General features: G+C 32.9%; 4 protein-coding genes and 1 long non-coding RNA gene across 6 annotated transcripts in view; 2 read left to right on the plus strand and 3 right to left on the minus strand.

Annotated features, from left to right (window-relative positions):
- Nucleotides 1-7070: 7070 nt before the first annotated feature.
- On the minus strand, nucleotides 7071-16107 carry LOC104898064 (uncharacterized). The gene is given in 17 exon segments (XM_057395866.1): nucleotides 7071-7310; nucleotides 7413-7539; nucleotides 7789-7905; nucleotides 7990-8146; nucleotides 8328-8469; nucleotides 8595-8679; nucleotides 9001-9107; nucleotides 9528-9677; nucleotides 9777-9947; nucleotides 11413-11548; nucleotides 11909-12028; nucleotides 12357-12461; nucleotides 12580-12639; nucleotides 12865-12904; nucleotides 12907-12985; nucleotides 13097-13169; nucleotides 16016-16107. Coding segments are annotated over 17 exon segments (2001 nt in total).
- Nucleotides 16108-26014: 9907 nt separating this feature from the next.
- Nucleotides 26015-26975, plus strand: LOC104906377 (uncharacterized). The gene is made up of 2 exons (XM_010695118.3): nucleotides 26015-26304; nucleotides 26399-26975. Exons 1-2 carry the CDS (start codon nucleotides 26015-26017, stop codon nucleotides 26973-26975), a joined length of 867 nt encoding a protein of 288 aa, XP_010693420.2.
- A 1482-nt stretch (nucleotides 26976-28457) lies between these two features.
- Nucleotides 28458-38000, minus strand: LOC109135383 (uncharacterized). Its single transcript, XM_057395867.1, has 16 exons — nucleotides 37909-38000; nucleotides 34752-34848; nucleotides 34519-34640; nucleotides 34234-34293; nucleotides 34011-34115; nucleotides 33568-33687; nucleotides 33073-33208; nucleotides 32688-32858; nucleotides 32439-32588; nucleotides 30511-30591; nucleotides 30084-30194; nucleotides 29817-29958; nucleotides 29479-29635; nucleotides 29279-29395; nucleotides 28902-29028; nucleotides 28458-28800 (listed from the first exon to the last, which is right to left on the minus strand). The coding sequence occupies exons 1-16, from the start codon at nucleotides 37998-38000 to the stop codon at nucleotides 28561-28563; spliced, it is 2028 nt and encodes a 675-aa protein (XP_057251850.1). The 3' UTR covers nucleotides 28458-28560.
- Nucleotides 38001-41680: 3680 nt separating this feature from the next.
- On the minus strand, nucleotides 41681-57320 carry LOC104898066 (probable rhamnogalacturonate lyase B). The gene is made up of 17 exons (XM_019250505.3): nucleotides 57012-57320; nucleotides 56764-56897; nucleotides 48000-48066; nucleotides 46918-47039; nucleotides 46768-46815; nucleotides 46551-46685; nucleotides 46319-46438; nucleotides 46066-46201; nucleotides 45546-45716; nucleotides 45310-45465; nucleotides 44851-44957; nucleotides 44650-44740; nucleotides 44322-44463; nucleotides 44053-44212; nucleotides 43755-43871; nucleotides 43538-43664; nucleotides 41681-42291 (listed from the first exon to the last, which is right to left on the minus strand). Exons 2-17 carry the CDS (start codon nucleotides 56868-56870, stop codon nucleotides 42049-42051), a joined length of 2049 nt encoding a protein of 682 aa, XP_019106050.2. The 5' UTR covers nucleotides 56871-56897; nucleotides 57012-57320; the 3' UTR covers nucleotides 41681-42048.
- Nucleotides 57321-67259: 9939 nt separating this feature from the next.
- Nucleotides 67260-72089, plus strand: part of LOC104888339 (uncharacterized) — a 7516-nt gene continuing 2686 nt past the window's right edge. The window contains exons 1-4 of one of the 2 annotated variants that reach the window (XR_008969774.1): nucleotides 67260-67575; nucleotides 67824-69333; nucleotides 69966-70785; nucleotides 70890-72088. This is a non-coding gene — a long non-coding RNA (uncharacterized LOC104888339). Of the gene's footprint in view, nucleotides 69334-69965; nucleotides 70786-70889; nucleotide 72089 lie in introns of both variants that reach the window. The other variant, XR_008969773.1, reaches the window with a different exon arrangement.

Below are 72089 nucleotides of genomic sequence, written 5' to 3' on the forward strand. Positions count from 1 at the left end.
AGATTGTTCTTCAATACAATTCTAAGAATTGAAAAGAATATGATAAGGAATAGGTCATATTAAGATATAGAAAGCAAATCAAGACACAATATGATGTCATATTTAATTATATGATTTTCTTAGTGATTGTCTAACTAAATTAATTTTTTTTACTTAGAGATTCAAAGATACACCTCATTCACGGTTGTGATGAAATCATTCTATTTAAACTTTCGTATTAATACAATTCGGCTAATCATATAAAAAATAAAAATATGTAATAAGATAGTTTAATAAGTAGAAGGGATTGAGGGGGGCTGCAAAACGGGGGAGCTGAAGTGGTAGCATGATTGAGTACAAGTAGTTGTGTGAATTGTGACTATATATATGAGCATGTGAATGAAGCAATGGGTAGGGTGAAAGCTCCTAGAACCATTTCACAAAGTTTGTGTCCGGATAACCCAAAGTGTTGATAGTTAGCTCTCAGTCTTCCCTATTTTTAACAATAGGGCCTGGAGACTTTTTGGTTCATCTAAAAAAAAGTTGCGGGTCACATGTTCCATCATGACATTAGCTACATGAGTCACTGAACGCACGAGTCATAAGTCAATTTTGAAATATTTTCTTAATACACGACGATATGATTATATAAACTTTAAATCACGAGCTAATGTTCAAATCATGATTTTAGGATAAACATCCTAAAATTTTAAATTTATAAAACAAAAAACTCCTATGCATTTTGATGTGTTATTTGTTTCATCATATTCATAAATTTAAATATCACAATCTTAAGATTTTTAAACTTTGAAATATTGTAACAAAGGATTTTTATATATCATGTATTATAATTATACATTTTATATATAGTCGAATTGCATGAATTATAATAGTTATATTCAATAAATTTGGAATAAAACAACTGCTTAATGAACAAAATATTTTCCGTGCATTATGTACGGGTACAAATCATATCCACATAAAACCTCCCGTGCATTTTATGCACGAGTTAAAAACTAGTTGAAGATATAAAAGGTCAAAGTTACGTCTTGGAGATGGTGTAAAAAAGAAACAAGCACTATATTATGGGACGGAGGGAGTAAAAAACTATATAAAATTTATCAATTCTATAAATTCAAGAGAACTTCTACATGTAAAATGCTCCAATAAATCACTCTATATTTAAAATGCTTTCATGCCATCCTATAAGCAACTAGTTTATTGGATGTGGCTTTCCATTTCTTCATTTATGACCACCTGTAAATTCAAACGTTTTTGATCAAATTAGTGAAAATCCAACGTTGTAATTAAGTTACTTTAAACATAATTGTCCTATCATAGAATCAGAATCAAATTTTCAAGCAACAATAAAATATAAGCATCACGATCAACGTAAAAAGAACATATTGCATTCATTCCAAGTAAGCAAGGGACTGGTTTCCATCGACCCAATATGAGGTTTTAATCAGGGAGAAAGTCCTAAAGGAAATCTACCACTAGTAGAAGAAACATCCCCATTTTTATTTGATATGTAGTCCCTCCACTCCAAAGTGAGTGTCTTTTAGGTTCTAGTACAAAGATTGAGGAGTCGTTAGTTATTCTAAGAACTCACAACACCTCAACCACATTAGCCATATTAGAGATAATATGGTCATAAGAACCCATAATATAGTGAGACATACAAAGCTCCAAAATGCACTATGTTAAAATTGAATATTTGTGCCTTGAATTACTTTAGATGCTTCTAGCAAATTTAATAGAAAATCCGCTAATTTAAGCCATCAGGCTAGGTACAATCAGTTGAATCTATTCAATAAATTAACCATTATTTCTTCGTTAAAAAGGTTCATAGTGCAGAGTATATAAGTTGCCATACATCACAAGTAACGATCCACATTGCAGGACTTCTTCAACCATATAACTTACATTAAGCTAAACAGAACATTAAGACATACAACAAACATCAAAACATTGTGTAAATGCATGTTTTTGAAGAAGGTTACCTCGTCTTCAGAAGAATTTGATGAAACGAGTGGAATGAGTATCAAGAAAAAAGATTAAGGAAAAGCAAAATGAGATAGCGAGAAACAAATGGAGCAGTGTCAACTTGATTAAGATCAAAGTTAAGATCTATATTAGATGTAGAAAAACAATAATATATGCTACAAGTATTAAGCAATTATCTGTAAAATTTGCATGACATACAAACATACTTCACTAGCCATTCTGGCACATGCTATTGGTAGATTAGCAGCAATGGCACATCGGCTAGCTCCCTCCCTCACTTAGTTTGCCAAAAGTTATCACCTTAAGAACATGTCTCAACAATGCAACAAAGGCAAGAATTTGACTTGTCATAATTTATACTCATAAAACATTAGCCAACACCTCTTTATACTAGCTGATGAAAGGCACATTCTTTTTACTATTATGGAAGGCCTTCTTCTTGTTTACAATTTTCAAGAATCATGGCTTCAATTTAAACACATGAAATATACCTAGAAAATTTCGAACACTAAGCAGAGAAAAAATGTGAAAAAATTGGTCTCAGAACACTTGCAACTTGCAAGAAGGTGTTGATTATTATTTTAGTGTTCCTTTGAAAAAGTTCGAAGTAGAAATGAAAAGATCTGATTTTTTTTAAGGTAGTTAGTTTTCGGAAATTTCTACAATGAGCAGATTCATTTCCTCACAATTCATACAATTAAGAAAAAAAAGAAGGGGGTAAGTGTGGCACGTCACCTTGCTCGAGACGAACTCAAGCCGTACCACCGCGGAGCGTGTAAGAATAGTGACTTGAATGGTGCCTTGAAGGTGTTTGGTATAATGCGTGAAGAAGGAATGACATAAGGCTGGCTTTGAATGCACATATCTCTCAATCTATAAATGGTTTTTATGTGATTCAAATTGGAGGTGATAGCTTGTTCCAAGAGCTTTCCAACGATAGGTCATATGCCCAATTCCGTGAGAAACGAGAAAGTTATGACCGTTTTACGAAGAGCTGACGAGAGCTGACCGCAACTCGCGGCCAATTCCGCGACTCGCGGTTTTGTGGATAGATTGCGACTCGTGTTTTCATTAATTGTTATTAGACGGGTTAAATTTCCTATTTACCCTTAGGTCGTTTATGCGACTAAGATAGTCTATATATAACATCTGTAACTCTGTATTCCTTAGGTCATCATCATCATTAATAAAATATTCTCTCTCTCTGCCGTGGACGTAGCCAAATTGGTGAACCACGTAATTCTGGTGTCTGTTTTTATTGCTTTTGAATTCGTTATTTGTTTCTCTCTCACATCCGTTATAAAAAATTGGTATCAAGAGCTTTGGTGTTCGATCTGTGGGAGAAAGATGTCTGAGATGAATGTCAAAATTGATAAATTTACTGGGAGGAACAGTTTTAGTCTGTGGGAAATCAAGATGCAGGCTTTACTGAAGCAACAGGGGTTGTGGGCACCGTTGGCAAAGAAGGCATCAACGGATTCAGCCACCGCTGAGATGGAAATTCGGAAGGAAAAGGCGCATTCAATAATTATGTTGTGTCTGTCTGACGACATAATTACTGAAGTTGCGGAGCAAGAAACTGCTGCTGGTTTGTGGTTGAAGTTAGAGAGTTTATACATGACGAAATCTCTAACCAACAAGTTGATGATGAAACAACGTCTGTTCAGTCTGCGTATGCAGGAAGGTACGTCTCTAAGGGATCACTTAGATAAATTGAATACTATCTAACTAGATCTTCGTAATATTGATGTTAAAGTAGATGATGAGGATGCTGCTTTAATTCTGTTAGTATCTTTGCCTTCGTCGTATGAGAACTTTGTGGATTCATTTATTGTTGGGAAAGATAGTCTGTCATTAGAAGAAGTAAGATCTTCACTTTACACTAGAGAGATTCGTGATAAGGCGTCTGGTACAGGTACAGTCGATCAGGCTGCTGGATTAGTAGCCAGTAGTAATGGACAAGAGAATTCGGGGAAAAAATCCAGGAAACCGTCTTCTAGAGGTCCTAAATCTAGCGATGTCTGTAATTACTATAAGGAAACGGGGCATTGGAAAAGGGAGTGTCCTAAGAAAAAGAAGCAGCAGGACAAGAATGAAGGTTCTGCTGCTCTGGCAGAAACTAGATGTGATTCTGAGGAAGGTCTGGCCCTAGTAGCTAATAGCCAGTCACATTGTAGGGATGTGTGGGTTCTTGATTCTGGGGAGTCTTGTCATATGTGTTCGCACATGGAGTGGTTTATGAACTATAAACAGGTTGATGGAAATGTTACTATGGCCAATAGTGAGGTCTGTAAGACAGTTGGTATAGGATCCATCAGAATTAGGACATGTGATGGCAAAGTCTGTACTTTGAATGATGTTAGGCATGTTCCACAGGTCACAAAGAATCTGATTTCACTTAGTCTGTTAGACAAGAAAGGGTTCAGTTTGAAAGGTGAGGGTGGAGGGTTGTATGTCTACAGGGGTTTGAAGATGATTCTGAAAGGGGTTAAACGGGAGACATTGTATGTGTTGCAAGGATCTACGTTATCTGAGTCTGGGTTGCTACATTGGTTGTTTGTGATAGTGTTGAGAAACAGGTGGAGCATAGATGCACTCTAGGTTGGAGTGGTGGTTCACGTCAGGGAGAAATCTCTCAACACTCACAATTTGAATCTGAAATTCCGTGTTCTTCGCCATCAAAATTAGGTCAGTTAAACTTGGCTCTCGGTCAGCATGAAATCTTTGGGGACTCTCCCCAAAGGGATGGTTGTGAAGACATGGTGGGTTTTGCACTGTATGTCGGAGAGGTGAATATTTTTGGGACGTCTAAAGAAGGTGTTACTTGTGATAGGAAAGAGTATAAGGAACACATCTGTTCGAATCTGATTCCACAGGTTAAGTTCCAAGGTTGCTTGGACTTACAAGCTGATCGTGATTATTAGTGTCCCTTAGGGGGCTAATCTGGTCTGGGGTCCTTAGGGACTAATATGTTCTGGTTGTCTTTTGGGACAAATCTAGTTGAAGGGAGATTCTAGGCATTGTGATCAATGCATCTGTTTTCGGGGTTTATAGTGAGAGGATTCAAGTCAAGGTGGAGATTTGTAAGAATAGTGACTTGAATGGTGCCTTGAAGGTGTTTGGTATAATGCATGAAGAAGGAATGACATAAGGCTGACTTGACTTGAATGGTGCCTTGAAGGTGTTTAGTATAATGCATGAAGAAGGAATGACATAAGGCTGACTTTGAATGCACATATCTCTCAATATATAAATGGTTTTTATGTGATTCAAATTGGAGGTGATATATAGTTTGTTCCAAGAGCTTTCCAACGATAGGTCATATGCCCAATTCCGCTGAGAAAAGAGAAAGTTATGATTTACGAAGAGCTGACGAGAGCTGACCACGACTCGCGGCCAATTCCGCGACTCGCGGTTTTGTGGATAGATTGCGACTCGTGTTTTCATTAATTGTTATTAGAAGGGTTAAATTTCCGATTTACCCTTAGGTCGTTTATGCGACTAAGATAGTCTATATATAACATCTGTAACTCTGTACTCCTTACGTCATCATCATCATCAATAAAATATTCTCTCTCTCTGCCGTGGACGTTGCCAAATTGGTGAGCCACGTAATTCTGGTGTCTGTTTTTATTGCTTTTGAATTCGTTATTTGTTTCTCTCTCACATCCGTTATAATAGAGCGGTAGCTGCAGCAACGAGGGGGTGCAGCAGTAGTTATGGTGGTGACACGCCGAGATGCACCAGTGCTGAACAGCAACCAAAACCGCACGACACAACACGAACTGAACAACATCCAAATAGGGAGGGAACTGGAACACCAAGATGGCTCTGTCAAGGGGTAGCGCAGGAGAGAGAATCACATGAAGGGGGAGGGCGAAAGGCACCGGGAAAGAGAGAGGGATGAAACAAGGTTTAGGCCTTAGGGTATACTCTTCGGTTTCATCTTAATTTACTCACTTTACTTTGGGGAGAACCAAAGAGGAAGTACTAAAATATGAGAGAGAAACTGAAAAGTAAGAAAGATAAAATAAAAAGTGGGTTAAAAATATCAAAAAGTGGAAGACATGGGTGAAAAAAGATGAGAAAGTAGACGTAACAAGTTAGCAAAAATGGAAAAAAAAAAAACAACAGTGTGTGTAAATTAAAAAGAAACAAACAAAAAAGAAAAGTGTGGAGATTCAAAAGAAATAGAGGGAGTACATTATACTAATCCCATGGGAAGGAAATTATCAAATTATACAAATAGGCCATTTTATTTCATACACTTATGCAATGCCATAGAGTATCCTATTGCAACGGTAATTTAGAAATCGTTCAAGTAGATTTAAAGACCGTTGCACTTGACAATCTAATTCAACAATTTAGTATAACCGTTGCAATAAACTGTTGCATTATGGTCAAGTGTTGCATTAGGCGTAGCATTATGGTTAACCGTTGCATTAGACCGTTGCAATTGCTTCAAGAAGTAGTACTGAGGCCGTGATTACTTCGATAATTTGTTAGCAGTTAGAATCATCATTCAAAGTACTTTGTATAGTAGTAAGTTTTTGTATACTCCCTCCGTTTTCTTTTAGATGTTACACTTTCTATTTTAGGAAGTTTTAAATTAGATGTTACACTTTATTTTGGGTAATATTTTCTCTTTATCTTTCTCCTATCACATGTTCATATGGACCCTTTTGTTTTTCATTCTCTCTATCTCTCTTCTCTCCAAAAATTACCTAGGAGTCCGTGATTTGAAAAGTGTAACATCTAAAAAAACGGAGGAAGTATAAATATTGTTGAAACTGTGTACATTTTTGCAAATTTGCAGTAGAATTTAGTTATAGAGGCACAAAATTTGGAGAGCAGAATAAATAGCATATACAAGTGCAACTACAGAGATGTCTTATTCCTATGACAACACCAAAAGGGTTGCTGCATTCCTTCATATATACTGGGAAAATTCTTATAGTGATTCCTTAGTACATGGAGGTCCTAGAATTTTTTTTTTTGCTATATACCTAGATTGCCTAAGAAAGATATTGTTTTGTCCACTCTTAAGCAATATACCCATTATACTTTGAAGTTTTTTACAACAATTACTTAGGAGATGCAGGTCCTTCTAAACGTACATAATCATACATAAATCCGCAGAACTTTCCATTATTCCTAGGTTGCCTGAGAAAGATAGTGTTTTGTCCACTCTTAAGCAAATTGCCCGGTATACCTACGCTGTATAGTTGATACAATCCGTGAATCCCATGTCTTGCGATTGCATTGTCCTTTCCTACTAATGATGTTGAGAAAACGGCAATTGAGTCAGGGTTGTTGACCCTAACCTGAAAATTATAGTGTAAAGGTCAAAATATTGCAACGAAATAGAAAACATTAGAAATATCAAGTGATTGATTGCACGAAAGGAATGTGAACGATTTGTCTACCTGTAGTGCAGCAAAATTTGCAGCTGCTAGCGCGATCTGTAATGTATAGTTACCATTGGGCACAACATCCTTTAAGGGGAATACAACCTGCCATACGGTTGGTTGATATATCTCTGGTCCTGTCTTCCTACAACCAGAGAATTAAGCTTACTAAATAAGAAAAATTCACAAGAAGTGTTCCACTTAGAACCAGATTTTTCATAAGAATCTCAACTAGTCTACAATAATCTCGACAAGGCATCCTCCATAATTGAGATTGTCCGACTTTCCAGGAATAGTCGTAGTTGAAATTATTATGGTAATTCTGATAAAACAATGTCCATAATTCAAAATCTGTAGATGTTCAGTCAGCTGGTATGAACTACGAAGTACGTACCTTAACACATGAGCGTAAAACCAATCCTTGGTATGATTACTAACACCAATAGTGTAAGTAAGATCTTGCTTAGGGTAAATCTCTGAGTAACGATCCCATAGACCATATTGTCTGTACCTATTGGTTAAAAAAAAAGGCTTCAATATAATGAATCCTAAAGTTAAGATAAGAAATGAAGAAAAGAAGTGTGTAAAAACTAACTTGTTTTCCTGATCATTTAATATTGGGTTGGCAAAGTTCGGACTTGGGTCTGGCACAAAGAACTCAGCTGCACTACGGTCCGGGAAACCGATTTCCCATAGTGTCTCTCCACTTCGTGGGGGCGTGTAGACTTGATCACCCAAGTTGATTTGCTTCCCTGCATTTGAAGGAAACTAAATGTAATGTAGGCATGTTTGTAATAGTAAAAAAAACAAGGGCCATGATATGGCAATTTTAATACATAAATAGTGTCAAAATCAAGGTGTTACGTGCGAGAGAGAAAGAGAGAGGAATATAGCACAATATCATGAAAAATAAGCATATTTGATTGTCAATACCTGGTGCAATGTCAATTACGGATGCAGATTTGTAATCTCCTATGAATCCTGGAGCCCATGCATAAAGGTTGTACTTGCCAACATGAACATTTGGTATCGTAAACTTTCCTTCACGATCAGTCTGAGCCCAAAATTGATAACCCTGTTGCACTTAAAGATAATTAGTTCTCTATTTCACAATATCATGAACTCTTTAATCCTCATAGAAAAAAAGGTCAATATTCTAAATTTCACGATAGTAAACTTTTGATGTCATTTCTTTCTTACTTTCATTTCACTTTGCCATGAGCCCACTTCTCCAGGTTGTGCCAAACCAACCCATCCTAAATTCGCTGGTACTGGTGGTTTAGATCTATCATTCATAAAAAAAATTAACTCCTTAACTGCACATTAATTAAGTTGCATATAAACTCTGATAGCTCGATGAATAGATAGAATGTAAAAAACCAATGTATTTTTAATGAGTTTGTGTAAAATTATATTGGAATTGATGCTATTTTTTATGAACTACCAAATAAATCATGTAAGAAATCAGAATGCATGATTCAAGGATAGAATGTAGCAAACCACTGTATTTTTAATGAATTTGTGTAAAATTATATTGGAATTGATGCTATTTGTCATGAACTACCAATTAAATCATGTAAGAAATCAGAATGATTCAAGGAAATACCCATCTTTGACGAGCAATTTACCCACAACCGATCCACGTTGATTTGCCTTTGGAAAATCTTCGGATACTGGGAATTCGTAAGGCCAACTCTTAAGTTCCTCTTGCAGCTGAAATGACGAAACTTAATTTAAGGGGACACGCATATCTAATCAAAGTGATATACGTCTAGATCTCATAAGATTAATCTCAAGTTCTCAACCATGAATAATATTTGAATAATTCTGACTATGAAAAAATGCCTTGATACCAAATGAGTGATAACTTGTTAAATTGGTTATTTTGTTTCATTTGTTTATCTATTTATCTTGCCCTCTATACCTAGCGAATCAGAGTTGTTGAATTATTTTGAGACCACATCCCCATTATGATATAAAAGTACATAATTTGGATATTTTTATTGATGGTGACTACAATTTGTATAGTTATAAGAAGACTGACCATATATATATATAATTATGTATCTAACTTTTTTTCTTTTATAATATGGTTTCAAAGCAATTGAACACTATATGGTCATATTTATATACCTGATTCTTTGCTTCTTGCCATAGTGCACGAGGATCTCCTTTCCCAGAATTCAAATGCACAAAATATGGTCCATATACCTTTTTCCATGGCTCACCATTTGTGAACTTCATTATCAAGTCGGGTCCAGCGTAATGAATACTATGAAACACCTGTCGAAAATGGTAGAATGGATCATAAAAGTTGCACAAAAAGCTTTTGATGATAGAATTAAGGAATTAATGGTTGAAGTTCATAGCTTGAGTACATACAGAAAGCATATTTGGACCAACATGAGATGTAAGATCTTGTTTATGAGGACCTCTCGTTCGGAATTCATCACTTGGTGTTATGAGCCAAATTCCAACTGAAGGATCGGTGCAAACCCACCCATGTAACTTGTTATCTTTGTGATCAAATGCATACTGATACTTGTCATCAACCTAAATTAAACCATATGCATGTTACTATGTTAGGGTTTAAAATGTTATAAATTTAACCACGTTGTTGTGCATGTAATATGTTATGTTTTGATGATGAAAATTAATATAATATGTTATAGTATGAAAGTATGTAACAGTTGAAACAGATGCATGAAGAAAGGAATTAATAAATGAAGACTTTGAAGAAAAGAAGAATCAAGATTGAAGTCAAGTTTATATGTTCCTTTAGAATAGTTACTTTGTGTAAAAATGTAATAGGCTTGAATTAGGTGATATACTATGTGCTAAATATAGAAATATAAAATTAGTATAATTATTATTTTCTTAGAGTTAAGAAAATAAATAATTGTATTAATATTATATGTCTATATAAAAAAAATTAGTTTATAAAATAAGATAAAAGTTTTCATAAAAAATGTTTTAGAAAAAGAATTTTATAAAAAACGTGGTTTTAGAAAAATATTTTTAAAACGTGTTTTATGAAAATAATTTATGAAAGAGTTTTAGAAAAGAATTTTAGTAAACAACGTAATTTGGTTTTCAAAAAGGATTTGGAAAATATTTTTTGATAAAAACAGAATTTTAGTTGAAAAGAAAATCTAATAAGAAAAAACTTATCTTTTTGAGATTAAAGATAAAGATAGAAAAAGATAAAGTTTGTTTTTCTAAAAAGAGAGTTTTATCCCTTAAATTAAGGATTAAAAGATAAAGATATTTTTGAAGGATTTTCGTCCAAACCAAGTCTTATAAAAGGGATTTATAATTCACTTTTAGATCTCATTTTCAGAGAGAAAAATCGGAGATATTAAGAGCTGAAAACTATTTCCTTCGCACAGAGTATAGCACTGTTTGAGTCAGATTCAAGTAACGAATATACGAGTGTAATTGTCCTCTAAATTGCTTGACTAAGAAGCACACAATTGAGGGTCGTTTTCTTTCTGTAATTTCACCATTATAGAGAAGTGTCAACACTTAGAGTTAAGTGTTGGGGGTCGCTACTAGAGTTAGTAGTGAGGGAAATCTTATTGTATCAAGAGGTTGATATTTTAGGATTTAAAGAAATAAAAGAGTTTTTGTTTCTTGTGGACGTAGATCTCAGAGGTGAGATTGAACCACGTTATATCTTGAGTTTGAGTATTGATTAATATAGTTTTAGTTTTAATTTTCGAAAAAACTCAAAACATAAATTTTCGAGTGTTTCACACAGTGTCTGGCACTGTGCGATAACAAAAGTTTTGCGAAAATCGATCAAATTTCGTCACTCAATTCAACCCCCCCTTCTTGAGTGTCACCTTGGGTTCCAACACACGTGCATACTGGTACTTGTCTAAAATTTTTAATTTGAATTGAATTTGACTCTATTACTTGAAGTGAAATAATGAACATAAAACAAATAATTAAGGTAATTAAAACATTGATTATTTATTGAAAGCACAAAGTCCAAAAAGTTACAATATGAAAATACCTCTCCTTTTATTTTTGGATTGGTTGGATTTGTCAAATGAACAGCTTCTTTGTAGGCCAAAGGCTTACCAGTCTCACGGTCTCGATTCATTGGCATGACTCTTTGTAACTTATCCGAAACTGCCATATATAGAAACCTGAAAAAACAATTATCTTCTAGTCTAAGAAACTTAATTATATTTAAAAAGCTGAATGAGAAAGAGGTTGGTTAGTAAACAAAGAGAAAAACCGAGGCAAAACCCAAATTAATATATAGCGACATGTGCTTGGTGCTCCATTTAATTTACTCATATTTACACAAACCACGTCAATGAAGTGGCAAAATCTTAAATAAAGTGCACTTGAAATAATATATTATGAGAATGAAGTGACCATATTATATTTGCATTAAGAGAGTCCGTACTAATTTTAAGGATAGTTTTTAATATCTAAAAATAAGTTATTATAAGTTCGCAATCAAATACTTGTGGTAAATACATAACCTAAAATGGCCTTACTTCTGAGTGTCAAGCTTATGAACCGTCCTTATATATTGCACATCCGTAGCAGGCGTTCCTTTATCGCGCATGAATATAGCATAAGAGTAGAATCCAGAGCGACCACGAAGTAATATATACCTACATAATCATATAATAACAAAAATTATAACCTTAGATTTAAGTTTCACTTACTTCCTCCGTTTTTTTAGACTTTCTATTTTAGGAAATTTCAAATTAGATGTTACACTTTTATTTAGGATAATAATTTCTCTCTATCTCTCTCCTATCACTTCACATGGGACCCTTTTGTTTTCTTTCTTTCTATCTCTCTCCTTTCAAAAATTACCTAGAGATACGTGATCTAAAAAGTGTAACATGTAAAAAAACGGAGGAAGTATATATATATGTCTCCTATATATACCCTTGTTATGATAAGGTGTTTGCATGGATATATATATATATATACCTATAATCTACTTGTAGTGGAACCTTTGACGTCTTCGGACAAAGAAATGAAATCTCTGCCTGATCCTCAGTTTGTTTTATAATTTTAAAACTTGCTCCTACAAGCCTGTAAAGTAACATATATTATATTACATCCTTTCGGAATTAATTGTCACATTAAGATATGTAATTTTAATTAAACTAGTGGCAATATGATAATTAGATCCAAAAAGTAGTAGTAATACCGTATTTGATCATCTGTTCTATCGTTGTCGTCAGAATTAGTTGATGCTATATCCCAGTACCTGTATAAATTAACCATTAATTAGATGAGATAAATATGTGACTCAAGTTATTATATATGTCCAAAATTAAAAATACTATAAGTCGTTACATAATATAGATACAATTTTAATTAAACTTAACTAATGTTTCTAATGGGATAAATTGACAAACATTTTAAAAATTGAGATAGTATTAATGTACGTAAACAAAACTCATATTATAAACTACATAAACAAGAAATATACCCTCTATCAGATGGTCGATTCGAAACAGCAAGTATATTTCTAAGCCACCATATCGTATTCCGATAATGTAGCCCTGTGGAACTTGTAAGGTGAGTTGAACAATGCCATTGTCCAACACAACCTACATGATTATGTTGTAGGTATTATTGAATTGCAGTTCAATATTTAATATTATTATAGTTATTGAAGGGTAAAACTCATGTATGTCTTAAAATTGAAGAGTTATTCTTACTTGCTTGGCAGTTGCATTAACCCGAACACCACCATTTGGATTTGCAGTTGGTTTGCGTCCCGCTGGTGCCTTACTACGAATTATATAGACAAGAGGATTAATTTTGGATGACTATTCAATAGCTACAATTATATTGTAGTCATTATAATTAATGGAATCTTAACCCTTTAATTTTGTAGACTAATCCTATTCTTGCTTATTGGTTTGTGATGAAAGTTAATCTAGAAAATTTTAGATAGGTCATGTAATGTAAGGAAAAATCTTATATGCATGTCTTAAATTGTCTAGAAAAATCTTGTAAAATATCTATGTAAAAAAAATCTAAGTTTAGAATATTTTAGTGTGTGTTAGAAATATAAAAGTCTAAAAAAATCTAAGTTAAATATCTAATTAGTGGAACTTAGTAGAAAAATTTAGATGATGTATATTGGGTCTATAAATACCCAAGAGGTCATGTAACTTATTTTCAAGCAATGAATAAAAGAAACTATTTCATGAAATAGTCCACCACTCTTCCCTAATTATAATCATGGTATCAGAGCTGGAACGTGATAACGCCAACATCCGAGTAGCAAGAAGGAGATAGAAGATGCAAATTATCAAGTTGACGGTTGAAGCAAGGAAAAAGAAGTTGAGGTAAGTGTCAAATTTAAAATATGTGGAAGAATTTAAATTAAAGGTGAATATAAAAAAAATTGTGAAGATGCATTAAGGATAAAAGCTTGAGGAAAAATTAAAAATGAAATGGTATGTGAATGAAAGATTAAAAAGAATTGAGAAATAGTTTAGTTAGTGACATGAGCACTAACAAAGAAATTATAGGGGATGTTGATGACATGAACATCTACAAGAATAGAAAAAATGAAAATTTTTAGTAAAAAAATGTTGAAGAAAAATATTTGAAAATGGAAAAATTTTATTAAATATTGGAGAAAAAAAGATTTGAAGAAGAAAGTGTTTAAAGGTTGCTAATGACAAGTGCATTAGCATAAATATTTGGTGACATGAGCACCAAAAATATTCACAAAAAGAGACAATTTCAAGGAGCAGAATTGCTGGTGACAGGAGCATCAGTAAGAAAGAGTAAGGAAGATGGTAATACGAGTACCGATAAGAAAAAATAATAAAAAAGGAAGTCAAGCTAAAGTTGGTGACAGGAGTACCAACACAAAGACAAAAAGAAAAATCAAGATCGGAGATTGTTGATGACAAGGGCATCAACGGAAGAATAATTTGAAGTACAAGAATTTTCAAGATTAAGGAGCAGTGATGAAAGTTAATCTAGAAAATTCTAGATAGGTCATGTAATGTAAGGAAAAATCTTATATGCATGTCTTAAATTGTCTCGAAAAATCTTGTAAAATATCTATGTAAAAAAATCTAAGTTTAGAATATTTGAGTGTGTGTTAGAAATATCAAGGTCTAGAAAAATCTAGAAACTAAGGTACAACAACTATAAATATGTTGTATGTGTATGAGTTAAGGGGGGCCAAAAAAACAAGTGAGCTCCACCCAAGATATTAGGAAAAGGTAGAAACAAAGGGTTCTACCAAGTTGAAAGAGAGACATGAGCTCTCACAAACACACTTGTACAATTAATTATCAATGAAAATGCAATTTTATGATACTATTCGGGTCCATCAAAACTTCCGTGTGCACCACTAATTCTATCAGTTTGACTAACCCATAAATGTATAAAATAAATCGATCGAAGCCTAATTTGAAAAATATCATTTTCTTTCTTTTGGAGTTTATACATTTTGTTAACACTATTAATGAAGGTTTGTGGAATATTAGGCAAATTATTAAATGAACTATTATATATACCTTCTTTTCGCATAGAGTTTTAGGATAAAATACTTTTTAGATCCATGTTATGTCCGGGTAGTTATAATATTCATTTATTGACATTTTACTTTATAAATGTAACACCAAACATTATTTGGTTTGTCCGGATAGTTATAATATTCATTTATTGACATTGTATGCACGTCTTTTAATATATTAGTAATATAATACTTTATGATAATAACAATAAATACAACTTAGCCTAGTGGTTAAGACTATAGTATATGTACTCGAGGTCTCGGGATCAAATCCTATACTACGCAATTTCGAAATATTTTATTGTAATAGATTACATGAAATAAAACTCCCTAGGGGTAGTACTGTAGTGGTCAACACTGCTCTTCAAATGATATCATGCATAGATAATTAATTTTAATGAACATGCAAATTTATTTATTTCTAAGGATGCAAGAGATATGTTTAATAACATTAATTAATTACAACATATATTTTTAATTTTGTGGAAACATGGATCATTAAGAGATGCTAGATGAGATGGTGATTCTTTGAAAACAATTACGTAAGGTCAAAGGTTCGAGCCTAGGCTTCAGCATATTATTTTTTAAATAATGACCACTTGACTTTGTTGGTTAACAGACACGTGGCAAAATTCTAGTGGCAGGAGGAGAGTGCCACGTGGCGCATCGACCTTGTCACGCACGCCTTTTAATATATATGTATAGATGTAACACCAAGCATTACTTGGTTTGTCCGGATAGTTATAATATTCATTTATTGACATTGTATGCACGTCTTTTAATATATTAGTAGTATAGATAGATAGGTTTGTGGGTGTTTGCGAAAAGAAGTGGGTAAACTTACAAATCGGAGCAAGTAATTTATAATCCTAGGAAAATTACTTTATGAAAATAATCCAATAAGATCATAATCTAAGGTATTATATTCAAGATTATATTTCAATTAAGGAAAACATAATCTTAATTGGAAATGAATGGCCAATATAATAGATTTGGAGCCATGAATTCATCAACCCATTGACATGCATATAAAATACAACATAGGTGATCAAAATATGAATTAACAAGGCACAAAATGTAAGTAATAACTTACGTTTTCCCTCTACAATCTCCTGCAATTAATAATTGGACAAAAAATAATATCCAAAGTAACCCCCTCCATTTGCTGACTTTGTCAATCTTCATTTTATAAATTTTATGCCTGAAAATTCTCAAACGAACAAAAAGTTATATATTGAATTATTCAATAAATCCTTATAAACCAAATTTTTATGTAAAGAAACCAAATATGTATTTTGGATAATCCTCTGATTTTATTTAGCTTCAATGAGCATCTACATGATCATATAATAAGGTAGATAGTCAAAATGTTGGGTGATAACGAAGTGTGGTATTCTCCAATTTTACTTCCCAATCAAACCTAATAAAAAATAGGTCCTCAATGAAAGAAATAAAGAACCATGCAAATTTTGCAAGCATTTTCCTTATTCAGAAATAACTTCTATAAGGTTGCAAATCAATAATTGCTTCAAAGTTTCTTGTTCATTTCCTCTATACTTTATCACTTGAATGATGATTTCATTGTGAACGCATATTTTATACAATATTGATGCATTCTATTCAGACTGTCAGACATAAATCATACATAGATATGTGCTTTAAAGCAAAGATGGCTAATTAGTAGGGAAATTATATACTAATCATCGTGATTAGTAGGATAAGCCAGGTATCACCAAAGCGAGGGAATTGATTAGAGAATCTTCAAAGAAAATTGTACAACAAGTGCGGTCATACTATTATAATACTTTCTCTATTTCTTTTGATTGGATCATTTATTTTTTTGGTGAATGATTAAAATGACCAAATGTTACATCTACACAACTCGAGGTGGTATGATTTGAGAGCTTTCCAACTCGGAGAAGTAAGTTAAAAAGAAAACAATTTGACAGTGAATCTTAAGGAAGCGGAAATACATTATTATGATCTTGAATAACTTGACTATCAAGTCACAATAAGCTATGAACAATTTTAGGTCACGGATAATTGCTCTAATTAGGACCTAAGCATTGGACTTGATCTTGTAATTTGAAAATTCAATCAATATAATCAAATTGGCTATTGGCCAACCTTTTTTACTAGCGTTTATATTTTAGCCTTAGCTTTTCAATTGTTTTGGTTTATCAACCAAAATGTAGAGTTTTGATTAAAGAAGACTATTGGGCAACTTTTTTTGACCAAAAATAAAAAATCGTCATTTAACACATTGACAGCTCTCATATAGTAACTAATTTTACCAAACATATATAGAAATAATGAAACAACTAATTAACTAAATGAAGCAATTCAATAGCTTTTATTACCAACTAATAAACAAGTCAATGACCTAGCTAGATATGCATCATCGTTAGCAAATTGGTTGCTAAACAAGCCAATTAGCTAGCTAGATATGCATCATCGTTAAAGTCGGTGTTAACTACTAATCTGAACTTTTTTCTAATTAATTGAAATTTATAGAGTTGCACAAAATGATTGTACTCTTACCTGGAATCTCGATGTAATAGATATTTAGTGTACTTGGAAGAGAAGATAATTGTCTCTATATATATATAGATATAATGAAAAATATAAGATAAAGGAATCATGTTCAAAGCTTTTAAATAGGGAGATTGAGGGAAGAAAATCTTCCATAATTCTATTGGCACATATAGAAAATCTAATAAAAACATTTCCTTTCTTTTGATGGATATACTCATTTCCTTAGGCGAAGATTTAGGACAAACAATTTCGAGCAATATATCTTTCACTTGTTTCTATTGGCAGGGAGTTCAATTACTCTATTAAATATATTTATAAAACTTCCTATATATGAACCAATCGATTATTAATATTTCCTATTCAATTATTAGGCGAAATATGGCCCATGTTATTAATTAATTAACTAATTAATAATAATATCAATAATAATAATAATAATATCAATAGTAATAGTAATAATAATAATAACAATAATAATAACAACAATAATAATAATACCATTTTATGTATTAGTTAAGTAGTTAGTGTCTAACAATACTAGAACTTGTTAATCTATGCGTGCATATAAACAAGAAACTGGTGCCACGTGGCACTCTTCCTAGGGAGTTTTAGTTCTTGTAATCCATGTACAATAAAAAATTTAGAAATTTCATAGTATAGGGTTTGATCCCAAGACCTCAAGTATGTATACTAAAGTCTTAACCACTAGACTAAGGTTTATTTAGTGTTATTATCATAAAGTATTATATTAATAAATGAAATTTTTTCTTACCTAGGGCGTAGGTCGGGCCTAATAACTAGTTTGGTATGAGAAAATGATAGGCGTGTCGCATACCTAACAAAAATAATTAACCTAACTTAACCTCCTAGCTATTTTGGCGTCGTTGCCGGGGAGGATGTATTGTTCTATTTGTTTTTATTGTTGGTGAGACTAAACTTTATATTTTCATATCGTGAATAATTTATTTATTTTGAATAACTTTTTTGTATCATGGAGTCGTGTTATTTTGATGATGGGGATAATTCTTTTGCTAGGCAACATAGTCGTAATTCTTGGGATTCTCATGTTTACGGTTTTGATACATCATATCAAAATCCCCCCAATTTTTGCACGAGTTCTCTTGAATTAATGTTATGTGAATCTCATGTATATGCTACTAATTCTAGAGCAATTTTTTCTTTTCCTCGATATGGGAATGAAGTGTTTTGGAAATACTATCATAGACTTGGTGATTTTATCGGTCCTAATCATGGAATTGAATTATGGGATATGTGCCTAGTGATTTATGAGAGGTTAAATGAAGAAACCAGCAGAATGGTGGTAGAATCTATGTCTAATGGAGGATTTCTATTCTAATCTTCTGATTACTGTTGGGATTTAATTGAGTGGTTGGCTAGGGATACTTATGAGTGGGAGATGTCTATATCAGCTAGAGTAATTCCTTCACCCCCAACTTACATTACACCATCTCCTTATTGTTCTAATTGTCACTCTACTTCTCATGATATTTTGTCTTATGATATGATTTTAGTGAATGATTTCACCACCTCACCCAATATGAATTTGATTACTATACTCAAAATTCTCATCCCCAACCGTATATTTATGATGATGATGATGTGGGTTGAAAATGAGTGTTATGGGATTGATGTTCAAAGTATAGGAAAAATCAATGTGATGGAGATTTCAGACGAAGAACTCTTGGTTGAAAAACCTTTCTTAGAGAAGTCTATAGATGAGAGTGATGTGATTTATGAGTCTTTATCGATTCCACCTACTGTTTTTGAGTCTCATATTCCTTTCTCTCAAATACTTGACCTCATTCCTTCTTTCCCTATATTATATCCTCCATTATTCATTATTTTTCGCTCTTTGAATGACTTCTGGGATCATGTAGTTAATGTATATTCGGTTTCTTCCCAACCTGTTGGGTCATGTAATAAAAAGACTAATAACTGTTCTTTTTATTCCTTCTCTTGTGGATATAACTTTTTCTTTGATTTTTTTTGCAGGTCTTGTAGAGAATTAGAACTTATTTTATTTTACATTTTCTTTTGCAAATTATTTGCTTTTTTGTGAGATGCATGCAGATGCATTTGACAAACTACTAAGGGTTTTGATGAGCTATTCCTGGGAGGCAACCCAAGTTTTCTAACCTTTTTTTCTTTTTAATTTTAGAGATAGGAAATTCTAATATTTTATTTGATTACTAACTTAGAAAATTTGTGCAAATTGTGATCCAGGGGATGAGTTCCTATTATTCATTGAGATTAATTTTTAGATACTTGATCTTATACTCTATGAAGAGGTTCAATTAAGGGTTTTCACCCACGACACTTTTGGTATACTCTTTCCTTTCTCCTGTTCAAGTTTTTGAGAGTCATCTCTTTTCGCCATTTATTTTGGCTTAACTTGATTGTGTGATTGAGGAAGTTGATCATGTTATGTGGTTGTGGATTTTTTCCCTTTCTCTTCCCCTTCCTATATTTATTTTTCACATTGTCAATGTGTTATTTAGCTTGGGAGAGTATTTACTTTTTGGGTCATAACTTTGCACATATTTTTGTTTAGATTCATAATATATTTGACTTCTTCTGCATATTTGCATATATTGGCTTTGTGGGTATGCCTTCTAAAAACCTTCACGAGACCTTACTCGCCACTAGGGCGGCCTAGGGGTTTAGGGCTTGTTGCACATGCTAAGTGCAATCGTGATTCCTACGAAAGTGAGTTAGGATTTATTGCTTTCTTAGTATTAGGAGCATATTAGTTGCATTCATGCATCTTGTTAATTACAAGAAATATATGTTTTATTTCATGAGATTGATAATTTATGAGATTTGGGCATATTTTGGATATTGGAATTAAAATTTACAAGATTGAGTTAGACTGCATTGATCGATTCATTGTACGATTGTTTTTGCAACTTGAATGGTTTGTGGTATGATTGGTTGACATTCCTCAAGAAAGAGTTTGATTTTACTTGGTAAGCATAAGCCTTGTGAGGATTTTTTTCAAGCCTTATAGACTGACACATCTACATCAATCTTCTACTTTTTGTTGTGTGATATTCCTCGTGAAGTATGACTCTTGAACTTGCCTTGGCACTCTTCGAGACTTCTGTGGCATATGCATGTGTTGATATGATTGAGGCGTTCTTTTCGTCGTTTTGAGCCTTCATACATTTTCTTTTCATATATATTATTCCCTTTAATTAACCATGTTGAGATTTTGATATCCCATTCTCTTGATCAACCTACATTATATGCCTCTAGCCTTTTATGATTTCTCTACCAAAGCCTTGATAAGTGGAGTAACATTAAAGTTCATATTTTGAGCTTGTGTTTGTGGTTTTTCGGTAATTATTGGAAGAAAATATGTTGAAAGAAAAAAATGTTTAAAATTATAGTGTGAAACTGCAAAATGAAATGAATGATGAAGAAGTTGTGAGGAGTAATTCTGAAAATTTGAAAAAAAAAAAGAAATAAGTGAAAAAAAGATTGAATAAAAGGTGAAACAATGTTTGTCGGAGTTGATAAAGATATGTATTATCTTGATTTATTGGCAATGTGTTATTAAATTTCTAGTAGAAGTTTTTGTGGCTTTTGCATCTAATGGCCATAGATATGTTAAAGTGTTATTTCCTCCACTAGTTGGTTTTTAGCACCACATTCCCAAATATTTTCCTACCTTTACCTTAGCCACACTACAACGCTTTATAAGTCCTCAAGATCTATATACATGTTTTCGCCAGTTTTAAGTGGAGAATGAGACGATAGTCAAGTTTAAAGAAAAAATACTTCATTCGAGTCGACTTGGTATATGTTTGAGCGGAAATTACATAACCTATAAGCACATGAGAGAATGTGTGTTCGACTAAAGTGAGGTTTATCAAGTTTACTTGAGTCTAGCTTGAGGGAAGGTTTGTGGTTTGCCATGGTGAGTTAAGTTGCGATTACATAAATTTATATGAGGTGTGATTTGTGGTCTATCTTAGTCTAATCTTATAATTATAATATCTTTCATATGCCCGAATTTCATGTGTTGGACACTGAATGGTTGAACGTATAGTTCCTGTTCAAAAGTTCATTTTACTCTTCCCTTGTGAATTGGTTTGGTTTGCTTGAGGACAAGCAAAAGTTTAGCTTGGGAAAGTTTGATAAGAACATATTCTAACATCATTTAGTTGCATATTAGGGTGCATTTTCATGTAGCATTAGAACATATTTACATTATTGCATTTATGCATATTTAGGTCCCTTTTTAAAAGCTACGATGCTTTCATGGGTTGTTTGGTGTTTTGATGTAATTTCAGGTACTTTGGACTCTTTTTTAAAGACATGATGACTAAGGCACTTGTATTACCATCAAAACAATATATCATGTGCTCAAAACAGATTGGAATTGAAGAAGATACAAAGGACTTCATGCACTTGTGCGAAATATAACACCTCTGAACCATTATACTCATAACGTTTGATAAAAATATGATAATGAGGTGATTCCAATTATGTTGGAAATTAGACTCAAATAGCTTTCTAACGATATGTTACATGCGTAAAACGGAGCTCTGTATCAAAAGTTATAGCGGTTCAAAGTTGAGTTGTGAAATCTGATGATTACAGGGTAACACGCCTGTGTCACCCTGATTTATTCAAGGCCGTAGCTTATTTTCGTATATTAGATTTTATGGTTACAAGTCAACACGCCCGTGGCACTATTGACACATCCGTGTTGGTCTGCTTCATGACGCGTTTTGCGAAGTCGGTTTTATTATTTTAGGAAGTTATAAATACTCTTTTATTTGTTTAATGACGGGAGATAGTTCATTGTACACACTTTTTTAGGGTTTCTAGAGAGAAGTTAGAGAGAGAAACTTATAGATCTTCATTGTTCTTCAAGACTCTACCTTTCTTCCATTAATTCAAGTATTTATTTTCTCTTTGTTTTATATTATGAACTTTAACTATTGTTCTCTAGTTTGTTTATTGGGAAATTAAATTTCCTTAGGTTCCCCTGAGGTTTGACGTAATTCTCAAATTACCCCTCACATTTGGGGAATTCCTCAGGTACCTCTGAGGTTTGTGTTTGGGTCTAAAATACCCTTACTCTTGACGGAATCCTAACGCCGTTAACTTTTTTTCTCTCTTTCTTCAGTTTTCTTTCCTTCCTCTCACCCTCCTCCATTGATGAACCTCCAAGCTTTCTCTCTCCTCTCACCATCCTCCGAAATTTCCCAATTTTTCTCAGAATTTTCTCTCTCTCCTCCCACCATTATTCTACCTCTCTATTTTTCGGTACCCAAAACAACCTCATTCACCACCTAACTGCCTCCCCACTTGTGAACACTATTCTTATAATTTTTGCATTCTTGTTAAAAAGTAGCAGAAGAGGAATTTTCCATCTTATAAGCAAACTGGGTCATAAAAATTCTGCTTTAATTTCAATATATGAAGTACTCATAGCATAAATTTAGTATGGTGGGTCAATTTAATGGAGTAATGGGTTTTTTTGAAGCTCAAATGGTGGGTCAATTCTGACTTGAAATTTTCTGCCAACTAAATATTGGAAATTCTAATATGAAAGTTGTTTGATTTAGTTGTTGTTGGATGATTTTGGGTTTTGAAGCAGTAGATGATTTTTTTGTCTTTGAAGTTCTGAAGGTTATAAGCTTGTTAAAGCACTTAAAAAACTATAGTTTGATTACATTTTGATTGTGAAGAAGATGAGTGGTGAAGAAAAAGAGGGCTAGAGAGATGAAGGAGATGAAGATGGAGAGGGGAGAGGGGAAAAAAATTAACAGCGTTAACCTACCTTCAATAATAAGGTATTTTAGATCCAAACACAAACCTCAGGGGTATCTGAGGAATTCCCCAAATGTGAGGGGTAATTTTGGAATCACGTCAAACCTCAGGGGTACCTGAGGAAATTTCCCTTGTTTATTTATTTCAATTATGCTTGACTGGTTTCTTTTATCTATGGTTAAGTTGAACCCTAGTATGAATTAATTCATGATTATTTCTTTAAATCCCCAAATTAGTTGTTTATTTGTTCTTGCTTAATTGATAGAGCATACTTCAATACTAGATTAGGGATAATTAGTATTGTTATTATTCCATTGTCTTGATCACAAATTCACAACGGGAGTTGAGTTTTGACGGATTTGGGTATTTCAATTAAGGACATGAAATTCTCCACGGGAGTAGGAAGAATGGATTGTTAGGAAGTTAGAGTGTCGCATTTAATGTCTTTAATTTGCATGATTCCACGGGAGTAGGCTTGAGTGCTTATAAAGGAAGCCATACATATTCGGGAGAGATTTATGGTATTTTATAGGGTGGACTTTTCCTTGTGAACATTTAATTGATTAGTTTGAGGTAGGAATTATTTTGTATTACTCTATACTAGTGGAGATACTTAACTGTAGAGTCTTTTATTTATATATTGATTAGTATAGTTCATTCGACCATTATTAATATTAAACTCCTTTAGTCTTACCATTACATAAGGGCTAATAGAACAACTTCCTCTTTGTGGGATTGATCCTGACTTACCCTACTACATAGTTAGGAGGTTTAGTAGGTTATTTATTTTTTAGGTGCGCGACACGCCTATCAGAAAGTGTACCAATATTATTTCATATTACCAAAAGTGCTCTAATAATGATATCGAATCCCTTGGACATACTAAATAATCTCTTATGATAAAATTAGAAGTATTTCTTAAATTTATATATTTAGAGTGTCGACCCTATCATAGTCCTTTTGTAGGTCAATCTTGAGCGCGAGCCAACCCCACTAATCTTTTTTTATTCATAGAAGGGAGAACTTCCAATGCAACAACTAAGTTAATATCCGCGCCCCTTCCCTTAATAAAACTGTTCTGGTTTTTAGAGATTAATTTCGGAATTAAACTCTTTAACCTACTAACCACCAACTAATTAACCACTATTTTGGTGACCAGTTTATACATGGTGTTGCACAAACTAATCGATCGGAACTAATTTATGGTTTCCGGAGAATTTTGTTTAGGGATAAGGCATATCAGAGCTTGACTTAGATCTTCTGGGATCTTCCCCTGTTGAAACCAAGACTGAATGGTCTAACACGTATCAAGGCCAATGAGGTTCCAAGCATGTTGGAAGAATAATGGGTGGAAACCATTAGGCCCCGAGGCCTTCGCGTTTTCATGCTAAATAGTGCCTGGCGAATCACCTCCCAGCTAGGGATAGAGCAAATATCTTACTGTGACGGATCCCCGGGATGGTCAAGACAGGTAAAGGAGCATTGCACTTGTTCAGATGAATAGAGCTTAGTGTAAAAGTCAAGGATATGGGCACTAATGTCGATTGGATTAATTACATCATTACCCACCTCATCTCTTAAGCATAAAATCCTTCTACGACTTCGTTTAATGAGTACACTTCTACGGAAATATCTAGTGATCTGATCCCCTTCTTCCATTATATCGCAACGACTCTTAGTTCTCCACAATAACTCCTCTTGATATAAAATTTTCATTAACTCTTTTTGGAGGTTAGTCTCTAAGTCTTGGTGGTAACCTGAGAAAGGGTTATTTTGGAGATAGATTTGAGTGTTGTTGAGTCTGGCCACAATATGTCTTTTCCGGCGTATACATTCCCAAAGTAGTTTTTATTCCACTCAGTAAGTGCATTCCTCGTTTCGCCTAATTTCTCCTCAATCTGAACATGCCTAACCCGGGCCTGTTTAACAACCTCAAGATAGTCTTTATTTAGGGTCCATATAGGTTCAAACCTGAACGGTTTAGGGTCTACAGGAGAAATTTTATTGGTCAGTTTCAACAGGATAGGACAATGGTCGGATGTGATTCTATGGAGGTGCCACATGTTATGATCCGGGAAAGTTTAATTTGGAGCCACTCATCATTAGCCCACCCTCGAACCAAACGCTCATAAATTGGATTGTTTTTTCTTTTATTAGTCCACGTGTACTTAGGTCCATTAGAGCCAATATCAATTTAATTGCAATCATTAATTGTTGTGACGTACACTGAAGCCCTAGTTTGAGAAATTTTTCGACCCCCAAGTTTATCACCTTGAGAGATAACCTCATTAAAATCACCTAATACTAACCAGGTTTATTAACACTAGCAGCAAATATTTTCATATCTTCCCATACAACTTCCTAACATGCAACTTAGGACTTACGTAAATAGCTGAAAAATAAAGGAGGATTGAAGGTTATGAACCTGAATGATGTCATGCACGCCTTGAGCTCCTTCTCCTAAAGGGTGGTAATCGATGACACTCGAATTCCATATGAGAAGGATTCCCCCCACGAACCTAATAGGCTCCACGAGGTACCACGAGTCCATGCCTAGCCCCAAAAATGCCCTTCGTCCTGTCTCTCGATACCCAAGTCTCGACCAGTACATCCATAAAAGGAGAATGATGATGGATTAACAACCGAAATTTTGACGCAAAAGATGGTCGGCTAACGCCGCGCACGTTCCATAAAAGAATGGTCATCCCTTCAAAGAGGTTGGGGCAAGGCAAGTTTTGTAAAAGAAAAAGTAATGAGTGATAGCTGGTGGGATAAAGTGGACTACATTCTTGCCTTCACTGGACCCATTTATGAGATGATAAGGGCTTGTGATACCGATAAGCCAAGTCTACATTTGGTATATGAGATGTGGGACTCTATGCTTGAAAAGGTGAAAATTGTGATTTATACTCATGAAGGATTAACAGATGATGATGATGATGATTACTCCGAGTTTTTTGAAGTAGTTCATCGCATTATTGTAGCTCGTTGGACAAAAAGCAACACTCCTCTTAATTGCTTAGCTCACTCATTAAATCCTAGGTAAATTCTTTCTTATATATTTAGATCAATTTACTCATTTTTTTAATATTACATGAATAATGATTGTTTCTATATTTTTTTTATTCTTTTGAAGGTTTTATAGTGAGGCATGGCTTGAAGAAAATCCAAATAGAGTACCTCCGCATAGAGACACAGAAATATCTGAAGGAAGAGTAAGTTGTTTTAGAAGACTATTTCCTGACAATGCTGATTTTGCCCGAGCTATGGATGAATATACCATGTTCTCATACAAGTCTGGAGTATACAGGGGTGGAGAAAACTTATATACTAGGGGTACCATGGATCCTATGTCATGGTGGGTTAACTTTGGTTCATCTACTAGTTTGCTTCAAGCTTTGGCCTTCAGATATCTTGGACAACCTACTTCATCTTCATGTTGTGAACGTAATTGGAGCATATATTCTTTTATTCACTCACTTAGGAGAAATAGGTTGAATCCAAAACGAGCTGAAAATTTGGTGAAGATTCACACTAATCTGCGTCTTCTATCAAGGAACACAAATGAATACACAGCTGGGAAGACAAAATTGTGGGATGTAGGTGGTGATCAATTTGATGTCATGGATGATGGGAACGATGAAAACGCCTTTCTAGAGTTTGCCGACCTTTCTCTTGATGAACCGGATCTTGAATCTGTATTTTTTCCTTAGTGGTTTTAGCTAATATAAGCTCACATAATTATTTTTATTTGGATTTATTATAAGTTGCATTGGTTAACTTTATTTTTGAACATGTTTATATATTATATATTAAAAATTGCGTTTCCCTCACGTTTTCTCAGTTTTAAAATTTGCGTTTCCCCGTGTCCCCGTGTCCCCGTGTCCTATCCCGTGTCGCGTTTCTGTGCAAGCTAGGTTAGGGGTATGTAGGATTCTCTATCGAATCCCCTCGTTTCCGGGTGCCCAAGGATCGACTTCAGTTCCGGTTACGGGACACGTCCACATCCTCCGATGCGGCCAAAGAGCCATCTCGGCTTCGCGTGGGTTTCTTCTCCCTCTTGCCTCCTCCAAGACATCGATCCCAACTGTCGCATGGGGCAATGAAGTCAAGATAGGATGACCGCATTGGTACTGCTCTTTGCTAAGGCTCGAAATGACATGGAGTTGATGAGAACCACCGTTATCACTTTAGTCTTTAGGTAGGAGGGAGTCGGATTCAACCATGGGATATTATGATCAGTATTACTTTGAACTCATAGGATATTATGATGAGTTGGCTCGTTTGAATCCCTTTTCCCTCATGCAAGTGCCACAAGTGTGATTGTGGTCTGGGTGCGAAACTGGCGAGAGATAGAGAATAGATTTTCCGCCAGTTTGTCATTGGTCTCGATAGCACGATTTATGGGGTTATGCGCACCAAATAATTTTCACAACAACCTCTTGGTGACACTAATCGAGCCTATCAAACATTGATCCAAGAGGAACAATCTCGGGCTGATTCTCGAGATAAAGGGGTAATTGGGTAAATGACAATGTTCATGCTTTTTACGTTCAATCTGATCGTGGCAAGACTCGCTTCACGCGCATTGATAAGTCAAAACTTGTTTTCTCTCATTGTAAACAAAAAGGGACATGAAATCAATACTTGTTTTAAAATTCACGGCAACCATGATTGGTATGAGGAGCGCTTGCGTGCGCGTAATGCGGGGCGTCTTGACAAAGGGACTGCTTTGATGTATTAGGCTCATTGCTTCAGAATGGAATGAACACACTTCTGCAAATCCTTTATGTGGTGTTATATGTATTATTATCTACATTTAGAAGGTCCTTGTTCTTAGCCTTGTTATGAGAAAATAGAGTTTATGCATCAGTACGCGTGATTACTTCGATAATTTATTAGCAGTTAGAATCATCATTCAAACTACTTTGTATAGTAATAAGTTTTTGTATATACATATTGTTGAAACTGTGTACATTTTTGCAAATTTGCAGTAGAATTTAGTTATAGAGGCACAAAATTTGAAGAGCAGAATAAATAGCATATACAAGTGCAACTAGAGAGCTGTCTTATTACTATGACAACACCAAAAGGGTTGCTGCATTCCTTCATATATACTTAGAAAATTCTTATAGTGATTCCTTAGTACATGAAGGTCGTTCTAAACTATATATATAATCATACAAAAGGTCGTAGAATTTTTTTTTTGTTGCTATATACCTAGATTGCCTAAGAAAGATGGTGTTTTTTCCACTATTAAGCAATATACCCTTTATACTTTGAAATTTTTTACAACAATTACTTAGGAGATGCAGGTCCTTCTAAACGTACATAATCATACATAAATCCGCAGAACTTTCCATTATTCCTAGGTTGCCTGAGAAAGATAGTGTTTTGTCCACTCTTAAGCAAATTGCCCGGTATACCTATGCTGTATAGTTGATACAATCCGTGAATCCCATGTCTTGCGATTGCATTGTCCTTTCCTACTAATGATGTTGAGAAAACGGCAATTGAGTCAGGGTTGTTGACCCTAACCTGAAAATTATAGTGTAAAAGGTAAATATTGCAACGAAAGAGAAAACATTAGAAATATCAAGTGATTGATTGCACGAAAGGAATGTGAACGATTTGCCTACCTGTAGTGCAGCAAAATTTGCAGCTGCTAGCGCGATCTGTAATGTATAGTTACCATTGGGAACAACATCCTTTAAGGGGAATACAACCTGCCATACGGTTGGTTGATATATCTCTGGTCCTGTCTTCCTACAACCAGAGAATTAAGCTTACTAAAATAAGAAAAATTCACCAGAAGTGTTCCACTTAGAACCAGATTTTTCATAAGAATCTCAACTAGTCTACAATAATCTCGACAAGGCATCCTCCATAATTGAGATTGTCCGACTTTCCAGGAATAGTCGTAGTTGAAATTATTATGGTAATTCTGATAAAACAATGTCCATAATTCAAAATCTGTAGATGTTCAGTCAGCTGGTATGAACTACGAAGTACGTACCTTAACACATGAGCGTAAAACCAATCCTTGGTATGATTACTAACACCAATAGTGTAAGTAAGATCTTGCTTAGGGTAAATCTCTGAGTAACGATCCCATAGACCATATTGTCTGTACCTATTGGTTAAAAAAAAGGCTTCAATATAATGAATCCTAAAGTTAAGATAAGAAATGAAGAAAAGAAGTGTGTAAAAACTAACTTGTTTTCCTGATCATTTAATATTGGGTTGGCAAAGTTCGGACTTGGGTCTGGCACAAAGAACTCAGCTGCACTACGGTCCGGGAAACCGATTTCCCATAGTGTCTCTCCACTTCGTGGGGGCGTGTATACTTGATCACCCAAGTTGATTTGCTTCCCTGCATTTGAAGGAAACTAAATGTAATGTAGGCATGTTTGTAATAGTAAAAAAAACAAGGGCCATGATATGGCAATTTTAATACAAAAATAGTGTCAAAATCAAGGTGTTACGTGCAATATATAGAGAGAGGAAAATATAGCACAATATCATGAAATATAAGCATATTTGATTGTCAATACCTGGTGCAATGTCAATTTCGGATGCAGATTTGTAATCTCCTATGAATCCTGGAGCCCATGCATAAAGGTTGTACTTGCCAACATGAACATTTGGTATCGTAAACTTTCCTTCACGATCAGTCTGAGCCCAAAATTGATAACCCTGTTGCACTTAAAGATAATTAGTTCTCTATTTCACAATATCATGAACTCTTTAATCCTCATAGAAAAAAAGGTCAATATTCTAAATTTCACGATAGTAAACTATTGATGTCATTTCTTTCTTACTTTCATTTCACTTTGCCATGAGCCCACTTCTCCAGGTTGTGCCAAACCAACCCATCCTAAATTCGCTGGTACTGGTGGTTTAGATCTATCATTCATAAAAAAAATTAACTCCTTAACTGCGCATTAATTAAGTTGCATATAAACTCTGATAGCTCAATGAATAAATAGAATGTAAAAAACCACTGTAATTTAAATGAGTTTGTGTAAAATTATATTGGAATTGATGCTATTTGTTATGAACTACCAAATAAATCATGTAAGAAATCAGAATGATTCAAGGATAGAATGTAACAAACCACTGTATTTTTAATGAATTTGTGTAAAATTATATTGGAATTGATGCTATTTGTTATGAACTACCAATTAAATCATGTAAGAAATCAGAATGATTCAAGGAAATACCCATCTTTGACGAGCAATTTACCACAACCGATCCACGTTGATTTGCCTTTGGAAAATCTTCGGATACTGGGAATTCGTAAGGCCAACTCTTAAGTTCCTCTTGCAGCTGAAATGACGAAACTTAATTTAAGGGGACACGCATATCTAATCAAAGTGATATACGTCTAGATCTCATAAGATTAATCTCAAGTTCTCAACCATGAATAATATTTGAATAATTCTGGCTAGGAAAAAAAGCCTTGATACCAAATGAGTGATAACTTGTTAAATTGGTTATTTTGTTTCATTTGTTTATCTATTTATCTTGCCCTCTATACCTAGCGAATCAGAGTTGTTGAATTATTTTGAGAACACATCCCATTATGATATAAAAGTACATAATTTGGATATTTTTATTGATGGTGACTACAATTTGTATAGTTATAAGAAGACTGACCATACATATATATATATTTATATATATATAGGAATGAGATCTTGTGAAAACACCCATAAAGCTGAAAACTGAAAACAGAAGATCTAAGCCATTGAATAACTTAATTAGATGATCCCGCGGCTGGGAATTATTGTGTGCCATTACTGTCATGCACAATACCACAACCCAACTTTTGCAATTCCCTTTCTCTCTCCGGACCACAAATTCATCATACAACAATGGAGAATCTCCATTTTCTCTCTCCTCTCACCATTTCATTTCTAGGAACTTAAGCAAATTCATGATAGGTATGCATAATTCAAAGGCAAAATCTTCCCTTAATTTCACTATTTTCTGCCATTTTTCTTGTGAGAAATTCTCGAGGAATTTGAGAAATTCAAATCAAGAATTTGAAATTGAACAAATAAAGATTCCGAGAAACGAATTGATTCAACTTAATCTATTGGAATCAATTAAGGTAAGATTGAACTACAACAATCAACTAAGATGCGAAAAATCTGAGAGAATTTTCGAGAAAAAATGTGAGAAAATTCGAGAAAAAGGTGCGAGAAATTTCGAGTAATTCTAAGAAAGAAGAAATTCAATTGAAACGAATCGAATTAATGGAAAGACGAAGATCAATCGAGAAATAAGAACTCCGAGAAAGTAGAAAAATTTCGAGCAGAAGAAAAAATGATCTGAGAAATTTCGAGAAAAAAAATCAAGAAAATTAGAACTTCAATTTGAAGCGAAGAAGATCCAGGATTGAACTTGGTTGCTCTGTACCATGTGATTTTTTGAAAAACAGAAAGATTGGAGAAGCGAATTACCCAACAGCTTTTTAATGCAATCTTCACCCATGTTCATGTTGCTTGTATCATGTTCATGGAAGATACCTAGACTTAACCAAAGATGAATCAACTGATTTTTCATGGTTGAACTACCCTTAGGAAGGATTGCACAGTACTCATTGTTTCACAGTATGGAAAGGTAAATTATTTCTCCCAAGATCCTCAAAAGAAGAAAAATCTGGTGAAATTAATATCTCCTTAAGAAGCAGCTTCATTCATGATGAGAGAATTTGAAGAAGAAGGTGATGAATATCAAGAATTAAAAGTTAACCGTAGTACTATGATATAGACATATAGTTAAAGTTACCCTTATAATACTCAAAGTTATCCTTATAATACTCAAAGTTACCCTAGAAAGATGAAAATTAATTATGATATAATAAAGTTATCCTAAACGTACTAAAAGTTACCCTTATAATATATAAAGTTGCCCTTGAAATATATAAAGTTATCCTTCATATAATGAAGTTACCCTAAAACTGGCAAAAGTTACCCCTAAAGTATATAAAGTTACCCTAAAAGTGGTAAAAGTTACCCTTGTTTTCAGTTTTCAGATTAGAGTTGTTTTCAGCGGATCCTACCCCTATATATATATATATATATATATATATATATATGTATCTAACTTTTTTTCTTTTATAATATGGTTTCAAAGCAATTGAACACTATATGGTCATATTTATATACCTGATTCTTTGCTTCTTGCCATAGTGCACGAGGATCTCCTTTCCCAGAATTCAAATGCACAAAATATGGTCCATATACCTTTTTCCATGGCTCACCATTTGTGAACTTCATTATCAAGTCGGGTCCAGCGTAATGAATACTATGAAACACCTGTCGAAAATGGTAGAATGGATCATAAAAGTTGCACAAAAAGCTTTTGATGATAGAATTAAGGAATTAATGGTTGAAGTTCATAGCTTGAGTACATACAGAAAGCATATTTGGGCCAACATGAGATGTAAGATCTTGTTTATGAGGACCTCTTGTTCGGAATTCATCACTTGGTGTTATGAGCCAAATTCCAACTGAAGGATCGGTGCAAACCCACCCATGTAACTTGTTATCTTTGTGATCAAATGCATACTGATACTTGTCATCAACCTAAATAACCATATGCATGTTACTATGTTAGGGTTTAAAATGTTATAAATTTAACCACGTGCATACTGGTACTTGTCTAAAAATTTTAATTTGAATTGAATTTGACTCTATTACTTGAAGTGAAATAATGAACATAAAACAAATAATTAAGGTAATTAAAACATTGATTATTTATTGAAAGCACAAAGTCCAAAAAGTTACAATATGAAAATACCTCTCCTTTTATTTTTGGATTGGTTGGATTTGTCAAATGAACAGCTTCTTTGTAGGCCAAAGGCTTACCAGTCTCACGGTCTCGATTCATTGGCATGACTCTTTGTAACTTATCCGAAACTGCCATATATAGAAACCTGAAAAAACAATTATCTTCTAGTCTAAGAAACTTAATTATATTTAAAAAGCTGAATGAGAAAGAGGTTGGTTAGTAAACAAGAGAAAAATCGAGGCAAAACCCAAATTAATATATAGCGACATGTGCTTGGTGCTCCATTTAATTTACTCATATTTACACAAACCACGTCAATGAAGTGGCAAAATCTTAAATAAAGTGCACTTGAAATAATTTATTATGAGAATGAAGTGACCATATTATATTTGCATTACGAGAGTCCGTACTAATTTTAAGGATAGTTTTTAATATCTAAAAATAAGTTATTATAAGTTCGCAACCAAATACTTGTGGTAAATACATAACCTAAAATGGCCTTACTTCTGAGTGTCAAGCTTATGAACCGTCCTTATATATTGCACATCCGTAGCAGGCGTTCCTTTATCGCGCGTGAATATAGCATAAGAGTAGAATCCAGAGCGACCACGAAGTAATATATACCTACATAATCATATAATAACAAAAGTTATAATCTTATATTCAAGTTTCACTTACTTCCTCCGTTTTTTAAAACTTTTTATATTAGGAAATTTCAAATTAGATGTTACACTTTTATTTTGGATAATAATTTCTCTCTAACTCTCTCCTATCACATGTTTACATGGCACCCTTTTGATTTCTTTCTTTCTATCTCTCTGCTCTCAATAATTACCTAGGAGTACGTAATCTGAAAAGTGTAACATGTAAAAAAACGGAGGAAGTATATATATGTCTCCTATATATACCCTTGTTATGATAAGGTGTTTGCATGGATATATATATACCTATAATCTACTTGTAGTGGAACCTTTGACGTCTTCGGACAAAGAAATGAAATCTCTGCCTGATCCTCAGTTTGTTTTATAATTTTAAAACTTGCTCCTACAAGCCTGTAAAGTAACATATATTATATTACATCCTTTCGGAATTAATTGTCACATTAAGATATGCAATTTTAATTAAACTAGTGGCAATACTATAATTAGATCCAAAAAGTAGTAGTAATACCGTATTTGATCATCTGTTCTATCGTTGTCGTCAGAATTAGTTGATGCTATATCCCAGTACCTGTATAAATTAACCATTAATTAGATGAGATAAAAATGTGACTCAAGTTATTATATATGTCCAAAATTCAAAATACTATAAGTCGTTACATAATATAGATACAATTTTAATTAAACTTAACTAATGTTTCTAATGGGATAAATTGACAAACATTTTAAAATTGAGATAGTATTAATGTACGTAAACAAAACTCATATTATAAACTACATAAACAAGAAAATATACCCTCTATCAGATGGTCGATTCGAAACAGCAAGTATATTTTCTAAGCCACCATATCGTATTCCGATAATGTAGCCCTGTGGAACTTGTAAGGTGAGTTGAACAATGCCGTTGTCCAACACAACCTACATGATTATGTTGTAGGTATTATTGAATTGCAGTTCAATATTTAATATTATTATAGTTATTGAAGGGTGAAACTCATGTATGTCTTAAAATCGAAGAGTTATTCTTACTTGCTTGGCAGTTGCATTAACCCGAACACCACCATTTGGATTTGCAGTTGGTTGTGCATTTGGATTTGCAGTTGGTTTGCGTCCCGCTGGTGCCTTACTACGAATTATATAGACAAGAGGATTAATTTTGGATGACTATTCAATAGCTACAATTATATTGTAGTCATTATAATTAATGGAATCTTAACCCTTTAATTTTGTAGACTAATCCTATTCTTGCTTATTGGTTTGTGATGAAAGTTAATCTAGAAAATTTTAGATAGGTCATGTTATGTAAGGAAAAATCTTATATGCATGTCTTAAATTGTCTAGAAAAATCTTGTAAAATATCTATGTAAAAAAAATCTAAGTTTAGAATATTTTAGTGTGTGTTAGAAATATAAAAGTCTAAAAAAATCTAAGTTAAATATCTAATTAGTGGAACTTAGTAGAAAAATCTAGATGATGTATATTGGGTCTATAAATACCCAAGAGGTCATGTAACTCATTTTCAAGCAATGAATAAAAGAAACTATTTCATGAAATGGGTTATGCTATATGCAGCCCTAAGGGCTGCATATAAGACATAAATACATTGCTTAAAATGGAATTTAGTTGTAAATTTATGACAAAAGTTTGCATTAATCTATGTAATAAATGATCAGTTAATGCTTGTTTTTTCCATTTTTAGCTTCTTATATGCAGCCCTTAGGGCTGCATTTAGCTTTTTCCTCATGAAATAGTCCACCACTCTTCCCTAATTATAATCATGGTATCAGAGCCGGAACGTGATAACGCCAACATTCGAATAGCAAGAAGGAGATAGAAGATGCAAATTATCAAGTTGACGGTTGAAGCAAGGTAAAAGAAGTTGAGGTAAGTGTCAAATTTAAAATATGTGGAAGAATTTAAATTAAAGGTGAAGATAAAAAAAAATTGTGAAGATGCATTAAGGATAAAAGCTTGAGGAAAAATTAAAAATGAAATGGTATGTGAATGAAAGATTAAAAAGAATTGAGAAATAGTTTAGTTAGTGACATGATCACTAACAAAGAAATTATGGGGGAGGTTGATGACATGAACATCTATAAGAATAGAAAAAATGAAAATTTTTAGTAAAAAAATGTTGAAGAAAAATATTTGAAAATGGAAAAATTTTATTAAATGCTGGAGAAAAAAAGATTTGAAGAAGAAAGTGTTTAAAGGTTGCTAATGACAAGTGCATTAGCATAAATATTTGGTGACATGAGCACCAAAAATATTCACAAAAAGAGACAATTTCAAGGAGCAGAATTGCTGGTGACAGGAGCATCAGTAAGAAAGAGTAAGGAAGATGGTAATACTTTTATCGATAAGAAAAAATAATAAAAAAGGAAGTCAAGCTAAAGTTGGTGACAGGAGTACCAATACAAAGACAAAAAGAAAAATCAAGATCGGAGATTGTTGATGACAAGGGCATCAACGGAAGAATAATTTGAAGTACAAGAATTTTCAAGATTAAGGGGGGGTGATGAAAGTTAATCTAGAAAATTCTAGATAGGTCATGTAATGTAAGGAAAAATCTTATATGCATGTCTTAAATTGTCTAGAAAAATCTTGTAAAATATCTATGTAAAAAAATCTAAGTTTAGAATATTTGAGTGTGTGTTAGAAATATCAAGGTCTAGAAAAATCTAGAAACCAAGGTACAACAACTATAAATATGTTGTATGTGTATGAGTTAAGGGGGGGGGGGCAAAAAAACAAGTGAGCTCCACCCAAGATATTAGGAAAAGGTAGAAACAAAGGGTTCTACCAAGTTGAAAGAGAGACATGAGCTCTTACAAACACACTTGTACAATTAATTATCAATGAAAATGCAATTTTATGATACTATTTGGATCCAACAAAACTTCCGTGTGCACCACTAATTCTATCAGTTTGACTAACCCATAAAAATATAAAATAAATCGATCGAAGCCTAATTTAAAAAATATCATTTTCTTTCTTTTGGAGTTTATACATTTTGTTAACACTATTAATGAAGGTTTGTAGAATATTAGGCAAATTATTAAATGAACTATTATATATACCTTCTTTTCGCATAGAGTTTTAGGATAAAATACTTTTTAGATCCATGCTATGTCCGGGTAGTTATAATATTCATTTATTGACATTTTACTTTATAAATGTAACACCAAACATTACTTGGTTTGTCCGGATAGTTATAATATTCATTTATTGACATTGTATGCACGTCTTTTAATATATTAGTAATATAATACTTTATTATAATAACAATAATAAATACAACTTAGCCTAGTGGTTAAGACTGTAGTATATGTAGTCGAGGTCTCGGGATCAAATCCTATACTACGCAATTTCTAAATATTTTATTGTAATAGATTACATGAATTAAAACTCCCTAGGGGTAGTACTTTAGTGGTCAACACTGCTCTTCAAATGATATCATGCATAGATAATTAATTTTAATGAACATGCAAATTTATTTATTTCTAAGGATGCAAGGGATATGTTTAATAACATTAATTAATTACAACACATATTTTTGATTTTGTGGAAACATGTATCATTAAGAGATGCTAGATGAGATGGTGATTCTTTGAAAACAATTACGTAAGGTCAAAGGTTCGAGCCCAGGCTTCAGCATATTATTTTTTAAATAATGACCACTTGACTTTGTTGGTTAACAGACACGTGGCAAAATTCTAGTGGCAGGAGGAGAGTGCCACGTGGCGCATCGACGTTGTCACGCACGCCTTTTAATATATATGTATAGATGTATAGATAGATGTAACACCAAGCATTACTTGGTTTGTCCGGATAGTTATAATATTCATTTATTGACATTGTATGCACGTCTTTTAATATATTAGTAGTATAGATAGATAGGTTTGTGGGTGTTTGCGAAAAGAAGTGGGTAAACTTACAAATCGGAGAAAGTAATTTATAATCCTAGGAAAATTACTTTATGAAAATAATCCAATAAGATCATAATCTAAGGTTTATTTTATTCAAGATTATATTTCAATTAAGGAAAACATAATCTTAATTGGAAATGAATGGCCAATATAATAGATTTGGAGCCATGAATTCATCAACCCATTGACATGCATATAAAATACAACATAGGTGATCAAAATATGAATTAGCAAGGCACAAATTGTAAGTAACTTACGTTTTCCCTCTACAATCTCCTGCAATTAATAATTGGACAAAAAATAATATCCAAAGAAGCCCCCTCCATTTGCTGACTTTGTCAATCTTCATTTTATAAATTTTATGCCTGAAAATTCTCAAACGAACAAAAAATTATATATTGAATTATTCATAAATCCTTATAAACCAAATTTTTATGTAAAGAAACCAAATATGTATTTTTGGATAATCCTCTGATTTTATTTAGCTTCAATGAGCATCTACATGATCATATAATAAGGTAGATAGTCAAAATGTTGGGTGATAACGAAGTGTGGTATTCTCCAATTTTACTTCCCAATCAAACCTAATAAAAAATAGGTCCTCAATGAAAGAAATAAAGAACCATGCAAATTTTGCAAGCATTCCAACTCGATCGGAGAAGTAAGTTAAAAAGAAAACAATTTGACAGTGAATCTTAAGAAAGCGGAAATACATTATTCTGATCTTGAATAACTTGACCATCAAGTCACAATAAGCTATGACCAATTTTAGGTCATGGATAATTGCTCTGACTTGATCTTGTAATTTGAAAATTCAATCAATATAATCAAATTGGCTATTGGCCAACCTTTTTACTGGCGTTTAGATTTTAGCTGTAGCTTTTCAACTATTTTGATTTATCAACCAAAATGTAGAGTTTTGATTAAAGAAGACTATTGGGCAATTTTTTTTGACCAAAAATAAAAAATCGTCATTTAACAGATTGACAACTCTCATATAGTAACTAATTTTACCAAACATATATAGAAATAATGAAACAACTAATTAACTAAATGAAGCAATTCAATAGCTTTTATTACCAACTAATAAAGAAGTCGATGACCTAGCTAGATATGCATCATCGTTAGCAAATTGGTTGCTAAACAAGCCAATTAGCTAGCTAGATATGCATCATCGTTAAAATCGGTGTTAACTTATAATCTGAACTTTTTTCTAATTGATTGAAATTTATATAGTTGCACAAAATGATTTGTACTCTTACCTGAAATCTCGATGTAATAGATATTTAGTGTACTTGGAAGAAAAGATAATTGTCTCTATATATATAGATATATTGAAAAATATAAGATAAAGGAATCATGTTCAAAGCTTTTAAATAGGGAGATTGAGGGCAGAAAATCTTCTATAATTCTATTGGCACATATTGAAAATCTAATAAGAACATTTCCTTTCTTTTGATGGATATACTCATTTCCTTAGGCGAAGATTTAGGACAAACAATTTCGAGCAAGATATCTTTCACTTGTTTCTATTGGCAGGGAATTCAATTACTCTATTAAATATATTTATTAAACTTCCTATATATGAACCAATCAATTATTAATATTTCCTATTCAATTATTAGGAGAAATATGGCCCATGTTATTAATTAATTAACTAATTAATAATAATAAAGGTAGTAGTAGTAATAATATCAATAGTAATAGTAACAATAATAATAATAACAATAATAATAACAACAATAATAATAATACCATTTTATGTATTAGTAGTAGTTAGTGTCTAAAATACTAGAACTTGTTAATCTATACAAATATATTAAAAGGCGTGCATAAACAAGAAACTGTTAGGGAGTTTTAGGGCCTGTTCTCTTCGGCATAAAACAGCTGAACTGAACTGAACTTATCAAAGCTGAACTGAACTGAACTGAACTTATCGGAGCTGAACTGAACTGAACTGAACTTATCAGAGCTGAACTGAACTGATGAAACTGAACTTACTGAACTGAACTGAACTGAATTGAACTGAACTGAACTGAATTGAATTGAATTAAATTGAATTGAATTATATTACATTAAATAAAATTGAATGTAATAAATATATAAATAATATTTTAAACAATAATAATATGAATATTAAATAATAATTATAATGATAAGTAATAATAATGAATAATAATAATAGTAGTATTTTGAATATTTTTAAATGATAGTTATAAATAAATAATATTAATAATCATAAATTAATAATAATAATATAATTAATGATAGTAATGATAATTAATAATAATTATTTATATTATTGTATTAATATATTAATACTTGACGATGATATATAATAACAATAATATCTAAGAAGTAAATTAATATTACTATTTTAATAATTAGATTTAATAATTTAAAAATATTTAGTAATAAAAATAATGATTGGGTTGGACCGCGAAAATTACATCATAAACCGTCTTGACGCGATTTGATTGGTTTATGGGCTAAAAAAATGGGTTTATTTTGCTTTGACCTAAACCATGTTCCTCCTAATAATAATAGTAATAATAATTAGTAAAGCTATAATAAAAAAAATATATAGAAACACAAAATAATATATAATAATAATAATAATAATAATAATACTTAATAGTAATGATATAATTTAAATAATAATAATAGTAATTAGTAAAATAAATTATACCAACATAATAATAATAATATTTAACAAAATGGTTATAAAAGAATAGAGCTGAACTGAACTGAACTGAACTGAACTGAACTGAACTGATCTGAACTGAACTGAACTGATCTGAACTGAACTTATTGGAGCTGAACTGAACTGAACTGAACTTATTGGAGCTGAACTGAACTGAACTGAACTTATTAGAGCTGAACTGAACTGAACTGAACTGAAAATAAGCTGGGGAGAACAGGCCCTTAGTTCTTGGAATCCATGTACAATAATTTTTTTTAGATATTTCATAGTATAGGGTTTGATCCCAAGACCTCAAGTATTTATACTAAAGTCTTAACGACTAGACTAAGTTATATTTTGTGTTATTATCATAAAGTATTATGTTAATGAAAGAAATTTTTTCTTACCTGGGACGTAGATCGAATCTAATAACTAGTTTGATATGAGAAAGTGTACCAATATTATTTCATATTACCAAAAGTGCTCAAATTATATTGAATCCCTTGCGACAGACTAAACTAGAATTTTTTGCACGCGATGCGTGCTTGAATTTTTTTTCAAAACAGAAACTCGATTTTCTTCGATATAAGAGTCAAAATTTGAACATTTTAGAAAAAAAAATTATATATCATTGTAAATTTCAGAAAATGTCATTGCGAACATAATAATATTCTGGAAATGCGCGAATATTGTTAATCTAATCATGACCTATTAAGTTATTAGCGTTTTAAATTTATTTTAGTTTTTTCCCTCTTTTGTGAGGAGCTTTTCTTCTGAGTTATAAAAAATTTATTAGATCGTAGTATTGTGTAGTTATAAGCCCATAATCGAATCCGCGCAACCTGTATGATATATGGCACGAAATATTTTTTTCTTGACTGTGGCTGTGCGAACTGGATATGGTAACATCTTTTTGAGGGAAAAAAAGGAGGAATACAGTTTGCCAAATATATCCAGCTCTTAAATTTAGCAAAGTCAAAAATACAAACACTATTTTGTAATTTAGAAAGAGAATGGGGGGCAAAATTGGCATTTCAAAAGAGGACACCATTGCTCCCCCTTCCCTTATATAATAGAGATAATCTCTCATGATAAATTTAGAAGTATTTCTTAAATTTATATATTTAGAGTGTTGATCCTGACTTATCTAAAAGTGTTTAGATATAGATAATATTTTTTAGTATTATATCTTGTTTAAGATATGTTTTCCTAGTTATACCTAAGTTAGTTTCTAACCCATTCGGAGTTCACAATTGGACTTCCAGTGGTTAGAGGTTGATCCCTTCTCGTAAGCAATAAGCACCATCCTACACCAAGCATTTACCATTTCCCCTACTCCCAAGGGGCCTTGCTTGCAAAACCGAACCGGGTTGACCTGTGCAAGGTTCCGGTCCAGTTAGGGTGCCTTCTTACCTTTTAAAAAAATTACGGTCTCAAAGAAAGTGTAACAAGCCATACTGGCCGGCCACTAGTTAAGAAACTAATTACAACAAATATATACACATTCTAAGTCTTGCAATATACCAATGCCATTGCCATCAACATACATAACCCTATCACATAATTTAAGATAAATACTTTGATGTATTCTAATCAATACAAAACTAGAAAGGAAACTAATTATACAATTCTACTTCTATCATAATATGTTGAAAATGGTCAATGAGTATTTTGACCATGTTCACTCTCTCTAGTGACCTAATTATATCTAAAATCATCTTGTTCGAGGGGGGGCTTCGAAACGAATATAATCATACATGACACCATAGAAAGGAGAATCATGTCTTGATTGTTTGAGATAGATGGTATTGTTCCCATCATAAAGCCATTCACTAGGAACATCAATGTTAAACAATCTGTAAAGTCCATGAATACCATGTCTCGCAATTGCATTGTCTGAACCTATCATCTTGGTACTAAAGTGAGGAATCATCAGCTCTTCATGGTTGAATTGCACCTAGAGAACACGTTAATAAAACATCAAATTACATTACAAAAACTTATCACAACAAATATGTGCGATCGATTTATCGGTCATGGTGTGACTTGCTAAATCAATAAAAAGTGACTTCTTTTGATTCTAGTTAGGATGAGTGTTTATATGATGACTTGTTAGATATATGTTATAGAAACGAGTTTTCTAGTTGGGATTGATTCAGGTTGTATATATATTTTATCGAATATCTTATTCAGATCTATAACCAATTTGCTATCTTTATAACAAAAACCAATTTGAATTCAATCATGTAAGATCTCGGGTTAAGTCGAGACCTTTTGGTTCGACTCAAAATTGAGTGACGTATTTTCAGGTATCGTTCTGGTTAATTAGGGTGTTGTCACCAATCTAAGGTTCTATAAGTTTTTAAAGATCTATGACTTGTTTGACAACACCTTTTGTTTCATCCGCAAAATGAGTGAGACTGATTTCACCCAAGACCATATTTAAATTTATTTTTATTGAAGCGTTTGATTCATATAATTGTGGTATGGGCCGGGGGTATGAGTTTAGAATAAGCAAAATCCATACCTAGAGTTTGTTTAATAAATTGATAGATTTAAAACTAATACCTCAAACCCCAGAAGGTATGGGGTTTAATTAGAAACCCGAGAGCTAGGGGGAGGTAGCTATGACTCACATCAATACCTCTAGGTATCAAATAGAAGAAAGAATTTCATTCCCAAATAAAACCAAACACGTGGGATTAAGTATCAAGTTCCAAACGTATACCACATTGATTTCATTCCTGGTTCCAAACCCATACTACTATGGGAGTGTTCGGTTGAGAAAAATAAGGTATGAGGTATGAGTTTAGAATGACTAAAACCTATACCTAGTGTTTGTTTGCAAAATTTTACATTTCTAAACCCATACCTCAAACCCATGAGGTATGGGGGTTTAGAAACCCAATAGAGGAGGTGGGTACGACTCATACCAAACCTTCCGGTATAAAAATAAAATGAAAAAATTCATTCCAAGATAAATCCAAACACATGGAATCAAGTATCAAGTTTCAGACCCATACCACCCCAGTTTCATTCCTTATTTCAACCCTATACCACTTCGTGAATCAAACGCCCCCTATAGGAATCAAACGCCTTAAGTGTTCATCTAATCTCATACTAACATCAACTAACTCATGCATGATAAGAATATTAATTAACTCATGCTAAAATTATCATAAGCATGCTAATTGTTCTCTTACTTGCAAATCAGACCTAGTGGCAGAAGCCAAGGCAATCCGTAGAGTATAATTTGAAGATGGGATCAAATCATTGACAGTAAATATAATCTGCCAGGTAGTTGGTAAATACGTATTATTTTCTCCCTTTCTGCAATTATTTGAAGAAAACTGATCAAATTTAAACCAAAACAACAAAGATGAGAAATTTGAATTAACTGATTATATTGTACTATTTTACCTAGTGACATGGGCGAAAAACCAGTCTGTATGATAATCACTTTCACCAACTGTGTAAATAAGATCATTCTCAGGATACAGTTCAGCGTAACGTTCCCAAAGCCCATATTGCCTGAATCTGTTAAATCGGAATTTATTTTAGAAGCTGAGAAATAGCTAGGATATCAAATTATCAATACATACTTCCAGTAAAACATTTTCCCCCAAAACAACGGAGCCTTGTTAATTTCTTTTTCGAAAAGAAAAGTTAGATTTAACTAGATAATCTGGATATATATATATTTTGAAGAGGTTCTTACTTGTTGTGATCACTGTCAGTGTAGAGTTTGTTAACAAATAAGCTACTGGGCTCAGGAACATAAAACTCTAACGCAGTGCGGTCTGGAATTCCAATTTGCCACAAAGTCGGGCCATTTCGAGGTGGCTCGTACACAAGATTACCCAGTTGGATTACGGAGCCTAACATAGTCATGAAAAACACTTGATAACTAGCTGCTCGTTATCACATATTTTGTTGAAAAAATAATACTATTACTCATAATAAAAAAAAAAATTGAACTAACAAAACCTGGCTCAATTATGATGTTTTCAGCATAAACATAATCTCCGATGAAACCAGGAACCCACGCAAACAAGTTGAAAACACCTTCGTGAATCCCCTTGATCAGAAATCCTCCATTACGGTCTGCTCGAGTCCAAAATTGATAACCCTGATTGGACAAATACTCAGGTTATTCTTGCTAGTTTAAAGATGAAACATACATGACCTATTATTTAGGGATGAAGGGAGTAAGATTTAAGGTTATAACACTAGTTGAAAAGGATTTAGAATCGATCACGATAAGTTAGCTAGAAAGAGTTACCAAACATAGCCTAATTACCCCTTCAACGCTTACCTTTGTTTCGGTTTGCCATGACCCTGCTTCACCCGGTGCAGCTAGCCCAATCCAAGCATAACTTGCAGGCATCATTGTCCTCCTTCTATACCTAGAAAAAAGATATAGCTTTTTCAACAATCATGAGAAAATGATGGAGAAATAGCCATGGAGTAATAATTATTAAAACCAAATGAAAGGAATTTGCTAGTTAAGGTAAACCTGTCATGGACCAGCAACCGACCATATGCAAAACCACGCTCCACAGACTTAGGGAAGTCTTCCGATAATGGGAATTCGTAAGGCCAGCTTCTAGTTTCTTGTTTCATCTGCGTTAAGCTTCAGTTGTCAAGGGTAGGAGTAAGCTAAAAGACAAGTTGTCAGGTCCAAGCACCCTTCTCATACACCCTTAGAAGTTAGAACCATAAAATTGTTTACTTAGTCTCTCTTTGTGCACGTTTGCATTTCGTTCCCAAAATCAATGTTTTCGCTCTTCACAATATCATTCTCCCCAAAATCGTTCAATTTATAATAAAGTTTTACAAGTTGGTGTTACTAGTTACCATGCATAGTAGGGATACAATGTAGGGGTTATGCAAGTGAAAACCAAAAAAAAAAAAAACAAAAGAAAAGAAAAGAAATGTGGTATTAAATCCCTTTAAAAGCTGAGTATGTAAATACCTGGTGCTTTGCATCATCCCAGAGTTCATGGAAGTCGCCGTTCTCATAAATGGAATTCAGATAAACATAATAAGGTCCAAACACCTTCTTCCATGGTTCCCCTTCTTGGAATTTCATGGTGACATCCAACCCAGCATAATGTGCACTGTGAAACATCTGTTCCAAAATATTCAAATATTATCAAAATGTAACTCTTAGTATGTACCATGTAAGAGAAAGAAAATTAAGATGCTCACTGCTAATGCCGTTGGACCAACATGGGATGTGAGATCTTGCTTGATAGGTCCAGCAGAACGGAACTCATCACTTGGAGTAATAATCCAGAACCCGATTTGGGGATCAAGTGATATCCATCCATGGACCTTGTTGTCTTTGTCCTCGCACGAGTATTGATACTTGTCATCCACCTAAATTTGATACGGCAGAGTCATAACAAAAGAAGCTTTTAGCAAGTATGCCACTGAATTATTTTTGACAAATTAAAAGAATTGATTACATTAGTAAACCTCACGCACAGAAAAATAGACCACATTTTTTTATGGTGTTTGCGCTTGCTAATAACTTATACTATTAATTTGTCAGAAAATCTATTCAGTTAGGTAATGTTTAGTTCTCCTTACTTCAGCCCCTATCACTTCCTGATCAAAGCATACAAGTTCATATCATATCAGGAGTAATAGGTTCAAATGAGAATAGACAAGTTCAGTTCAAATAAGTGGAAACAAGATGACATAAACAAAGTCTAATTTAGTACACCTCGCCTCTCAAATCCGGATTAGTGGGATTAGTCAAAAGAACAGCTTCTTTGAAGGCAAGCGGAAGGCCTGACTCGCGATCATGTGGCAAAGGCATGATCCTTTGCCTGTCATCCGAAATAGCCATATATTGAAATCTGTACAATATTTACCAAAGTAATTAATAAACTTCATCAATTTCTTCATTTAAAACAACTTCAGAAAAACAAAAATAAAAACCTCTGAGATTCAGTGCAGATGAAACATATTCATACCGCTTTTCATCAAGCTTATAAACAGTTCTTATTTGGAAGATATTTGCTGCAGGCATTTCCTCCGTACGTTCTAATATCATGTATGCATAGAATCCAGAAGATTCGCGAAGCATTATATACCTGATATACAATGTCAATACCATGCATATCATCTACCTGTCCGAATTTCCGATCCATTGAAAGTTTTAAGAACCTGAAGTACTATTTCTGGGTTGTTGGAGCAGATTTATACCTCCTGTCTACATTAGCTGGAATTCTCCAGTAATGTTCTGATGTGTTCCAAGTGGTTGAATCCCATTTATATGTAAATGAAACTTCTACTTGGTCTTCATTTTCTACTATCACATTAAACTTTGATCCTACTAACCTGCAGTTAGATAGTCAAGATATAAAATTTTCATGTAAATTAGCTGAAAATAATGAGAAATGCAGGAAAGTACGCAGTATACCAGTCAGTGCCATCGTAATCTTTTGTATCCCAAACTACATCCCAATACCTAGATAAGAAAGCATTAGCATAAGCATAAAACATCTTGTTTCAAGAAATCTTTATTTTGACATTTTTATATGAAAAGTATCATATAATAAATCTTGCATACCCTCTATTTGATTCCTTATTAGGAGCTTCAAGAAGGTTATTGACTCCATCATAGCGCACCCCTAACAGATGGCCCTCTGGATTCGCAATTGTGATTTGCACAATGCCATTGTCGATCACCACCTAAACAAAATGTATATGCCCAATGTAAAAACTTCAAGCATTGTAGGGAAAAAATGGCACGCCCAATGTAGGAGAAATACTTTGTGTTCACTAGTGACATAAGATATGGCACAAAGAAAAAACTAATGACATAAGTAATTGCATGAGCCGATTCCCTTAGGCCTTAGCTTTCCCATAAGGTGTAAACTATTAAGTCGGACTAATCAATGTATTAATACATATACGGCCCGTTTGGTAGTCGTTAATAAATTGCGGTAATTTGAAAGAATTTTAAGTGTAATTTTATTAGGGAAGAACCCTTAAAATCTCCATGAGGAGGCATTTTTTTCTCCATGGACAAGCAATCTTACCCCTAAACTTGTGTTTTTGTCTCCAAGGGGAAGCAAATTTCATTACCACTCATTACCACCTACAAGGTGGTATTGGATGGGAATGAAAATTCAAGAATGAAAGTGGACACTTTAGGATAAATTAGCATTACCATGGGAATGGACAATGATATTTTTCACAAATTTACACACAAATTCATTCTCATTACCATCATTTATGACCAACTACCAAACAGGCCGATATAGTATTAAAATGCATGGGCAAGAATTGTAGCCTGCCACATGCTCTCAAATGTTGACAAGGCATTTCTTACAATATCCTTTTGTTATTCAACAAATGAAGAAAATTGATCATAAGAGGTCTCAAACACTGGACATCTCACTTTATAAGTCGTTATCCAACAACAACCTAGCTATGACTTGTGCTTGTAACAAAATTTCAATCCTAAAAAATAAATTTTTTTTTGTTAAATTAACCAAGGATCACCTAGGCCCAGCAACTAGTTAACCTGCAAGAAATGTTGATCTATTAGGCTCTATTTGCTTACTTTCACCTATAAGTCAACGTATGTTATGCATGTCATTTGATATGTTTTCTTTAAGTACATAAAGGAAAATATAATGGACTTACCTCCGTATCCGTCACGTTCAGGGTGACTCCAAGAGGTGATATGGGGTCGTCATTTACTGGCCTTCCACTACACCCATTTTCCAAAACCATTCACTTCCATGAGAGATTATTTCCAAGCATCCACTTGACTGGATGATTTGTAAATTCTATACTAAGGATTCAATCCAATAAAATGTAGATGAAAGTAGAAAAGAAAAACATGGAATACTAAATTTTGGCAAATTCTTAAGAAAAATGGGAATCAATATGCAGATATAATGTTTTCCATCAAAAAAAATCACTGGCGAATGTGGCCATGCGTTCTTTTGACTTCTTTGGTCAGCTTGATCTCTATAGTTATACTTACACCTAAGTACCTAACTACCTTTCTCATTTTCTTACTTTTTTTCTTTAATAAGTAAGAAGAATCCTCTAGACTGTCATAGCACAGGGACCCCATCCAAAGGCTCATTACACACTATACTCTCCTATGATAGGCGCCTAAGCCTATGATGGATATAGCTGGCAATCATCCATGTATGAGTGAATTATCCATCCACCTTCCCCAGATAAATGGGTGAAAACCCGCAATGAGATGAGTGACAGAAGGGTGGCGGGTGGAGTGGGTGGCGGCACAGGGAGGAGATGGGTGAGATTTTTTGATTCATTACCCGCCCCATATCCATCCACCCATGTCATATATATATATATATATATATATATATATATATATATATATATATATATATATATATATATATATATATAAGTGAATCTATATGAGAATGCATACTTACATGAGAATGAGAAATGAGAATAAATTTGTGCGTTATAACTCTTATCAATAAGTGATGTAACTCTAATAAAAAAGTGATATAACTCCAAAATAAATATAAAAAAAAAAATTGTGGACTCAAATTTTTTAGGGGATATAACTCTAATGAACCAGTGTTGTAACTCTAATCCAATTGTATGGTTAAGATTCATTCTCATTTCTCATGTAAGGAGCATTCTCAAGTGATATTTCCCCTATATATATATATGTATATATATATATATATATATAATATTTATATAATATATATATTATATATATATATATATATATATATAATATACTATCATGTATATTATGATTAATATATAATTTTGCCATGTATTAAGAATAGACAATTCATATTTCCTAAAAAAAAGATAGAGAATTGATATTTAATTTAGTTGCTTTGTTGTTAATTGATGGCTAATTTTTCTTTTATTAGAATTTTAAAATTGTTAAGTACACAAACAGCGTTTCTTAGATTATCCATTTCCCACCCGCTCCACTCGCGGTTGATGGATGGGCGGTCTAGGAGGATATGGATGAAACTTTTGGCTAGTGATGAATGGTGTGGATCGGGATTTGGTTTGCGAGTGTTGGGGAGGGTTACTCGACCCATCTTCGATGCATTGTCAGCCCTAATGGTGGAGCGTCTACTATATATACCTGACCATATTTTAGAAGAAATTCAATAGTTCTTTGAAAAAAATTTGTCTGCTAGTCTAATCTCGAGTGAGTGATTGATCTCCAGCAACTGTAGGAGGGAGGTTGATGATCCTTCAAAGGAAGGTGAGAACTTAATTAGGAAGGGAAAACAGAGGTAAAAGAGGAAGAAGGTGAAAGGAGGAATGAGAGGGGTTAGGATTTTCTAAAAACAAATTGACCACAATTTTTTTTATTAGGAAATTAAGTCAATTCAAGGGCTAACCCTCACAAGGCTACTAGCATGTAGGAAACACCAACACATTGGCTGGTAAGGCATGCATAGCATGCTAAGGAAATACCCCAACATAATGTTGGGGGTAAGGATCGAACCCCTGACCTCAAGGGCCAAGGGGGAGCGCTCTACCCACTTGAGCTAACTCCTATCCTTACAGATTGACCACAGTCGAGGCTTATTGTATTAATTTTTCCTTTTAATAAAGGAATATACTTTGGCCTTTTTTGTTGCAAGATTGGTCATCGTTTAGTTTAGTTGGTCTGTTTGGCTAAGTATAGTAATGTTAGTTGTTTGTATACAAGTGTTATAATAAGCTTATATCATAACTCTTTAGTCATTACAATGACATATTTGGCCAAAAATTAGATGGTATCATTTTTATATACTTCCCTAGTCTTTTAATACTTGCAACTGTGAAATATGCATAAGAATCGGGGAGAGGACGAAGAGAGATCGAAAGAGAAAAAAATATCCATGCTCTAGAAAGAGAAAAAGAGAATATATAGTCAAAAATATCAACATTATTACAAGTAATAGAAAACTTCGTATAATAAAAATCGTTGCAAGTATTAAAACACAGAGAAAGTATACAAAAATACAAGATAACCAACAGTTGGAGGGGACCAGACAACCATTAATAAGGAAAGGTTGCTATAGTAGTCAAACCTTTTAATTTGTAGCTAAAAGCTAGCTTTTAGAACAAGTGAAAAGTCATTTTTCAACATTCTTTTTTTCTATCTGATTACAAAATAATAAAATTCAATAAGAAAAAATTCATAGAATATAGATATTTCATAAGGATGTATCATGTATGTTGTTATTCAAAGTTTGCTCATGGTAATTAGAGAAAGGGGGAGTATTGTGATATACCCTAAATAAACGTTGATCATATGAGATAAACTTTTAATTTGTCTTTTTGTCAAAAAAAAATTTGTCTTTTTGTCTTTTTTTTTTGACAAGTACACGATTATTCAACTAATAGGTCCTTTCGTGCTTTAACAGCTAAGTCATGGACCTGCTATACGTATTTCTCATCTACTTTATGTAGTTCGCGACTACTGAATGTCTTTTTGTCTTAACCGTAGCCTTTTAACATTTCCTAAACTATTCCAATTTTAATGCTTCACAATAAGGTATTGCATAATCATCTTATCTAAATAAAACAATTATTGGACAATGCCCTAAAAGCCTCACATACACGTTGAGTTATAACTTAGGTCAGAATACGTATATATATCATTTGTGGAATGTATATTACTTGGCTATGAATGCAAAGCAACCGGCTTTATACTTAGTGGGATGACTTCAATCAGACGCACAACACAAATTCCCTTCCAAGTTCCGATCCACCAACATTATTTTATTTGGTTTTCTATAACCAATTAATCTCTTTCGGTAAAAAGAACAAAAAAAAGAGGCCAATATATCACTGTGTGACAAACAGCCCATAAATTAAAATGTCGACAAAAGGAACTCTTTTAAAAGTGTCAATAAATAAATAGTGTAAAGTCTAAATTTATGGAAGCAGTTGGTCTCATATGCCCTTGAATAAACTAATTAAAAGGGTATATTTGAGCCATTTCTTCCATCTTTCTCACTACATTGTGCACTCAAAACTCCAAAAGCAACCCTATACTTCCCTAATCCCCAAACACCTTGCGCCCCACAACTAATTTACATTATAGGATTATTATTACTCCTCCCATTAGTGATTAGTCTAATTTAATTCCAACACTCGTCTTTTCCATCTGTTTTAGAATAGTTTACACATTATATCTTAGTACTCCAAGTAAAATTTGGACCACGACAATCTTAATTGATAGAATACTGTGATACTCCATCTGGTCTTTATTAGTTTACCCTTTTTTTTTGCACAGAATTTTAGCAGAAATAATGTTGTGGATCATAATAACAAAGAGAATAAAATTATTATTTTATATCAAAGTTGAATGTATGTGTAATGAAAAATTAGTGGCTCATTTCAAAAATAGAAACAAAAGAAAGGGGTAAACTAATAAGAGACGACATCCCAAAAAAAAGAATACGGATAAACTAATACTCCCTCCGTCCCTTAATAGAGTGCCCATTTCTTTTTTGGACACTATTCAAAGGTAAAGAAAGCCCTCAAAAAATATTTCTAATATATAAGAAAAAACATAGTCATGTGGGGTTTTGTTTGATTCGTCTCATTACGTATATTAAGAAAATCAAACTTTTATAATTTTTACTAATATGAAATTAAAGATATTAACGATACAAAACGTGCATTGGCAAACGTGCATTGGAGAAATGGGCACTCTATTAAGGGACGGAGGGAGTAATAAAGACTGGATAGAGTAGAATACAATATTCTGTAGGATATATTTTGTTCTTAGATTTATGATTTGGATAAGTTTCCTAATATGTGTAAGACTATCCTTAGATTGTAAATTATAAATATTGATCAATGATAATCACTCTGATTACGGAGTTTCTCCAAATCTAGCATCATTAACGACATGCAATACGAAATCACATCACTTTCTCTCTTCTGCATAAAGACACTTCACTAACTCTTATAATATCTACCTTTCTAATAAAATAACAATTGGTAACTATGTACTCGACAACTTATCTCCTAATGTAAAATTATAGTTCATCTTGTGTATAACACATCACACATTCAAATAATAATGCAGCATTATGAGTGATTTCATATACTTATTAATAACCCATATTATGCTAATCGACAACGTAAGCACGTTGACCATGAACTAATGGTGTAACATGTCCTATATAAGCATTAGAAAAATGCATTTTCTAAAAATTGTTCGCTATCTAAGGAAAACAATCATTTAGGTAATTTACACATTTATATACCGAGAAGTCAATTAACTTTAATAAGACTTGGATAATAGTAAAGCAACGTAAATACTTCCCTCATACTTTATTAATTAATTGAGATACTTGTTTCAATTTTCTTATTGGTAAGGAAAATCATTGTCTTTAAAGAAAATTTGAACCATTCTCTAGGATTTAAGATAAGAGTCTCGCCGTTGACAAGTACTACTTGTACTCGTTTCAATTGGACCACAGAATAAGTAAAAAAGATAAAGCGAATAAAGAAAAAGTAAGAGAGAGGTAAATAAAAGACCATCGTATAGCATCTTTATGGATGATACATTTTGGTTGTTTTCATATAAACTAATTTTTATCTTCTTATAAACAAAGATAATTGGCATATAATTATAAAGGGTCATTGTAATTTCCACTCGAAATTTACATAATAATGCTCATTTTTTTAGGGGAAAGATCGTTGCTTATATTAACCTACGGACAAAGAGTCCATTAAGACATAAGGAGCCACCTTTATTGTACAATGATACTCCCAACATTGCTCAAAACTACACAAAACAAATCTAGCTAGGTGATGGCGACACAATTACCACCCCTTAGCATAATACGCTTAACTTTAAAAGAAAGTAACCCATACTTAATTGTCATAAAGTTTGACATAATTAACGGTGGAAGCTAAGACTATCAAATTCTTCTTCTTTTATTGTAGTTGTTGAACTGCTTAGAAAGTCCAATATGCAAACCTATCACTATTATCTCATTTTGGTAGTGAGAAAAGAGTTTATCAATAGAATCTAGGAAAATGCTACACAGCGTTTTTCCAAAGTCTCAAGTCTCAACTACCAAATTAGTTACGAGAGCATTGCGGAGTTGATTAATTGCAGTAATCTTCTAGCAATGAGATACACTTTTGAACATTATGTACTTTCTCCATCCAAATTTAAGCCTCTAATGTTTTTACTGCCAAAAGCGAATGGTGGTGCACCTAATGACGTAGACAGGGATTCGATCTCTTGGCCACCACCTCTTAAAACTTTAACCAACTACGCTACTTGATATTTATATTGATCACTAAGTAGTTAAAGAAAAGGAATATAAAGTTTCCTCAAAATATAAAAATAAAGATATTACTCCTATCTCCGTAAAAAAAACCATCTGAATTTCTAATTAGCTACATAGACACTTAATTAATCTGCTGCTATGGCTTAGTAAGCAATTAGACAGACTCTACACTCAGGTCATATCAGTAAAATCATCATTCATCATTTTGCGTTTGAGTCTTAAGTTTACTTATCTCCCAAGTAATTAATTGTTTTTTTGAACGGATAGTAATTAAATTTTATTTATTATAGTAAGAAGACGTACCCTACCAAACATCAACCCTCACTGTTTCTTGGTCTAGTATGTCCAGGTTAGGCACGAGAGAATATAGGAAAGGTTAAGGGAATCACGACCCCCAAGCATGATCTTCTGATCTTGACTTGGAAAGATTTAAACCCAAATTTCTTACCAAGTGAATCAAGCCTTCCTTGGTCCAAAGAAGGAATAAATTGTAAGATTTGAAACACAACTAAAGAGTATAACCAAAAGTATTATGATGGCGTACACTCTAAACTAATTTTTCCAGGGTTTTGCTAATTATAGTTCTTAGGACTATTAATAAACATTAATTTGACTATTAAGCATTTAATTATAAAAATTAACTACTACGTTTTGTTTTCAGCAACATAGAGAGTGAACATGAGCTGTGATAAAACGCTAGTAGCTATAGACACTTTTGTCTATAGCAAAAGCTAACATCCATGTGGCAACATATAATTAGCACACATGTCACAATATTGTTTATCCAAAACAAATTATTTTTTGCAATTTCTAAACTTGTATATCTCAAGAAATATATTTTAGAAAAAAGTAAAAAATATACCAATATTCATATATTTTTATTCTCTACAAATAGACATCCATTTTCATATAATTTCATCATATATTTATTTTACTCTTATCCTTATAATACACTTGTATCTTGTTATTACAATGCACCTGTTTTATGTTAACATACACTTGTTTCTTATTACCATACACTTGTTTCTTGATACAATACACTTGTTTCTTGATACAATACACTTGTTTCTTATAACACACTTGTTTCTTATTATTACAATACACATGTTTCTCGTTAACATACACTTGTTTCTTGTTAACATACACTTGTTTCCCCATACAATACACTTGTTTCTTGTTAAAATACACTTGTTTCTTATAACAATACACTTGTTTGACGTAAGGTAATTAAAACTGATATATGATGAAATTATATCAAAATGGATGTCTATTTGTAGACAATAAAAATATATGAATATTGGTATTTTTTTTCTAAAATATATTTCTTGAGATATACAAGTATAAAAATTGGAAAAAGTATATTATTTTGGATAAACAATATTGTGACATGTGTGCTAATTATATGCTGCCACATGGATGTTAGCTTTTGCTATAGACAAAAGTGTCTATAACTACTAGCGTTTTATCATTTCTCAGTGAACATAAAACATTTGTATATATTTTGCTTTTCGGCTGCCAAAAATCAAAATTAAAATGCCCTACTAAACAAAAAAAGCACAGCGCTTTTACTTTTATAAGACAAAGTAGACATATCTAAGAAGAGAAAAGGTAAATATCCTGACGACTACAAATGCTACCTTCATTAAAAAAAATATTGAGGAGAAAGATCTAGATAAATGAAGGATTGCAAATGTCAATTAGTTTAGTTAATTCAAGTCTTGGGGTGGAGAGAATAACTACATCTATCCACTCCTAATAGATCATTAAAAAAATAATTGTTAATGTTAAGTTGGATTTCACCTTAGATTAAATTCTATTATTGGTGGATAAGCTACCCAATGGGTCAACTAAGTTTTTTCCGGGCGATGACGTTCAAGACTTGATATCAAATTTCATCTACATCAATTGTCCTTATAACGCTCTTTATAGTCTACACCCAAAAAGAAACATAAATGAAGTGTTCATTCCCTTAATTCATAACTTTCTTCATACATGCTATTTTGAGGTCATAAACAAAGTTTTATTATTACTAAACCCTTTTCCCTTTATCAACCAATTTTAATTTTCTATCCTAATGTTTCTATTATCCTAATGTTTCTATTTTTTAAATAATCTCTCCATTCTGGAACGTAATTAGTAAATCCACATGAAAAAAAGTAGACAAACACAATATTCCATAAGGTTTCTAATACAATCGTTTACTCCCTCCGTTTTTTTTATCATTCTCACTTTCTTATGTATGCGCGTCTGCTATTGCACCTTCTATATAAACTCAAATATCTTTCATTATATATTAGTAAAAATTATAACGATTGAATATTAATAATGTATTAATTAAGATGAATCAAACAAGACCCCACATAACTATATTTTTTATTATAAATTAGAAAAAACGGAGAATATTCTCTCTAAATATAAATAGTGCAAAGAGGGAATACCACATATTGGTCCAAGGTAAGAAAAAAAAATTTACATAAAAGGCTCGTATGTAGACCCAGAAGATGTTATCATTTCTTTGTTTTATTCGATAAGATGTCATTATCTCTTTGTTGGTTTATACTTTGAAGACTACAAGAGTGATGTTTTTGTAGCAATAGTATCATCTTGTGAACTTTTAAGACATGAAAAATGTTGTATTTTTGAAGCATGATTGTAATTCCCTCATTCCTCATCATACCAAAACCCAATATCATCCTCAACTTTACTTTCTCATCTCTCACTTATTCTCTCTCTCCATTTCCCCCCGTGAACTTTTCATTATATTCACCACCATCATACAAAAAATAAAATTAAATTAAACAATGTAATATAATAATAATGTGGAGAAAAAAAAAGACATTTTTTTATTGTGCATTTTTGTGGTGCTCAAGAAAAAAAAAAAGTATATTTTTGGAAATGTAGGAAATACATTCCACACAAAACTTTATTATCATACAAGTGATAATTCAATCTCACCAAATGTAGTTAATTTTATTAGATATATTAGGAAAAAAAAAAGTGTACTTTTTTTATATCTCTAATATCTACAATATTTCCTAAAGACAATAATATTCTTGTAAATATGTTAGGATACTATTTTAATAAAAAAAATTAGTAATTTAAGAGAAAGTGAGTTTGGAAAAGAACTTAACTGGGTTTTGGCACAACAATTAGAAACCAAGAACAGCTGAACAGCCATTGTTATGAGGAGCATTACACACAAAGTTTTCTCTCTCCTCCAATAATCCACATTATTCATCTTTTTGGTACCTCAAAAATTTCACACCTGCATGTAATTTTCATAACCAAAAAGTGTTATATAAAAACAGAACAAAATCTAACATGAATTGTGTAAATTAAATGTTGCATGTAAATATGTGATGAGAAGTACAAAACTTACCTTGATAAATGAGACAAAATTTAGCTCTTTATCTTGGAAATCTTACTGTTGTTTTTCTTATGTTTATGGTTGATAAAATGTGAAAAAACAGAGAGACAAAATATTGGAAACAGAGGATGTTTGAAATATTCATTAGAACTTAGAAGAGTTAATTATACATATATATATGTTTAAAAACTTGAAATGTTATATAATGGTGTTATAGTGGGAATGTGTGGAATCATACACTTAGTTAAATTTTTTGTTGGACTTTTTTGGACCTATTTGTCTTCTTTTTTTTTTTTATTGTTTTTACTTTTATTATTAGCTTCGTTAAGGTTGACTACTCTTTCTTCTGTTGTTAACTCCTGTTAAAACTTGGTGCTCTATACTTTGCGTCATTGTATAAGTAACCAAAATACCTTCTTTGTATTTACTACTATCTTTTTACTTCTCTTTTTGATGATTGTTATTCCCTTCATCGGTCATGTGTGGATCTGATAAAGTTCACTCGACTTGAGATATGATATTTATATAAAAATAAGACTTAAAAGTAACTCCGAAATTATGCACATTTTAATATTGTGATTATTTGAAAAAATATGCTTAAAGATATTAATAATGAAATTTATATTTAAGAGAGAGTAATGCATAGATGTAATTGAAGATATGCTAGGTAAATAGCTAATATTATAGTTAGGGGCGAGGCATAATAATAGATGCCTAAGAGGCTAAGAGGACGATTGCCCGGCCTGTTGAAGGCCCAGATGTACTGATTATAATAGGCTAATAAGATTGAAAGTGAAAATTAAAGTTATTTTATTGTTAAATCAACCTCTCCTTTGCAATCATGTTTAGAATTCTTTGTTAAATTGTACCCCCTCCACAATCAAGCTTGGCTTCTCCCCTAATCACATTGAATAGAGGGAAAAAGAGTTGATGCCCATTTCCAAGTTAGAAGAAAAAGGAATGTGAGTGAACTTTTGTGTGAAAGAGGGATTAGCTGCTTTTTTTAAGGGGGACAGAAGGATTAATATTTATACCTTACATATAATTGATAATATTGTGCTCGTATTTTAATTTTAATAATTTTATTTTTATAATGATAAGGAGAAAGGACCGTGTTGAAACCTCAATTCTCATAACTTAGTTTGGTATTTAGAGGTGAAATGCTTGAGTGTAGGGGGTAAGATCCCTCTCAAACATCATATTTTGCAAGATTCGAACTCAAGGCCTTAAGGATTTTATGGTAAGTCTTGTTAAATTACCAAGTACTCTGAGTTAAGAATACAGATGAGACCCGAAATTTATGCTTTTCGTTGTTAAGCACCTATAAAAAAACTTGCACCGTTTAGGACCTCTTTTCTCTTTTCTAGTGAAATTTAACGATGATGAGTTAAAAATAATGGGCTCATGAGTTAAGAAACTAAAAATTATATATTTTATAAAAATTGAATAAATTATTCAATATCCTTCAAATCCCCATCAAAAAAATTAAAAAGAAACTCCAATTTTTTATCTTCTTGTTCCATTCAACTTTCTAATGGCATAACAAATATCACTGTCATATTCCAATGATCTACAATTACCCTCTCGGCCCGTTTGGTAGTTGGTCATAAATTGTGGTAATGAGAATGAATTTGTGTGTAAATTTATGAAAAATATCTTTGTCCATTCCCGTGGCAATGCTAATTTATCTTACAGTGTCCACTTTCCTTTTTAAATTTTCATTCTCATTCAATACCACCTTGTAGGTGGTAATGAGTGGTAATGAAAGTTGATTCTCCTTGAAGACAAAAAAAAAAATTTAGGGGGTGAGATTGCGTGTCCATGGAGAAAAAATGCCTCCCCATGAAGATTTTAAGGGTGCTTTCCTAATAAATTACACTTAAAATTCATTCCCATTACCGTAATTTATTAACGACTACCAAACCGACCGTCTATGATTTCTTTTCCTCACCTTCATCTACTTCTTCTTCCTTATGATTTCATATATTCAACCCCTTCAAAACCCCACCACAGAACCCTCATAAACCACTACCATAAAACCCGAAAACAATCCCACCCCTGAAAACAACCCAAACCAACTCAAACAAAAACACATGAAATAAAAGACCTAGTGACGTAGTCGGAAATTATGGAGAAAAGCAAGCGTTAATCTCGATCAAGAACAGACAGATTTACTAGCGCTAAATCTGTAAAAACTCCGGAATCCACCAGAAAAGAGTATGAACTCTGTGATATTATTAAAAGTCAAAAACTGCCTCCAAATATTGACCTAATAATGTTTAAATACGTAAAACAAAACCCTAATAGAAAATTAAGGAAATAATAAAATTCGGAAATAATTAAAATGCTGATTTCGGGCCTTAAACGAACTCGGATGGCTTAAAAAGCCTATAGGTCACGGCATAGCGGTGAGTTTGACTCGTTGGGCCATTCCGCTTCCGAAAAGGTATCACAATAAGCAATCGGACTCCGTCGGCTCGATTAGTGCAAGTCATTCAGGCTTTTTGTCGCGCTTCCTTATCGAACTTATCCGCCAACCTTCCTACGTCACCTAGATGATTGCTTCTCAACTTGTTCCAGCAACAATGTGTTTGAAGTATGTTACTTTGAAATTTGAATTGAGGCTTCAATCAATGGTTTCATAACGTCTCATGAGGTTTCACGGTTGGTTGGAGTTGGTCTTATTTTTAATTTATGGTTTCACCTTTAAACCTCTTATATTATCAAAATCAGATGCATTTTCTTTTGGGTTTATTTTGGTTGAAGAGAGTGAGCAGAATATAGACCATGGATAAGTGATTAAGTGAATTTCAAGAGTTTATTTTTTTATATTATATTATTTATATATGGCTTAGTTCGATTTTGATTTTAAAGAAATGAGGTTGGTGCAAAAATTATAAATTACATTTTTTTTAATGTTTGTGTGATTAAAGGTGGGTTAACGATGACTGATGAGTTAAATGACCGCAAATGTGGGATGAGGTCTCAAATGGTAAAAAAAAACTTATAGGTCCCATAAAGTCAAAATTGCAAAACTTTAATCCCATATTTGGTAAATGGTTTTTTTATTGATTTTTTCAATTTGATCAAACTATCAAAAAAGGTGTTTGGTTATTGGTTGGCTAAAAAATTGGCTTTTAAGCCAAAATAAAAAAAGCTATCTAGGGTAGCTTTTTGAATTGACTTATAGCTTATTGGCCTACAAACTCTCTAATAAACAATTAACAGCTACAACTAATTTTACCAAACACTTTTGCAAATAGCTGGCTTAAACAACCAACTTAAAAAACCAATGTTTCCAGCCAGTCAAACAAGCCAACTGAACCAGCAAATAGACAACAACATATTGTCAAACAACCTCTAAGTCCTAGTTGTACCCTTAACTCAAGTATCCCCTTTGTTTTTTTTAATTCTCACTTTCTTGTGCACATACATCTCATAATGCACGTCTTTCAACTTATATATCTTTCATTATATATTAGTAAAAAATTATAAAGATTCAATATTAATAAAGTACTGCTTGTGACTAATCAAACAACACCACATATGGCTACATTTTTCTTATAAATTGAGAAAAATTAAGAAGATTCTCTAAATATCAATAGTGTCAAGATTCCTAGTGAAAAATATAAATATATATATTAAAAAAAAGTACTATTTAGTGCTTGATATTTCAAATAATTAACTACCAATATATATTACTTAATACTTAAAATGACATATAATATGGATTAATAATAATGTTTAGTTACAATAATAATGTGATAATATAAAATGGAGGCTTTAGTTTTTCTTCTTGCCCAAGAGAGGGGTTGAAGACTTGAAATGTTGTCTTAAAATTCAAAAGGTTAAGTGTATATATTGTAGTTATTGTACCTAATCTGAAAATGCCGGTATGCCAAATATTGTTTGACATCGATTTCATTAATTACTAATTAATCGATCTTACCATATGAGTTGGTAATGGAGGTGGTTACTCAACCTAATTCTAAGAGAAAATAATTGCTTGAATTAGAGTGATTTGTAACTCCGTTGTGATATCAATTTGGATTTAATCACCTGTTTGACATAAATCACGGTGGCAGCAAGATTCCAACTTTTTCTTCATTCTAGTAGGAAGTTATAACGATAATTCACAACAATCGTACATTGGAGAGTCATAAGACATGGAAACCCGGAGAAATACAATGTGTTAAGACTAATCTTGCCCTTTTTTTAGAAATCAAAAGGTTTTTGCAAAAGAAAGTAAAAATTAAATATTTTAATATACATAAGTGCACTAAGAAAGCTTACAAATGACATGGTATGCTTCATAAAAAGAATAATATCAGTTACAATCAGCATGAAGCTATGCATATATTTGCTGATCTCACACTCAAACTCTTTTTAAAATTGGTAAAATAAAGTGTCCTAGCTACTAAATTGGAATCTCTCATAGATCAACCTAACCAGATTGCACATTAATACATAGTCGATATCCCTTAGAGTAACTAGGGGGATGATGACAAAGTAAATTGATCCCACCATTAAATCGCAATTTAGATCCTGCACCAGGGTGTAGGATGAGGAACCTACACCTTGGCCAAAACTACGTAGTTTTGATGTTTTTAGGAGGGCCAAAATTTGGCAGGCTTTTGGCAGAATTTTTAGGTGGGTCAGCTCTTTCTCTCTCATCACTCACTCATTCCCTCTTTTTCTCTCTCATTTATTTTTCAAGAACCATTTCAATTATCTCTCTCATTTATTTTGTTCTTCATTTATTTCTCCCTTATTTTCATTCATTTCTATTTTAAATTTCCAAATGTTGATATTTGATTTTATATTCTGTTTTGCATTTTTAAAACTTTTTTTAATGTACAAATGCATATGGTTTGATGTACAATAATATATGAGTGTACATTTGGGGATTTTCAGTGATCAAAGTATTGACCATCAGTGTACATTGTGATTTATCCTTATTTACGTTGGTTGCAGAACCTTTTTTTTATTATTAGCTCCACCTACAGTTGCATGTACATGTACGTACATTGCATGTACACTTTGCTGACATTCATGTACATTAAGTGGGTTACAATCATGTTGTTATGTGTTGACCTTTTAATCTAGTACCTATATTGAGTTTTTTTTTTGTTTTGTTTGTGTCTATAGAATATGTTATGCATGCATGTTAGTGAAGCTAATGTATATTTAGTCATACACAATGATCATTAACGCAACTTTAATGTACACAGAACAAAGTCAGCTCTATAAAATAACTTGAACATTCAGTCATAACAACATTGTACATTCAGGCTTAATAATTGAACAATCTTGCTAGAATAATTGTACATTGAGTCATATCCAGTGAACATTCAATCAAACAATAATGTATCTTTATTTTCAGTGATCAAAGTAATGACCATCAGTGTACATTGTGATTTATCCTTATTTACGTTGGTTGCGGTACCTTTTTTTATTATTAGCTCCACATACAGTTGCATGTACATGCACGTACCTTGCATGTACACTTTGTTGACATTCATGTACATTAACTGGGTTACAATCATATTGTTATGTATTGACCTATTGTTTTAATACACATATTGAGTTTTTTTTGTGGCACCTGGAGCACTATGAGGTATAGGACTGTAATTGTACATATTGAATTTCATTAGCGAACAAACATCAACACACTAGTGTACAAAGATTGCAAATTACTCACTTGACATCAGCTTTAGGAATTGGGTTATTTTTATTCTATTATGTTTCTTTGTACATTCTTGGCTTCGTGGTTGTTCATTAACAAAATCAAAATGTACAATGACATCCCCCCATAAAATCGTCAATAACACACAATGAACAATAATAGACATCCAAAACAAAAAAAAACTCAATATGAGTATTAAAACAAAAGGTCAACACATAACAACATGATTGTAACGTTAACCCAATTAATGTACATGAATGTCAACAAAGTGTACATGCTAGGTACGTGCATGTACATGCAACTGTAGGTGGAGCTATAATAAAAAAAAAGGTACCGCAACCAACGTATATAAGGATAAATCACAATGTACACTGATGGTCATTACTTTGATCACTGAAAATCCCCAAATGTACACTCGTATATTATTGTACATCAAACCATATGCATTTGTACATCAAAAAAAGTTTTAAAAATGCAAAACATAAAATAAAATCAAATATCAACATTTGGAAATTTATAATACAAATGAATGAAAATAAGGGAGAATAAATGAAGAACAAAATAAATGAGAGAGAGAATTGAAATGGTTCTTGAAAAATAAATGAGAGAGAAAGGGAGGGAATGAGTGAGTGATGAGAGAGAAAGAGCTGACCCACTTTCATAAATACTACCAAAAGTCTGCCAACTTTTGGCTCCCCTAAAACCATCAAAACTACGTAGTTTTGGACAAGGTGTAGGATGCTCATCCTACACCTTGGTGTATAATCTACTAATTGCCATTAAATTACATCTAACAAGGTTTGTATCTTGCACTCATGACCTCATAATTATGAGATACAAATACACTACTAGAACCAATAAAGCTTGATATTGTCATATATATCCCACATATCATAGCAAATTTAGTCAAAAACCTATAATTTACTAATTAAGGCCCCATTTATTTTATTGATGTTGGAGATTTAGAGTATTAGATGTATTGTTTTCATATCACGTGGTTTTGAGTCACAATGGTTATGGTGGCATGACTCGAATCAATATGAGTTATACAGTTCATTAATGTATTCATTATATTGATGAAGGAGCGTTCGCTCGGTTTAGAACCAGCGATCAGATTTGGTAGGGATTTTCAGAACGCGAAAAATTGACAAAAGAGTGCTAGGAGCGCCGACTCCTACCTAGGGCGCCAGCTCATCCTCTGCGCTGGCTTGTTTTCGCGTCTCTTCGTTGGTTTGTGACGGTTATTTGTCTTATAATACCAAATGTTCATGTGTTTCAAAGGACTCTATTTCATTATCCTATATACATGTTTATGAAAGCAATAAGAGAAAACTCTCTCTATTTAAAAGCACAAGTTCATTGTTCATCACATCAAATTCTTTCACAGTTATTCTCATTTAACGATTATATCATAGTGAGCGTAATCATCGTTGTTTCTTCTTTGTATCTCGAGAGTGAATTCCGTGTAACCCGTGTTCAAAGTAAGAGTCAGAATATTATTTTTTGGAAAGCATATCGCGCCTAAAATTGTTCATTGTTGTTTCTAGTAGTCAAATTCGTGATCCTTGTAACATCTTTGTAGCATCTCTAACCATTAAACTTAAGCGGACTAAAAATTGTGTCTCAAAGAACATGGCCTAAAAGGAATTGTCAATTGACCACTGCATACATAAAGTTTTTTTATATAAGAGAAATGGAGAATAACCCATCCGTAAGAATTGATCCAGGTGTTTATTTGTTAACAATGTATTTTTATAGTTGAAGTAGCTCAACAAGTTTTTCTTGTTAGTTACTAGGACAGGCCTACCATAGATAAAGTTTTTCATGTTAGTCACAAGTTCACGGGTGAACCTCACTGCATGAAGAGGATATATCTGTCATCCGTGTCTGTCTCACAGTCGTTAAATAGCTAAGAAATATATTTCCACTCACATATTTCTTATGTTTCGGTGTATGTATGTTTAACTTATGCTGTTATGCACTAAGACTAAGAGAACCCTTAATAACTTCCTTCAAAAAAGGAGCACCCTTAATAACATAAATAAAATAGAAAGATTGTTGAACCAATCTTTATATTAGTTTGCTTAACATCATAAGTAGTATAAATTAAAGATTGTGTGGTGTTTGATCGTAGTTTGGGAGCATGGAACAGTTAAAGATTGTGTGGTGTTTGATCATAGTTTGGGAGCATGAAACAGTGAAATCACGGTCATTTGTAATTGTTGTGCCATTCAGTCGGCGACTAAAAGGAATCATATAGATAAAGCAACATATATTAGTAAATATTTAAATTGTCTATAAAATTAAAATAATAATTTATGAGTCGGGTCACATATTAAGTGTACATCTGGCACAACTTTGATCATTTAATATGTATAACTTTTACTATTCTATTTGTATAATGTTACTCATATACTTTTTGAGGCAAAGTTCAACTGCAAAATAAATTAAGGCCACAACTACACCGAGTGATCTTGTGGTACTCCATTTTTATTATTTAAGTGAAAGTATTGGGTCAGACCGTCTGACCATAAGTTATGGTCGGACAACCCAACCCAATACTAAAATTTCTCGCTCAAAATACTCAAAATTTGAAGCCAAGAAATTGTCAGACCTGTTACAAATGATTGAATTTGTGCGAAGAAGAAGCTTCACAGTTGCAAATTAGCTGGAAATATGTAGAAATTTGATCGAAGTTGATGAAATTTTGCCGCAAACAAACACATTCAAAACCGTAGATTTAGAAACTCCAATATCCAATCCAACGGTGAAAACCCAAAACTGAGCACAACCCCAAAAAAAAAGTAAGCCCACTATAAAAGCAAACCATTCATTATCATCCATTTTCATTCATCTTCCATCACACTCAAAATTCTTACACGTACATACATACAATTTTTTCAGAAAATATAAACTTCATTTAGGAGAGAGAAAAAACAACAATGGATACAGCACGTGGTAAAGGAAAGAAAGGTGCAGCAGGAAGAAAGGGTGGAGGTCCTAGAAATTTGATCGAAGTTGATGAAATTTTGCCGCAAAGTATCGGTTTTTTTGGCAATAAGCAAGAGAAGAGTTGTTTTGAATTTGGAGAAACTGAGGGGTTTTTTTAGATGATTTATGTGAAATCCTCTTTTCAGAAATATTTAGAGGTAAGTTACTTTCATTTTTTCATTTAGAGGTAACTTACTTTCATCTAGACCTAAGTTACTTTCATTTAGACCTAAGTTACTTTCATTTAGATCTAAGTTACATCCAACTGAAAAAAATTTAAAACCAACTGAAGAAAAATTGAAACCAACTGAAAAAAATTGAACTGAAAAAAAATGAAGACTAACTGAAAAAAAATGAAGACTAACTGAAAAAAATGAAGACTAACTGAAAAAAAAATGAAGACTAACTGAAAAAAAATGAAGACTAACTGAAAAAAAAATGAAGACTAACTGAAAAAAATTAAGACTAACTGAAAAAAAATGAAGTCTAACTGAAAAAAATGAAGACTAACTGAAAAAAATTAAGACTAACTAAAAAAAAATTAAGACTAACTGAAAAAAATTAAGACTAACTGAAAAAAAATTAAGAGTACCTGATGTTACTTTCATTTAGACCTAAGTTACTTTCATTTAGACCTAAGTTACTTTCATTTAGACTAACTGAAAAAATAAAGACTAACTGAAAAAAAATGAAGACTAACTGAAAAAAATGAAGACTAACTGGAAAAAAAATGAAGGCTAACTGAAAAAAAAATGAAGACTAACTGAAAAAAAAAATAAGACTAACTGAAAAAAAAATTAAGACTAACTGAAAAAAATGAAGACTAACTGAAAAAAATAAAGACTAACTGAAAAAAAAATTAAGACTAACTGAAACAAAATTAAGAATACCTGATGTCGTCCGACCAGTTTATTGTGTCAGACGAGTCTGACACAATACCTTCTCATTATTTAATAGGTAAAGTTACCAATCAAAGTCTAGGAGTTTGTAAGCATATTTTCACATCTTCATATACACACATATATAGAAGTGAGTTCATATGAGAATGCATACTTACATGAGAAATGAGAATGAATTTTACGCGCTATAACTCTTATGAATTAGTGATGTAATTCTAATGAAAAAATGATGTAACTCCAAAATGAGAATTTTTTTCCGACTCAAAATTTTTTAAGGGGAGTATAATTATAATGAGTAAGTGTTGTAACTTCAATCCAATCGTGTGGTTGAGATTCATTCTCATTTCTCATGTAAATAGAATTATTTCATGTGATCTTGCCCCTATGTGTGTGTGTGTGTGTGTATGTATGTGTGTGAGAGAGATTATTTTTGGGAAGGTAAGTTGAATTACCTTGGAAGGAAGGGGGAAATTGAGAATACTTATTGCAAGGGGGGAGACGCGACTGTAAGACCCCCCTGGAATCAAAGTTGATGCAATATCACTAGACCATCACAAGCTACTCTGGACAACTTCGTCTTATCTCCATTCATAAAATTAAATTTTAAAATACAAATTTACCATAAGTGTACTTTTTATCCTAACAAAATACTTCCTTAGTTTTATCTCCTATATCCATAATCCATAACCTTTTAAAAGTGGCAAAGTTTGCTACTGTAGCAATAAATAGTGTTTTGGGTGATAAAAGCATGAAATTTACTGTTCCTAAGATTGGCAAATCTGAGCCCTTCATTTGTTCTTCCATTTTAGCCGCACGATCTTTTTGCTTTATCTCCTCTCCTTCGCGTCTATTCTATGTCCTCTCTCTGTCTTTATCTTCTCTCTCCTCTGTCCTATCTCCTTTCTTCATTGCTATTCCTTCTTATTTTTCTTCTAAATTCTTCTATTTGTTCACCCCATTAAAATTACAATCGGAGAAAATGAAAGATGACAACTTTGAGGTGCGCAAATTATCTATTTGTTTGCTTTGTCAATTGATTTATAGTAAGCTGTGAGTAGTTTGAAATTAGGATTTGGAATAGTGTGTTTGAAGAACTTGCTATTTATTTTGTCAAAATTATTGATAATTTTGTATTAAAATTTGCTTTATTTTGTGGGTTTCTGCATTTGTATGTTATCTACAAGCTTATGACTGTTGTGAATTCTCATAATATTCTTTGGGTTATGAACCTTTGAGAAAGATGTGCAGGCTTCAACTAGAATTGATGAAGAAATAGTGCAGCTGCAGCAAGCATGAAGGAAACACAAGAAATCAACCAAGGAAAAGAAGAGAGAGAAAGTGAGAAACGAAGGAACGCCAGCCACGATCGCCCCCCGGAACCCTGAGCCACGAACCCGCTGGAACCCCAGTCACTGTCGCCGCCAAACGAGCCATGTGAACTGTTTTATTTCCTAAGCCCTATGTTTAAATTTCATTTTTTTTGAGGTAATATTTGTTAATTGTAGTGTAAAATTGTTTGGTTTTGATATGGTTGAATACTTATTTCTCTCTTTCATCTTTGTGAGAAGTTGTATTATCTCTCCTTGAAATCCTCTCTATTAAGAGGTTTGCATTCGATACAGGACGTTGCCGTGCTACACATCTTTGTTCTGTCGAATAGTGTATGTGATGAAATGTTACAGTTCATAATCAATATGTTTGATTAATTGTCTCTTGGTTTCTGCCTTTTTGTTGTCTCATAAAATACATTGGACTTCAGATTTTAATTAAAGCAATGGATATCAAAAAAGCAAAGTTCGAATGTGCTATCTGATTTATGATTGAGCAAACTTCATCATGGCTTGGCTCCCTTCTTCCAGATACTGCAAGTTTTAGGATTCAGCAACTTTATAATATTTGTGAATTGTAGTGTAAGATACTAAAAGTAGAATCTTGAATTTTACCATATATTTTGATGTTATTTTCAAATGGAGCTAGATATATTATCCAAACGAAATAGATGGGTAGAACCGTTGAAGGGTTGACTTCTGTATTAGGTAGGTATTTCTGGGATGTTCATCCTTTCACACAGATAATTGGTGCTTGAGGGGAGATTGGTATCTAGACCTCATGTCTTTGTTTGTCCTGTTATCTATTATACATAAGACAAAAGTTTTCGTCTGTCGTATCCAAGAGACCCTAGATGATAGTTTGACATGGGTGAGCGAAGCACCATGTACTATTGATAAATGTTGATTGGCTCTATTTGTTTTAAGGACCTTAGTTGTTGAGCTTCAATGAAGGTTTTTCGACTTGCTTGTTTCAATGATACTACAGGCTCATTCTTTTCAATATCTTTGGCTATTTATATGGCTTTTATTGTTGGGCTTACTACAACTCTTATCATGTATCGATTCGGTGGAGGGTCATCGTCGTATGCAGAAAACTCAAATGTTTTGTGAATCTTGATAAGTTCTAATCCTGCTGAGGTTGTTCATTCTACCTTTTAGTAAGTAGAATTAGTGCATGCATGTTTGCCTTGAGTTTTTAGGTCTGTGGCTTTTGCTTGATCTTTCTTCCTGATGTTACCACTAACTGATTCAGGAACTACACTTATTCAGGAATTAACAGAAGATGTGCTGGAGGATCACTTCCCGACTTCAAAATTTTGAAGAATGGGCTGCCAAAAGAACTTTTTCTCTCGAATGATGCTAATGCTCTTGCTGAACACACAGAAAAGGTTTTGGTGATTAAGGATGATGAAGTAGTTCATATTAAGGTACTTACTGACTTACTGTGGCTAATGTTATGATAATACCAAGTGTTGTGTAATTATTACGGAAGGCAGAGAACACATTCTTGAAGAAAGAGGAGTAGGTTCCAATATATGCGTGGCAAGAGGACATTTCTGATCATGAAGAAATACTTTTAAGGAAAACGAGCATGAAGATGAGTGAAAAAGAGAGATCATTTTTGAAAATTGGATGTTAGAGAGGAGATGATGATGATAAAAAAAACTGGGAGGAAGAAGAGAGAGATCTTGTTTCTACACCTCTCCTTGGTTTTTGCTTCAAATCTCTTCAGGATTGAAAAGGGTTCTTAAAGAACTCAATTTAAGGGACCCATCTCAGATGTTCAGTGGGTTTTTTTAATTTTCTTATTTTTGTGTTCTTGCTAATTTGTAGTGGGTTTTTGGCTGCAAATTCGAAATGGGTATCGCCAATGATGATGCTTTTAAACAATTTGAGTGTTTAATGGAAGAAGGTTTGTACTCTCTTTTATCTCTTTATTTATGTTCTTTTTGTTATTGTTACCAATTAAATTTCCCCAAATTTTTTGTAGTTATATTATAAAGTTCTGATCTTTGATCTACCTTGACTGATTTCTGAAAATGGGGTTTTTTTGATGCAGTTGATGAGTCACTAAAGCACACTTTTCAGGTCAGTTGAGCTAATTCTACTATATTTTCATATTTTTTTTAGTAATTTTGGGTATTTTTAATTATCCTGATCTGATTTGGTGTAAATCTCTTGTAATTCTGTGATTTAATGCTATTTTGGAAATAATTATTGCTTGTTTGGTTGAATTGGTCTGATGAAATTGGTTAAAAAGTCACCAATTTTGACTTTTCCTCATCTTTACATAGATAATTGAGTGTCATAGTAGCTAGATGGGTGGAAAGCTTTAGTAACAATTTCATCATTGCTATTGGAATTTCTGGTACACCGACACTGTTTAATGGTTCTTTGGTTTGAAAGCTTTGATCTGGTAAACTATCATCAATATGTGGGTGGTTGAAGAATTATCTATATCAACTAGATCTACCACCAAACTTCTGCATGATCTTCATAGTTTGCGGCACGAGATGCGAATTCCTAACTTTGTTGATGGATATGGTGATTGGTGATGGTTGTATTCTGTTTGCTGTTCAAATTTTGGAGGATTCTTGATCCGATAATATCAAGTTGACTGAATTTTGTTGCAGCTCCAGTTTATGATTGTTATTACATGGATTTAGAGTTGATGGTGATCACGGTTCTGTTTCTTGTGCTGGTTATGTGAAAGATTGTAGTGTTTATATTTTTCGGAGTTTAAAGACTAGGATTGCTTTTACTAAGTTGCCCTTTCTTTCTATCGTGTATTTCAGAATATGCATCAGGGGTACCCAACTGAGACTCTTACTTGGTTTCTTAGAGCTAGGGAATGGAATGTTCACAAGGCACACAAAATGGTAAATGATATTGATCTCAGTTGATACTCTGTTACATACGGTGTAAAGTTTCTTTGTGGACTACACTAATTTTGAAGTTTTTCTGACATGTTAAATTTCTGCAGTTGGTTGACGCTTTGAATTGGAGGGTACAAAATGAGATTGACTAAATATGAATAGTAAGTGGAAGCTTATGATTTTCGCTCTAGCTACTGCCCATGAGACATGTCATACAACTCATGGGTAATGATGAATATCATCACTCTTTGCATTTTTGATAGATAGTATTTACTTATGACCAAAAGGCTGAAAATTGACATACACGGTATAATAATATATCTGAAGTTTGAAGATCTCTTCTTTCAAGTTCAAGCATTGCTATGCTTACATCATTCTCATTCACGGTGGTTAAAATCTAATTGTATACATTGTCTGTTCAATGTATCTTATTGAGCATTTTGATGTGTGTAAAACTAAGTTAAATACATGCACATCATGTTTAGAATGCGTTAAAAAATGACCAATTTATTTTAGGAATTACCATATTTTCCTTCAGTGGATTATGCATCGAGGGGCCTACAATTATGGTCTATCATTCTAATCCATCCCTTAATTTACCCAGAAACCAATTCTTCCCGCTGAGCTTTACAGAAAAGTGCGTGATATCAACAAGCTTTTCTGTGACACATACCTCAATAGATCACAGAATACCTTCTCCAAGTACAGAAAAGTATCAACTATCACAGAATACCTTCTCCAAGTACAGAAAAGTGCCTTCATACCTCAGTAGATCACAGAAGTACTTGGAGAAGGTATTCTGCATCTAAACTACGGTACACATGCCTTTCAGGAATTCTAATAATTGGTTGTTTAGCTACATATTCCTGTGATACAAATGCATTAGGTCTCCTATAATTTTGTTAGAAATACATACATGATGGGTGTTTACAGCTAGAGGAGTATTCCTACACAAATCTTTTAACCTACAATTGATCATCTTATTTTCGCACCACAAAACCAAGGATCTTTTTTCAATGTTAAATTTTTTATTGTAATTTTCTTTTTCTTTGCCAATTATATCAGTTTTTTGCTTAGTGGATGATCCCATGTCCGGTCAGTCCTCAGATATCTCAGGTGTATCATCTACTTTAGATGTGAGTTGTTTTATGTTCTTGTGCTTAGAGTGATTAAAGCTTGATTATGCAAGCTGTCTTTGATTAGGTTCATGGAGTGATACAGAACATTGGTGGCAATAACCCTGCTGTTTCTGAAGGCGTGGAGAGCATCTATTATCTATGTCCGTTTTAAGGCGGCTTCAAGTGAGG

Source organism: Beta vulgaris, chromosome 6, assembly GCF_026745355.1.
Source record: "Beta vulgaris subsp. vulgaris cultivar EL10 chromosome 6, EL10.2, whole genome shotgun sequence".
Lineage (NCBI taxonomy): Eukaryota > Viridiplantae > Streptophyta > Magnoliopsida > Caryophyllales > Amaranthaceae > Beta > Beta vulgaris.

Excerpts from the sequence above, each read along its gene's own strand:
- LOC109135383 (XM_057395867.1), bottom strand. The coding sequence starts at position 38,000 with ATGAAGATTGACAAAGTCAGCAAATGGAGGGGGCTTCTTTGGATATTA. Across the intron at positions 32,589-32,687 it reads TTGGCCCAAATATGCTTTCT|GTGTTTCATAGTATTCATTA; the intron begins GTATGTACTCAA and ends CATTTTCGACAG. Across the intron at positions 29,959-30,083 it reads CATGGCAAAGTGAAATGAAA|GGTTATCAATTTTGGGCTCA; the intron begins GTAAGAAAGAAA and ends TAAGTGCAACAG.
- LOC104906377 (XM_010695118.3), top strand. The coding sequence starts at position 26,015 with ATGAGTGATAGCTGGTGGGATAAAGTGGACTACATTCTTGCCTTCACT. Across the intron at positions 26,305-26,398 it reads GCTCACTCATTAAATCCTAG|GTTTTATAGTGAGGCATGGC; the intron begins GTAAATTCTTTC and ends ATTCTTTTGAAG.
- LOC104898066 (XM_019250505.3), bottom strand. The coding sequence starts at position 56,870 with ATGAATAATGTGGATTATTGGAGGAGAGAGAAAACTTTGTGTGTAATG. Across the intron at positions 48,067-56,763 it reads AATTGTTGTGCCAAAACCCA|TGGAAGGCCAGTAAATGACG; the intron begins GTTAAGTTCTTT and ends AAATGGGTGTAG. Across the intron at positions 44,741-44,850 it reads CGGTTGCTGGTCCATGACAG|GTATAGAAGGAGGACAATGA; the intron begins GTTTACCTTAAC and ends TCTTTTTTCTAG.